The sequence below is a fragment of the Gossypium hirsutum genome, chromosome A10, assembly GCF_007990345.1.
Source record: "Gossypium hirsutum isolate 1008001.06 chromosome A10, Gossypium_hirsutum_v2.1, whole genome shotgun sequence".
NCBI classification, from domain to species: domain Eukaryota; kingdom Viridiplantae; phylum Streptophyta; class Magnoliopsida; order Malvales; family Malvaceae; genus Gossypium; species Gossypium hirsutum.
Window position 1 is genome coordinate 4,347,704 of NC_053433.1, and position 71,019 is coordinate 4,418,722.

The 71,019-nt window shown below is 35.2% G+C and overlaps 6 protein-coding genes across 22 annotated transcripts in view; 4 read left to right on the forward strand and 2 right to left on the reverse strand.

The window, feature by feature from the left end:
• LOC107937498 (H/ACA ribonucleoprotein complex subunit 3-like protein) overlaps positions 1–937 on the reverse strand; it is a 1,663-nt gene extending 726 nt beyond the window's left edge. Inside the window, exons 1-3 of the mRNA XM_016870387.2 lie at positions 694–937; positions 514–592; positions 1–35 (exon numbers count right to left, since the gene is read on the reverse strand). The exon at positions 1–35 is cut by the window's left edge and continues 8 nt beyond it. Of these exons, the coding sequence (XP_016725876.1) occupies positions 1–35; positions 514–567 (89 nt within the window). The 5' untranslated portion in view covers positions 568–592; positions 694–937. The remainder of the gene's footprint in view (positions 36–513; positions 593–693) is intronic.
• Positions 938–8,595: 7,658 nt separating this feature from the next.
• On the forward strand, positions 8,596–14,126 carry LOC107937499 (CBL-interacting serine/threonine-protein kinase 23). Of its 3 annotated transcripts, none has more exons than XM_016870388.2 (15): positions 8,596–9,166; positions 9,796–9,858; positions 9,946–10,017; positions 10,115–10,222; positions 10,696–10,776; positions 11,141–11,194; positions 11,285–11,410; positions 11,673–11,762; positions 11,859–11,978; positions 12,065–12,190; positions 12,283–12,399; positions 12,568–12,624; positions 12,707–12,781; positions 13,578–13,656; positions 13,935–14,126. In XM_016870388.2, the coding sequence occupies exons 1-15, from the start codon at positions 8,987–8,989 to the stop codon at positions 14,018–14,020; spliced, it is 1,434 nt and encodes a 477-aa protein (XP_016725877.1). In that variant the 5' UTR covers positions 8,596–8,986; the 3' UTR covers positions 14,021–14,126. The 3 variants fall into 3 exon arrangements, with proteins under 3 accessions (XP_016725877.1, XP_016725878.1, XP_016725879.1); XM_016870390.2 differs by having other exon boundaries at positions 8,597–9,166; positions 13,899–14,126; XM_016870389.2 differs by lacking the exon at positions 13,578–13,656 and having other exon boundaries at positions 13,899–14,126.
• Positions 14,127–17,957: 3,831 nt separating this feature from the next.
• Positions 17,958–25,274, forward strand: LOC107937510 (uncharacterized). Of its 3 annotated transcripts, none has more exons than XM_016870399.2 (8): positions 17,958–18,161; positions 19,174–19,423; positions 19,726–19,849; positions 20,474–20,817; positions 20,904–22,698; positions 23,315–23,556; positions 23,655–23,764; positions 24,904–25,274. In XM_016870399.2, the coding sequence occupies exons 1-7, from the start codon at positions 18,106–18,108 to the stop codon at positions 23,721–23,723; spliced, it is 2,880 nt and encodes a 959-aa protein (XP_016725888.1). In that variant the 5' UTR covers positions 17,958–18,105; the 3' UTR covers positions 23,724–23,764; positions 24,904–25,274. The 3 variants fall into 3 exon arrangements, with proteins under 3 accessions (XP_016725888.1, XP_016725889.1, XP_040935562.1); XM_016870400.2 differs by having other exon boundaries at positions 17,990–18,161; positions 23,655–23,768; XM_041079628.1 differs by lacking the exon at positions 24,904–25,274 and having other exon boundaries at positions 17,992–18,161; positions 23,655–24,143.
• A 650-nt stretch (positions 25,275–25,924) lies between these two features.
• LOC107937513 (transcription termination factor MTEF1, chloroplastic) lies at positions 25,925–28,989 on the forward strand. Of its 4 annotated transcripts, none has more exons than XM_016870411.2 (5): positions 25,925–26,856; positions 28,141–28,233; positions 28,543–28,623; positions 28,717–28,788; positions 28,884–28,989. In XM_016870411.2, exon 1 carries the CDS (start codon positions 25,925–25,927, stop codon positions 26,840–26,842), a length of 918 nt encoding a protein of 305 aa, XP_016725900.2. In that variant the 3' UTR covers positions 26,843–26,856; positions 28,141–28,233; positions 28,543–28,623; positions 28,717–28,788; positions 28,884–28,989. The 4 variants fall into 4 exon arrangements, with proteins under 4 accessions (XP_016725900.2, XP_040935565.1, XP_016725901.2 ...); XM_041079631.1 differs by having other exon boundaries at positions 28,599–28,623; XM_016870412.2 differs by having other exon boundaries at positions 28,144–28,233.
• On the forward strand, positions 26,720–32,102 carry LOC107937512 (solanesyl diphosphate synthase 3, chloroplastic/mitochondrial). Of its 3 annotated transcripts, none has more exons than XM_016870408.2 (12): positions 26,720–26,856; positions 28,144–28,233; positions 28,543–28,623; positions 28,717–28,788; positions 29,099–29,230; positions 29,330–29,416; positions 29,498–29,569; positions 29,655–29,740; positions 30,259–30,391; positions 31,094–31,183; positions 31,389–31,487; positions 31,706–32,102. In XM_016870408.2, the coding sequence occupies exons 1-12, from the start codon at positions 26,842–26,844 to the stop codon at positions 31,883–31,885; spliced, it is 1,137 nt and encodes a 378-aa protein (XP_016725897.1). In that variant the 5' UTR covers positions 26,720–26,841; the 3' UTR covers positions 31,886–32,102. The 3 variants fall into 3 exon arrangements, with proteins under 3 accessions (XP_016725897.1, XP_016725896.1, XP_016725898.1); XM_016870407.2 differs by lacking the exon at positions 26,720–26,856 and adding an exon at positions 27,211–27,500; XM_016870409.2 differs by lacking the exon at positions 26,720–26,856 and having other exon boundaries at positions 28,599–28,623.
• An 87-nt stretch (positions 32,103–32,189) lies between these two features.
• Positions 32,190–36,704, reverse strand: LOC107937511 (pentatricopeptide repeat-containing protein At1g09900). 8 transcript variants are annotated; one of them, XM_041079630.1, is made up of 4 exons: positions 36,260–36,503; positions 33,736–36,117; positions 32,804–33,036; positions 32,190–32,624 (listed from the first exon to the last, which is right to left on the reverse strand). In XM_041079630.1, exon 2 carries the CDS (start codon positions 36,008–36,010, stop codon positions 33,806–33,808), a length of 2,205 nt encoding a protein of 734 aa, XP_040935564.1. In that variant the 5' UTR covers positions 36,011–36,117; positions 36,260–36,503; the 3' UTR covers positions 32,190–32,624; positions 32,804–33,036; positions 33,736–33,805. The 8 variants fall into 8 exon arrangements, with proteins under 8 accessions (XP_040935564.1, XP_016725891.1, XP_040935563.1 ...); XM_016870402.2 differs by having other exon boundaries at positions 33,736–36,557; XM_041079629.1 differs by having other exon boundaries at positions 32,190–32,674; positions 33,736–36,557.
• Positions 36,705–71,019: the final 34,315 nt, after the last annotated feature.

The following is a 71,019-nucleotide window of genomic DNA, read 5'->3' on the forward strand; positions in this document are numbered from 1 at the left end:
GCAGACTGAGTAGGCAGCCCATGTGGTGATTCTTTCTGCACATAAAATCCATACAAATGTAAATATAAAGAATAATTTGCGAAATATTGATTATCCATACGTTAGAAACCTAAAATATTGCTACAACAAAGATAATATGATGAAAGACAGCCTATGCTAGACAGCAGGACAGAGATTAAAACTTAATCACAGTCCCAAATTTCACATTTAAATCATTCCAGGGTTACTCCCTCAATTATTAAGAAAACGAAATTCCACCAAAAATTTCGTGCTTCCGCAATAAAAAAGTCCTCAGCTATGTTACAGGTTTTAGAGAAAATTAAGCTAAAAACTCAGCTTTCAAAACTAAAAAGTTCAAACTTTGGAGCACATACTACATATAAGGTCGTCAATCTCACAGTCTCCATCACCATATGCAGAACTTATCAAATTGCGGAATTAATACAAACCTCAGAATATTTGTAGTTTTAACTAATTATCAATAAAAAAAGTGATGGGTATAATGGGATTTACCTTAGTGGTGTAAACTTTGTCACCATTCTCGTTTATGTAGAACTGGAGATACATCTTATCCGATCAAAATAAACACAAACTGTAAAAAGAGAGAGAGAAAGATTAGAACTTTCATGCAATTAAAAGAAAACCCAGATAGAAACACCAAGTATATAAAGGAAACAGTGGATTTTTTTGCACCTTCTCTGACGGGGGTTGAGGAAGCAACTAAGGAGAAAGGAAATTTAGGGGGTTTTCTAGGGTTTTAGGTGATTATCAGAATGAGTGATGATGGGCCATTACTATCCTTGAAATTGGGCTAAAAGTACAGAAATATAATTACTTATTTAAATTTAAGATGGCCCAATTTCTTCATTAGGATTTCGACATACAAGTTATACACATACCAAAGCCACAAGATGTCTTCATAAATTTACGTTTGGATATTTATGTTAAGTTATTTTTTCGTGTATTTATATATATTAATTTCGTGATTAATAATATTTATTTGTTCACTTTTAAAATTGAGATTGTATACTATTATTTGAAAAATTATGACCTATACCATGTCTGAATATGTTGGATGAGGAACCGGTCTTCATTGGAGTACTTTCTTATTTCCTTCACGATTTTCATCTTCATTTCTATCCATAAATGATTGAGAGAGATGTAATCTTCAAGTGATGGAAACCAATGAGTTCCAGTCGTGCAAGTTTTTTCAAGAAATTTATTGTCGATTTCAACCTTTCATGGCTCCGCAAGGCAAGGTAAGAGGACTGGGCAGATGGCACAAATTTAGAAGGTGCCGCTTCAGCTAAGAAAAGTGCAAATTTTCCAAGCCATTAATGCATATCTGCAAAGGTCCCTACTATGTACTTATCTCTTACGATCTTGTTTCTGAAACATCAAACATCAAATATAACTTTTGCTAATTAATATCAAAAAGTAAGTGTCGGCACTAAGAGTTAAAATTTTGATTAAGACCACCATTTCAATGCAAGCCAAACCATGTTCTTCCTTATATAAATCTTATCAAATACATAGCTTCAGCATTGTGCTTATCCAAAAACCAGGGTTCTTTCTTGGGATTTTCTCGTTTCAAAACATCTTCAAAGCTTTTACTTACTTACAGACATGGCGAGTTCACGTCTTCCGAGGTTTATCATGGAAGTTGCTCCACCACAGTTTGTTACTGTGATGAGACAAAGAACAAGGACGATGTTGGATACCATTAATGAAGAGGATAATCTTGATGGTTCAAAGAGTTTATCATCAACTACAATTCCAGCAGGTGCTACTATGGTGACTGCTGCTGCTGCTTCATCTTCTTCAGCTACTACTGTGACGGCTCACTCCAAGTATTTTTCTCAAAGGAGTGTCCAGTTTTTTAATTTTCAGTAACTAGAACGATCGTATATTTGAAGAATATGTATCTTCAATCCCTTGTTTTTTTGATAATTAATCCCTACTTTTTTCTTCAACAACTAGCTAATTAGGTAAGTCCCGGGGGATTGGCTTGATGATCACTGGCCAAAACTTTGCTGAGACTTATATATGTGCTGTAAATGTAAGCCAGAAATGTTCATATTTTCATCAATAAGAACATTACGAATTTAACACCAAATTGACCGATAGATTCAAGTCGCATTAATCACGTTATTGTTAGAGTTTTATCATTCTCTTACAATTCACTAAAAAAAACATTATTTGAACCATTCTCTTAATCATTAATCACTCTGTTGTTAAGGTGAGCTATTACGCACTCTTTCAAGGGTGGCTGCCACTCTTACCTCCTCTATTGTTAAGCGGTTATTTAGGAGCCTTAGCTGGTGGTCCGGGCTGTTTCCCTCTCAACGATGAAGCTTATCCCCCATCGTCTCACAAACCAACCTCGACCCTTGTTATTTTGCGTTCATATCTAGTATTCAGAGTTTGGTACCGCTCTCGCGGCCAGCACCAAAACAGTGCTTTACCCCTAGATGTACAATCAACTATTGCGCCTCAATGCATTTCGAGGGGAACCAACTAACTTTGTGTTTGTTGAAAAGTCAATTAAAGGGTGAGTTGAAAAGTCAAAAATTGGAGGTGCAAGTGGCACCGAAAGAAAAAGTGGTAGGCAAGTTGTTTAAAATTGAATGGGATAATTGCAATTTTGGTCCCTAATTTTTTAGGCCATTTGCAAGTTAGTCCCTGAACCTCAACTATAAATAGGCCTAACCATTTCTCATTTCAACCATCCCAACCAATCTTTCTCTCTTAGTTTTCTCTCTTCTCCCATTTGAGAATTCTTAAGGAATTCTATTTGTTTGTAATATTTTGGAGATAGTAAAGTTATCATCTGGTGTTAGTGCCCGAGGACGTGGGTATAATTTATCGAACCTCGTTAAACTCTTGTGTTCTTTCTTGTCCTATTTTTCTTTCAATATTTGAGGGTATAATAGTAGTATTTAATTGTGCTATTAAATTACTATAGAAGGGATATTCTAACTAAGGAAAGACTTGGTATTCAAGAGATCCTGTGATCCACCTCTCTTTCCTGGGAATTGAACTTTGTGTGATTTTTTAGTACAATAATTTACACGCTTCCGACCCTATTGGAACTACAAGTGGTATCAAGAGCCGAAGGTTAATCGTGGTATGCTCTATGGTTGCAGTTTAAACTGATCTTCCACATCAGAAAAGATTTCCTTAGGTATATTGAAAGATTATAGAGAAAACGGTCGGTGTAGGAGCTTTAACATCGTCCATGTGGACAAGACCGACAATTGCAAATGCAAGATTGGCCGTGGAGATCTTTGATGGCACAGGCCATTTTGGTATGTGGCAAAGTGAGGTTCTAGATGCCCTTTTTCAGCAGGGTCTAGACATTGCCATTAATGAAGAGAAACCAGATGATGTACAGGAGAAAGATTAGAAGGCGATCAATCGATTGGCATGTGGCACAATTTGATCATGCCTTTCTCGAGAGCAGAGGTATGCTTTTTCAAAGGAAACTTCTGCAAATAAGTTGTGGGTAGCACTTGAAGAAAAATTTTTGAAGAAAAACAGTCAAAATAAGTTCCACTTGAAGAAAAGACTGTTTCGCTTCACTTATGTCCCAGGTACCACAATGAATGATCACATCACCAAATTTAATCAGTTAGTCACTGATTTGCTAAATACGGATGAGACATTCAAAGATGAAGATTTGGCTTTGATGTTGTTGGGGTCACTTCCTGAGGAGTTTGAGTTCCTAGAAACTACTCTACTTTATGGCAGGAGTGATATATCTCTGAGCGAAGTCTGTGCGGCCTTATACAGTTATGAACAGAGAAAGAAGGACAAACAGAAAAACTTAATCAGAGATACAGAAGCTTTAGTAGTCCGAGGTCGTTCATACACTCGAAAGAAAACTCAAAAAGGGAGATCAAAGTCAAAGTCTAGACTCGAGAAAGATGAATGTGCCTTTTGTCATGAGAAAGGCCACTGGAAGAAAAATTGTCCAAAGCTGAAGAATAAGGGAAAAGCTGCTGTAGATGCTTGTGTTGCAAAGCATAATACCAGTGACTCTGAACTATCACTGGTTGCATCGTCATCGTCATTCCATTCAGATGAGTGGATATTGGATTCGGGTTGTACCTATCATATGTCCCCTAACCGAGAGTGGTTCTCTGATTTAGTATAACTAAATGGAGGAGTTGTTTATATGGGCAATGACAATGCTTGTAAAACTATTGGGATAGGTTCAATCCAATTAAAGAATAAGATGGATCAACCAGAGTTCTGACTGATGTTCGGTACGTGCCCAGTTTGAAGAAAAATCTCATCTCATTGGGAGCCTTGGAATCCAATGGTTCAGTTGTTACTATGAGAGATGGGATTTTGAAAGTGACATCTAGCGCACTTGTGATATTGAAGGGCATCAAGAAAAATAACTTGTATTACTACCAATGTAGTACAGTTATTGGAGCAGTCGCTGCAGCTTCCGGTAACAAAGAATTGGACTCAATGCAGTTATGGCATATGAAGTTGGGACATGCCAGCGAAAAATCCTTGCAAATTTTGGAAAAGTAAGGATTGTTGAAAGGTGCAAAGGCTTGCAAATTAAAATTTTGCAAGCATTGTGTTCTGGGAAAGTAAAAGAGAGTGAAATTCGGCACTGCTATCCATAATACAAAAGGTATTTTGGAATATGTTCACTCAGATGTGTGGGGGCCTTCCAAAACACCTTCGTTGGGAGGAAAACACTACTTTGTTACTTTTGTTAATGACTTTTCCAGAAGAGTTTGGGTGTATACCATGAAAACTAAGGATGAAGTGCTTAGAGTTTTTCTTAAATGGAAAACTATAATCGAAAACCAGACTGGCAAGAAAATCAAGCGGCTTAGGACGGACAATGGAGGGGAATATAAAAGTGATCCATTCTTCGATGTGTGCCAAGAGTATGGTATTGTTCGACACTTCACAGTTAGGGATACACCGTAGCAGAATGGAGTGGCAGAGCGTATGAATCGAACATTGCTGGAGAAAGTTCGATGTATGTTGTCTAATGCTGGGTTGGGCAAGCAATTTTGGGCTGAGGCTGTGACATACGCTGGCCATCTTGTTAATCGTTTGCCATCATCTGCATTAGAAAGAAAAACTCCTATGGAGGTATGGTCTGGAAAACCGGCTACAGATTATGATTCCTTACATGTGTTTGGATCCACTGCATATTACCATGTGAAGGAGTCAAAGTTAGATCCGAGGGCAAAGAAAGCTCTCTTTATGGGAATTATTTCTGGAGTGAAGGGATTTCGTCTTTGGTGCTTAAGCACAAAGAAAATGATCTGTAGCAGAGATGTTACTTTGATGAATCTGCCACATTGAAAAAGGTAGCAGATGAAGATATTCAGACAAGCGATACTCCACAGTAGGTGGAGTGTACTCCAAAACAGGTAGAGTTTGAGCAGATGGGGATTTGCCCAGTTAATAAGTCTAATTCTCCAGCCACAATGGAGGAATTAGAGGTTGAAGAGGTTCTGACCCAAGAACCATTAAGTACACCAGATCCAGTTGCAGTTGCAAGGCCACGGAGAGAAATTTGTAAACCTGCTCAATTTACTGATATGGTGGCCTACGCCCTTCCCGTTATTGATGATGATATTCCTGCCACTTATCAAGAAGCAATGCAAAGCTTAGAAAGTGACAAATAGAAATGCGCCATGGATGAAGAAATGCAGTCTCTCCGGAAGAACAATACTTGGGAGTTGGCGCAATTACCGAAAGGTAAAAGGACAATCGGATGCAAGTGGGTATTCGCAAAGAAAGATGGATCTCCTAGCAAGAAAGATGTTCGCTACAAGGCAAGATTGGTAGCTAAAGGCTACGCTCAGAATTAGGGAATTGACTACAATGATGTATTTTCCCCTGTTGTGAAGCATTCCTCCATTAGAATTTTGTTAGCCTTTGTAGCACAGTTGAATTTGGAGCTAGCTCAACTTGATCTTAAGACGCCTTTCTTGCATGGTGAGTTAGAAGAAGAGATCTATATGACTCAGCCCGAAGGATACACAGATGCTGGTGGTAGAAATTGGGTTTGTAAGCTGAACAAATCGCTATATGGATTGAAGCAATCCCCAAGGCAGTGGTACAAACGATTTGATAGCTTTATGAGAAGGCAGAAGTACACAAGAAGCAAATATGACAATTGTGTGTATTTGCAGAAGCTGCATGACGGACTTTCATTTATCTACTCTTGTATGTTGATGATGTGTTAATCGCTTCGAAGAGCCAAAAGGAGATAGATAAGCTGAAGGCTCAGTTGAATCAAGAGTTCGAGATGAAAGATCTAGGTGAGGCCAAGAAGATTCTCGACATGGAGATAAGTAAAGATAGATAGAGAGGCAAGCTTTGTTTGAATCAGAAGCAATATCTGAAAAAGGTATTACAATGTTTTGGTGTAAATGAAAACACAAAACATGTAAGTACCTCACTTGCTTCTCATTTGAAACTTAGTGCTCAATTATCTCCGAAAACTGAAGATGAAAGAGAATATATGGTGAAAGTCCCATATGCTAATGCAGTTGGGAGTTTGATGTATGCGATGGTGTGTACGAGGCCTGACATTTCACAAGCTGTTGGAGTTGTGAGCAGGTATATGCATAATCCTGGAAAAGGACATTGGTAAGCTGTGAAATGGATTCTACGGTATCTTCGAAAAACCGTAGACGTTGGTTTAATTTTTGAGCAGGATGAAACACTTGGTCAGTTTGTAGTTAGATATGTTGATTCCGACTTTGCTGGTGATTTAGATAAACGTCGTTCAACTACGGGGTATCTGTTTACTCTTGCGAAAGCCCCAGTGAGTTGGAAGTCTACCTTACAGTCTACAGTAGCTGTGTCTACTACAAAAGCGGAATATATGGCAGTTACAGAAGCTGTTAAGGAGGCTATTTGGCTTAATGGATTATTGAAAGACTTGGGAGTTGTTCAAAGTCACATTAGTCTACATTGTGATAGTCAGAACGCTATTCATTTAGCGAAAAATCAAGTTTATCATTCAAGAACCAAGCATATCGACGTAAGATATCACTTTGTGCGGGAAGTCTTTGAAAAAGGAAAAATTCTACTTCAGAAGATTCCGACCGCAGATAATCTCGCAGATATGATGACCAAGGTGGTAACAACAATCAAGTTTAATCATTGTTTGAACTTGATTAACATCTTGAAAATTTGAACACCTTCAGGTGTATGGCGCTCGAGAGCGCATTTGGAGGCACTACAAAATATAGCTTTATCAAATTTGGTGAGTTGAAGGAAGTATGTGAAGATGTGAGTATCCTAATCAAATCTTCAAGGTGGAGATTGTTGAAAAGTCAATTAAAGGGTGAGTTGAAAAGTCAAAAATTGGAGGTGCAAGTGGCACCGAAAGAAAAAGTGGTAGGCAAGTTGTTTAAAATTGAATGGGATAATTGTAATTTTGGTCCCTAATTTTTAGGCCATTTGCAAGTTAGTCCCTGAACCTCAACTATAAATAGGCCTAACCATTTCTCATTTCAACCATCCCAACCAATCTTTCTCTCTTAGTTTTCTCTCTTCTCCCATTTGAGAATTCTTAAGGAATTCTATTTGTTTGTAATATTTTGGAGATAGTAAAGTTATCATCTGGTGTTAGTGCCCGAGGACGTAGGTATAATTTACCGAACCTCGTTAAACTCTTGTGTTCTTTCTTGTCCTATTTTTCTTTCAATATTTGAGGGTATAATAGTAGTATTTAATTGTGCTATTAAATTACTATAGAAGGGATATTCTGACTAAGGAAAGACTTGGTATTCAAGAGATCCTTGGGATCCACCTCTCTTCCCTGGGAATTAAACTTTGTGTGATTTTTTAGTACAATAATTTACACGCTTCCGACCCTATTAGAACTATAGTGTTCAAGTGGCATTTCACCCCTAATCACAACTCATCCGCTGATTCTTCAACATCAGTCGGTTCGGACCTCCACTTAGTTTCACCCAAGTTTCATCCTAGTGATGGATAGATCACCCAAGTTCGAGTCCATAAGCAGTGACAACTGCCTTATGAAGACTCGCTTTCGCTACAGCTCCGGTGAGTTCCCTTAACCAAGCTACTGCTTATGAGTAGTCAGCTCATTTTTCAACAGGTACGTGGTCAAAGCCCTAGGCTCCTTCCAATATTTAGGAGCTTACAATTATGAACATATGTAAAATTTAAATTTATGAATAAAATGATCTAAAAATCAATAAATTTTATTGAGATTGAAATTTAATCTGTATACTTTAAAAGTTAACAATTCAATCTTCTTATTTTTTATTTAAAAATTTTAGTCTAATTATTATCTTTGTTTGTAATTTTTATTAAAATTTATCAATATATTTATTTTTGTCAATATAGGCAGCATCAATCTAACTAACATACCAAGATGACAAATATTGATAAAAAAAATATTAACAATGTTAACTATTGAATGAATATTTTTAAATTAGAAAAAATAATTTATCTATTTAAGTATAGGGATTAAATTTTTAATTTTATCAAAGTACAGGGACTAAAACCATATTTTAACCAAACTGTAGGCTTTAGGCTTTAATAGACTAACTGATTTGGGAAATTTTGCTAACGAATCCATGAAGGAAGCTGTTTTCATTGCTCATCTACATTCGTTCCCTTTCTTTAACCAATTTTCTTCACCGCTCATTTATCCGATTTCATGGGATACCTTCACCCACTCTTCTGCTTTCTCTCTTTCCAAAATTTTCCCCCATTAATCTATCCAACTACATTTTCTTTTCCCATTTTAATCTTCATAAATTGAGTTTTATTTTCTTATTTTTTGGTAACAAAATGAGGGTGGCCAAGTCTCAGCTATGGCAAGTGGCAACCATGGAAGAAAAAGAGGTCTTTGATTGACAGCAAGCTTTAATATAAACAAAGGGAAAATTGAAAAAGATGCCCATTTTTTGAAAAGAAAATTACGAGGAACTTAAAAAAAAAGGGGGGAGAGAAAGTGATGACGGCTCGCACGAGCTCGAATAGCAGGACACGTGTGGGGAAGTACGAGCTAGGGAGGACGTTGGGAGAAGGAACATTCGCAAAGGTGAAATTTGCGAGGAATGTAGAGACTCAAGAAAATGTAGCAATCAAGATTCTTGATAAAGAAAAAGTTTTGAAGCACAAGATGATTAGTCAGGTATTTATATTTATTTGAATGATTCTTTTCGTCTTTAGTTTTGGATTAATTAGGATGCTAATTATGAATTGACTTTGTAATCTTAATTTTTTATTGTTTCTCTTTCTTGCCTTTTCTTTGATTTTCTTCGGACTCAAACATTGATTGTGAGCATAAGTTGACTTGTTTGGAGGACAAACAGAGTATTAAAACAACTAGCAAGCATATGAGTTTTTAAGAACCAAACTTCAATAGTTTTAAAAGTTTTTATTTTTTTGTCAATTTAACATTTTTTTAATTAAATTTGAACCCATAATCTATTCAGAATGAGTTAAAATGTTATAAAATTGGTGTTATGACAATCTCACTTTCAAGTAGATTGAAATGCAAATTATCATATTTAAAATTATAATATTTTAGTCCCTATTTTTATTTTTATTTTTAAAAAGTAATTTAGTTCTTTTGGAAATATTGGTCAAATTCGATTTTTTTTAAATATTAAAATTAAATTTAGTTCAAATGAAAAATAAGAATTGAAATGACAAAAAATGTAATAAGAGTTAAATTTATCATTATGTCTTTTTAAATAAGAAAGATGCTATTATGTTCTTTGCACATGCTATCTTATTCTTTTTCTTTGTCCTTCGCAGATTAAACGCGAAATTTCAACCATGAAACTCATTAAACACCCAAATGTCATCCGTATGTTTGAGGTTTGGCACAATTTTTTTCTATTTTACTTTGTTTGCTTGTTTCTTGTCTATGCTTCTTGGTGACTTCCACTGGTATTGTTTGTGTAGGTGATGGCTAGCAAAACAAAAATTTATATTGTTCTAGAATTCGTGACTGGTGGGGAACTTTTTGACAATATTGTAAGACATTGATAGTTACAAATATGCGCCTTTGTTTTGGAAAAGTGCTATCAGGATTCATTTAATGGCATTCATCTTATTTATGGACCAATACCAGGCTCGCAGGGGGAGATTAAAGGAAGATGACGCTAGAACGTATTTTCATCAGCTTATTAATGCTGTAGATTATTGCCATAGCAGAGGTGTTTATCATAGAGACCTGAAGGTGTAGGATATAGTTTGTGTTCACTACCCCTTCGTGGTAAAAGTACCATGGAGGCCGCTGTATTAGCAATCAGATTGAGTTTTGCCTTATCTACTCAAAAAATGGGTAAATTAGTCCTTATACATTAGTTCGAAGAGCAAAATGGTCCTTTTTGTTAAAAATTTCATCTATTTGTATTGCTAAAAATTGATGTAGTTGATGGAATAACCGGACAAGGATACGCGATGTGCCACTTGTACTTCATGTTGACATACAAGGGCCATATTTTAATGATAGAAAAAGATGAAATTTTTAATAAAATGACCAATTCGGTCTCTGATCTAATATACAAAGACTAATCTGCCTATTCTTTTAGTAAATGGGACAAAATGCAATCCGACACTTAGTACAGGCGTCTCTAAGGTACTTTTACCCCTCCTTTCGCCTATAGCAGTTAAATATGTAAAATTATTTGATATAATATTTTGTAACAGCCTGAGAATTTGCTGCTAGATGCTAATGGAGTTCTTAAAGTTTCTGATTTTGGTTTGAGTGCTTTACCTCAACAAGTTCGAGTAAGTGTGTTGTCTTCTTGTCTTATGACCTCTCTCTGTAAGTGATAACATTTATACAATATCTTATATTCATTATGGATTTCTTCTATGTGTGCTGCTTTTTCGTAATTGTGCAGTCTTATACTACTCATTTGCTTTTCCACGAGTTAAAGATGACCATTTTTGTCCACCTTGCATGTATGTGGTTTGACCTTTGCTTAGGTGATTAAATTTTGTGGGTATCAAAGGAGGTGATTAACCGTAGAAGCATATGGCAATGGTGTTTCCATCACGTACCACATTGGTGGATGGGTGTTTATCGTTCATCTTTTCATAAGATACTGGTAGAATAACTAAAACTGATTATTTGATCCTTTTTGTATAGGCGGACGGTTTACTTTACACAGCATGTGGAACACCAAATTATGTTGCTCCAGAGGTAGATAAGCTTTTGTTGTAAGCAAGATTCCTTTTTCTTAATGATCTATTAACTTTACTTTTATTACTTCCTTTTTCTATCACTTTCTAGGTGATAAAAAGTAAAGGTTATGATGGAGCTAAAGCAGATGTGTGGTCATGTGGTGTTATACTCTTTGTCTTAATGGCTGGTTACTTGCCTTTTGATGACACCAATTTAGTGGCTTTATATAATCTGGTGCTTGTTCTCTATTTCTATCTCTCAAATTTCTTTTTTCCTTTTACTTCAAAGTAAACAATTTTGCTAGAGTGTCATGTGTTATTACGTGCCAAATCATTATCAAAGAGAACACATGTACACATATAAGCAAAGAAAAAAAGATACCTGCCATGTTTGTATCAGCCTAGTTGTCATGTTAGTGACCAACCAACTTGAAGTTTGATTTTTGTCTTCTGCATATAAAATGCTTTCTCTAAAAGAGTCCCCTGTCTGACTGCAGATATTTAAGGCGAATTTCAATTGTCCTCCATGGTTTTCATCAAGTGCGAAGAAATTAATCAAAAGAATTCTAGATCCTAATCCATTGACTGTACATACTTTTCTCCTTTTTTTCATGTTTTCCCCTTTTTTTCTTCAGTTGTATATGAATATAGTTTTCATTCTTTACTACTTGTGATTAAACTAGAGGATAACAATTGCTGAGATTCTTGAGAATGAGTGGTTTAAGAAAGGATATAAGCCACCTAAGTTTGAGGAAGCTGATGTTACTCTTGTTGATGTGGATTCCATTTTCAATGAATCAGGGGTAAGAGTTGTGTTTTTCACATATGGAACATGGTTTTGTGTTGTTGGTACAATGGGATGAGTCTGTGTACATGGTTTTGATAACAGGGATCTCCAAACCTTGTCGTTGAACGACGAGAAGAAAGGCCTGCAGCACCTGCTATGATGAACGCATTTCAACTTATCTCGACGTCTCAGGGTCTTGACCTCAGTTGTCTGTTTGAGAAGCAAATGGTATGTTAACCAAGTATCTTCAAATCATTATGTGATATACTAAACAGAAAATGGGAAAAATACCCATGGCACTCTTGACATTTTGATTACAGGGACTAGTTAAACGGGAAACAAGATTCACATCAAAAAGTCCTGCAAATGAGATAGTCTCTAAAATAGAGGAAGCTGCATTGCCCTTGGGTTTTGATGTGAAGAAAACTAACAATAAGGTTTACTCTAAATTTTAACTGCATTTAATCTTTGTGCGTCCTACATCTGATGGACAATTGGACACTGAATGAACTGTAAATCTCTTTAGATCTTTCACCAGATATTAGTTATAACATGCTTAATTATTTTCTGATTTTTGATGATTCACTTTCTTTTACATGTCACAGATTAAGCTGTTAGGAGAAAAACCCGGACGAAAGGGTCATTTGGCTGTTACAACAGAGGTACCTCTCGTTTAGTCATTATCTTTTTGCGCATAATTTCAGCTGTTTTCACCCCTTTAACCCTGCTTGTTTCCATCTTCAGATTCTTCAGGTGGCTCCTTCAGTCTGCATGGTTGAACTTCGAAAGTCTGGAGGAGATACCCTGGAATTTCACAAGGTATTAGAACTTATATAGTGCTGCTTATGAAAACACTTTCTTATTGAATATAAGTTCTAGGCCTGTCAGATACCAGTGGATAGTTTTATTTACTAGTGGGTAAACTACACTTGTAGCCACCCTGCTATTGATAAGTTTCTTTTTTGGTCACCTAACTATTCAATTTTTTCTTTTTTAATCAGCCAGCCAGCTTTTAAATTGGCATAATAGCAACTTTAACCTTAACATTTATACATTGTGCCAATTTAGTTTTGATTTTAAAAAATTTAACTCTCAACATTTACACATTATATAATTTGTTTTTTTTTCAATGTTTTTCACATTGTATCGAAAAAATTAATCCTAAATGTCACAAATAAAAGTAAAACTGAAAAAAAAAAACAAATCACACAATGCGTAAATGTTGAAGGTTAACTTTTTTGAAATCAAGACTAAATTAACACAATGTATAAATATTGTGAATTAAAGTTGCTATTATACCAAATTTAAAAAGTTGCCAAGTTATCTTCCCGTTAGTAATTTCTAATGGCTAGTGACCAAAAAAGAAAAAATCAAATAGTTGGATGATCATTTTGTAACTTTTCATTATTTGGTGACAAAAAAATTTTACTAATAGTTGAGTGACTACCAGTGCAATTTACCCTTTACAAATTTACCTATAACCATGGTCACTCATCATGTAAAAGCATGCGATGGATATCACTTTGGTGTTCCCTGTTTAGAAATAACGCCTTTGTTTTTCCCCTCCTAGCTTTATGTTTCCTTAATTTTACACACTGCTTTCTCAAATTTACAGTTCTATAATAATATATCTGCCGGGTTAAAAGATATTGTATGGAAAACAACAGAGGAAGGAAAACCGGAAGAAAAGAAGGGTTAGTATATATAATACCAGCTTGCAGAGCATACATATCATTGAAGTGTAAATTTATTATCATCCTATGATATTTTTTTGAAGAACCTAAATTCAAACACTATTTTAGTTTGTATATGCATGACTTTAATGTGGAAGGCTTGTAGTATGTCAACAATTAGCAGTTAGGAAGTGTTGTATCATATTATAAACTCCATATTAGGTGATCCTTTTCTTCCATGGTTTTCGTGCAATTGATTGCAGTGTCTCTTTCATCCCGATGACCGGGGTTTTCCACAGACGGTGCATCTGGTCAGTTCTCTAGGGCAAACTTTTGTTACCGGCTGCTCAAACGGAATATTTTTCTCATTTTCCGATGGTTGTAGACTTCATCGTGTGTAAAGCACCGTATGCATGTACCAATTATATATTAGCCTCTGTTGGAATTTGCGATTCTAAAATACAATTTAACTCTATTGTTTGGAGACTTAACAATGCCTATTAGTTCAATTAATGAATAAAAAATAGGAAAAAGAAAATTGGTGGCTGGCATTGAAATTTTTTGTTTCCCTTTCATATTTTTTTTCCAATATACCTCTAGTTTCAGCCACCTACTCTTCTGAACTGTTTTTCAGAAAAATCCTTAAAAACAACTCCTCAACTATGTGGGCCTTGCATAGGGACTGCTTCTTTTAATACTAACGGTCACATCTCATATGAAGTGATTGGCATTGTGCCTAATTACCATCTTACATAAGTCTATAGGGATAGAGTACTTGACCAACTTAATTTGAGACCACCAATAAAAGAATGACACTTGACACCTCAAAATCATGACTAAAGGTATATAAACCCTAAGCTTGTTTGTGAAAGGGGATCTCTCTCTCAATTCTGATTAACCTACAATCACATTGTTTAAACCACTGCCTACAGCGGCTCTTAGCCTTACCCTGAGAAGGTCAACCATCCTCCATCACCATTATCTCCGCCTCTTTCGATTATAGTGTCAACAATTGGTGTGTGAGTGTGAACCACTTCCATTTTCACATTTCTCATTATGGCAAACCAAAAAAGTCAATATCCTTAATGGACAAACTCAAGATCAAACCCAAATGAATCAAAACTTTAACAATTATTACACCTAGTCTTACCCATATCAACAATACTATGTATCTTACCTTAGTTATAAAAGCCAAGCTTACGCCACCCAAAACCCAGATATCAATCCCTAACAATAGTTAATGTTGCAAGAATAGTTCAAAGCTTTTTAAGAACAATTTCGACAATATTAAGAGTACTAACTACGCCAACAGGAAGCATAACAATAACAACAGGATTAATTCCAACATAATATGCAAGAATTATCGACTACTCAAAAATAAGATAGAAGAAAAACCCTAATGTGAATCGTGAGCGACCCAAGTAAAAAGGCGCCAACATTAAAACAAGAGTCAACAGAAGCACACCTCAATAGAGAGACCTAGAGTATGTTCCCAAGCACATTTCAGATTGTAACATCCTTTACTTAATTCAATAACAAGTCTAAATAAAGAATGTCACATTAAAAAATTTCAAATTTTTTTATAACATTCAGACACTTAATTTGCTATAATTAGACTTAATTTCAACATTTGAAATTCAATTTTGTGTTTAATATAAAAATTTATACATATATTGACCATCCGAGCTTATTTCATAATCTTAAGATTTAATTTTAATTATTCTCACTAATTCATCATAAATTCGTATAAATAAACTTAAAAAAATATTTCGGATCACATACAAATCATAACAAATCTAACTTATTAATTTCAAATATCTGTTACTTAATTTTATACACAATTATTGATCAAATATTTCATGAAATCAAGTTTATAATTATAATGCCCAAATTTATAACTAAATGTTTAGGAGTGAGAAAACAGGCTCTATTCCTCAAATTTTACAGTTTTGATAAAATAGTCCCTAAAATTTCAATTTTATAGTTTTTACGATTTAGTCATTAAAATTTAAATTTTTACTATTCTTCAATTTAATTCATTAAAAACAGATTTCTTATTCTACAGTTCAGTCTTAAACCCCATTTTGTACAGTTTTGCAAAACAGTCCCTTTTCTGAAATTTTCAGATTTTACAATTTAGTCCGTACAACTCAAATTGTCAAATTTTCTACAAATTAGTCCCTGATTTTCGAACCATTAAACTTTCGTATTCTGTTTTTCAGAATTGTAAATTCTCGAATATATAAATTAGTCCTAAAACTCATGTTTTGAAATATTTATAATTTATCCCCTATAGTTTCAAACTTTACTATTTTATGCTCATCTTTCCAAATTTTCATATTTCATAATCATATAATTTAGTTACTACATCAATGTTTCAGATTTCACTACCAAACCCTTAGAATTAAAAAATTTGCAACTTTTATCAAATTAATCACTTAACAAATCATTTTTCAACTTACTCATCCAAAAAATATTTAAAATAAATATTTACTACTTTCAACATAATAAATACACAATTCCATCATTTAAAATAATTAATTCCAAATTAAAATATTATTAGTAAAAACACTCACACTGTCTTACTTTCAATTATTCACTTAAAATCATTCACCAAATAATTCATAAAAATCATTCGCTATTCACTTCTTACATAAACACAATACTTCTATTCTTTTAAACATAGAAAATAATTATGTACGCTTAATTCTTGCAAATTCACAAAAAATTATACAATTAAATAAACATAGCATAATAATTTAAATAACTTACCCATGTTTTCTCTCACTTTCATTTTCACCTTCAAGTCTTCACGGTTGGTTTCATATGAAAGAGTACTCTTGAATTAGACTTTGGTGTGAAATTTAACTTTAATTTCATAAAAATTTCAAAGATTTTAGATTAAAATGAGAAGATAATCAAATTGAATAAAATGATTTTTTTTATTTTCTAGATATAATTTTGAAGAAAACCATGGCAAAACCTCCCAAATTCAGTCAAGGGACATATATATTATCAAGATAGTTGCCACATCAAGGTCTAGAAATTAACCCAATAAGAAGTTAAGAAAATGAATAAATAATTCACGAAGTTAAACAAAATAATTCTTAATTTTAAAAAAATAAATGTAATTATCTAAAAAAATTTTAAAATGAGTGCACACATTCTGTATTTTCTATTTAATTTATTAATTTTTTTTGAAACCTCTCAGTAAAAAATCGTATGCATTTTTTTCGAAACTTTTTTTTCAATAATTATGCTTATTTTCTTTAAATTAAGAGTTATTTTTTAAGTTCATGTATGATTTATTTTATTACTTTTCACATGTAATTATTTTATTGGGTTACTTATGTAATAAATTACATCTCATTAAAAATATTCCACATCATTATCCCCGTTAATTTTTTTAGCTGTACTTTTATCAAATCTATTAGAAAAAGTAGTTTGAAAAAAAAAGGTTGGTAGCTAAAAAGGACTCAAAAATATAATTAATGTCATTTTGACAAAACATGTAAACGTTAGGGACCAAATTTATCATTAAACCTTTTTTTTATATTTATACACTTTATCCTATACAAACAAATTGAATTTAAATTTATAACTTGACGGTAAATTTTTGTTTGTTTGAAATTTTAAAAATTTAAAAAAAAAGTACTTAAGATTTTAAAAAGAATAGTATATTTTAATGGATACTTTAATTAATCTTCTTTTTATCTTTCATTTAAAATATTGAATATACAGGTGTGTTTATCAGAAAAAACACTTTTCAATTCAAACTATAATTTTAAATCTAAAAATTTGATAAATAAATAACTTTTTAAACCAAATATTGATTTTAAATTTAAATTTTAAGCCAATTTTTTTAATTTTAGACTTTTGAAAAATGTATTTTTCAATAAAACTATCTTTATATTTCTCATTAAATCTTTTACTTTATAATATTATATTTAAAATAAATATTTTATCTTTTTCAAAGTCACTTATAAACGATGATTTCAATAATAAACTGACCCATAATATTGTTTAAATTTTACCGTTATTAACTGACCCTTTTTGGGTTTGCGCAAGAAATTTTCTGAACTGCCGGCGAAACTTAAATTAATTAAAATTCATAAAAATATAAATATGAAAAAATATTTATGATATTTTATTGTTTTTAAATAGTAAATGGCGGGGCTTAAAGTTTTTTAAAATGGGTTGTGCAACTTGATTGAAGGACATTTCGTATAAAAAGAAGCGAGGCTTGGTAGGCCCAAATACATCGAAAAACGTCCGACCCATCACTATTAAAAAAGAAAACTCGTGTTACGGCCTGGCAAGTATATATACTCGCGCTATAAATTGGAGCTAACAGTGTCAAGCGCTCGGGTTTCAAATTCGAACGAGTTTCGACTCGGTTGGTCTTGGTTTTAAAACTATTACTCTTAGGCCGAAAGAGGGAGGAAGGAAGGGAGCGAAGGCGCTGCAGCAATGAGAGAAGAGGTCATTAGCTCTGGTGGGACCATAGATCCCACTCCTGCTGCGAGGTACCAACTCTTGCTACTCTCCTTTTACTTGCTTTTCAATCTCAATTTTCTCAAGTTAGGGTTTCCTTTTGTTTTCCTCAGAATCCATTTTTTTAGGTGAATATTCGGATTTTGTTTCCTGTCTTCCCGTGTGATTTTTAGGGTTAGTGTTAGGTTTGTTCGATGTGTTTTGGTAAGGGAAAATGGTTGAGATTTTGTTAAATTGCTGGAAAGTGAATAACAAGCCATACGGGGTGGAATTCGGCTAGATATCCTAAATTTGATCTTTGGCGTACTTTTATTTGAATCCAAATTAGGAAAAGGGAAAATTGAAAACAATTAATTAAACTTAGTTTGCATTTATGTAGCCAAAAAAAAAAGGGAAAAAAAAGCTTTTGCATTTCGAAGTCTTAAGTAGGTCACTAGGTTTATGCTTTTATCTCTGTACACACTAATAATGGCTTTCCATAGAAGTGATGATAATCTAGAAAAGATATTGTTCGTCATTTGTATGGTTGGTTGTCAACCCGCTAAGTCACTGTTTATGCTATTTTTTGCTTAATTTAACTGTAGAGGTATAGAGGATGGAAACTGGATCTATTTCAGCTAGGAACATGTCATTTCATTAGCAGGACAGTTTTTGTTTCCTTTTAAAGAACTGACCAATAAGGGACAGGTTAACTTCCCTTAGCGCTAGACAACAAAAGTGCCTTAGACCATTTTGGGCATCGCACATTTGATCAAGCCCACACTTGGTTCCCATCCATGACATGCTTTTTTGCATGGCTATAGGTGCAAAAAAGCCTGCCTAATTGCAGTTTTCTTTAATTTCTTTATTTTTTTATTGTTTGTACCTTTATTAGTAAAAAAAGAAGAAAAAAGATAGTATCAACTCTCTACTTTCAATGATCAATTATCCAACAATTGATATGGGATAAGAAAATTGTGCTTATTGGCCAACTAGAGAAATAGTCCTATTATGGTTACTACGTTATGAACTCTGAAAAAAATGATGATTCTTGTTCTTTAACAGTTCTGCTGGGGCATCCTCACCTGCTGTTCCAACAAATGTTGGCAGTGTGGATTGGTCTGGTCATGGTCAAAATTCCAAAGCTGCTTCTCAATCTTGTGTTGGATCCCAAGCTCCACGGATTTCATTCAGTACTAGTGCTGGTGGATCTGCCCTTGGATCATCTAGAACTTCATGTCGACCATGGGAAAGAGGGGATCTTCTCAGGCGTTTGGCTACATTTAAGCCTATGAATTGGTTTGGGAAGCCTAAGGTACACACTTGATCTAGCTGCAGCATCTACTTAGTAGAAATGTAGTTCAGTGGAGTTTGCATTTTGTCTGACCTGGTTTTGTCTTATTTGTGTTGATCTTTAATATTCATCACAGTTGGGTAATTGCCTTATCACAAAGGACATCATGGACTCTTTTTCATGCAATCTTCTAAGTTTTTCCTGGGTTTTATAGTGATTGCATATGCATGGAGTCAAGCATGTAAAAGGTTTAGTTTCTTTTAGTTGTTGAATATGCTTAATCTGATCTTAAAGCAAACTGCTGCTTTTCAAATTAATTGTAGGTTGCAAGTTCATTGGCTTGTGCTCAAAGAGGTTGGGTAAATATAGATGTTGATAAAATTGTATGTGAAACATGTGGGGCATGCCTGCATTTCGCATCCTCCCCATCGTGGCCTACTTCTGAAGGTTAGATATTGTAATTCAACTATTTCCTTTTCTTTATTTTCTTCTTTCTGGGGATATATAATCATTGTAATAAGACCATCACATACTCTCCGACCTTTCTACTTAATGATGCTTTAAGATTTGCTCAATTATATATAAGAAAATAGATGAGCAATGATGTAATGGACAGATAAATGGAATAACTCACTTTGGTGACAATAATTTGACACGGTATTAGCTAAGAAAAATAAATTTTAGGAAACCTTCATGTTTTGTTTGCTTTGTGTGTTTCTAAAATGGTTAATTCTAAATACTTGCTTTTGCTTCCTTTCGTTTTTCTTTACATCAGCTAGGGAATTGATGAACTGAACCATTTGTATTTGTTTGACTTGTTGTTACATTAGCTTACTTATTCTGGTAGGTCAGTAGCTGTAACAGTTGTTCTTGTTTAGGTAAATGAACTGTTTTGGGTTGTTTGGCTATCTGAAGGTAATATCATCAATGATGTTTTTTCTGAGGGGTTTGCAGTTAACAAGATTTTGTTAGCAGTGCATTTCTAATGGTTCAATATGTTTTGGTCTCTCTTCTTTTCCTTTTTTTTTCCTAACACTTCATTTATTTCTTTTTGTTTTTCCGCCTTTGAAGTTGAGGATGCTGGTGAGGCCTTTTCCAAGCAGCTGGATATTGGGCACAAAGTTTCTTGTCCTTGGAGAGGAAACAGCTGTCCAGAAAGCTTGGTCCAATTCCCTCCAACGCCCCAGTCTGCCCTAATTGCAGGATACAAGGATAGATGTGATGGACTTGTGCAGTTTCAGTCTCTTCCTATAATTGCTACATCTGCAATGGATCATATGCGAGTTTCTCGGGGTCCACAGGTTGATCGCCTTCTCTCTCTGTTGCAGAATTATGTGTCAGAGTTTGAATCCAGATCAGAGAATGTACCAGAACTTGATGTTACTCGAGATGGTGCATTTTGTCTGTATTCTCGTGTAAGATATTTAAGATATTTTAATGTGTTTTATCTGTTGGTAATTGGCAATGTTTCTATGTTCTTATGTTCTTTACTCTTTTACAGTCACAAAAGCTCATAAGTTTGTGCGGATGGGAACCGAGATGGCTTCTAAATGTTCAAGACTGTGAAGAACATTCTGCTCAATCAGCTAGAAATGGATGTTCTTTTGGCCCTAACAGAGCACAGGTTCATCTTTCACAGGATCCTGGAACAAACAAAACTGCTCTTGCTCCTTCAGCCAAGGACACTGGAAAAAATAAAGTGTTAGTCATGGAGTCACGACCTTCATTCAGGGTGCCTTTGTTAGACTGTAGCTTATGTGGTGCTACTGTCAGGATATTGGATTTTTTAACTGTTCCTCGACCTGCTCGTGTTGCTCCCAACAACATTGATATCCCTGACACAAGCAAGAAAATGGGGTTGACACGTGGATTAAGTGCAGCCAGTGGAATTAGTGGTTGGGTTGCTGCTGATGATCCAGAGAAAGAACTGACTGAAGACCGTGATGAAGTAGGAACGACTGATGAGAGAAAATTGGTGCCAAAAACAGATGTTGATTTGAATCTTACAATGGCTGGGGGTCTGTCTTTCTATAAGTTGGGTAGAGCCACATCATCCAGAAATATGAATGATGCAGACATGGGTCGGGATCTAGTGATTGGGCAACCATCAGGTAGTGAGGTTGGTGATAGAGCTGCTTCTTATGAATCACGGGGCCCTAGTCCTCGCAAGCGAAGCTTGGAAATAGGTGCCAGTTCAGATGATAGGCCACAGTTATGCACACAACAGGCTGATAGTGTTGAAGAAACTGTGATTGATCGTGATGGTGACAAATTCAATGATTGCAGACAATATTCTGCTGGCCCTTCCAAACGTGCCCGTGATTCAGATTTTTTTGATACTTACTGCTCACCATATCCAAGAGATTCCTCTGAGGCAGGCCCAAGCCATTCGGTGGGTTTTGAAACTCATGGAGATGGTGGCAATAGAGTTGCTCTGTTTAGGCAAGGAAGTAACCAGGTTATTGAAATCCCGTCAGTGAGAGATTCAATGCGTGCGTCCTCTGTCATTGCTATGGATACTTTGTGTCACAGTGCAGGTGGTGACTCTATGGAAAGTGTTGAGAATTATCGCGGAGATGTTGACGATATTCATTTTCCCTCATCTAGTACATATGGCCACCTTGACATGAATGAAACATCAGAGTTGAATTATAGTAATCAAGCTCAGCAGAGTATTTGTTTCCAACCAGCTGCAGAGGAAGTTCCAGGTGAAATGGGCATCAGCAGTACAAATGACGGGGAGGAAATATTCAATGCTGAACCTGAAACTGTGACAGCTCAAGCTAGGGATGGGCTTAGTTTTGGAATTAGTGGGGGGAGTGTTGGTATGTGTGCCAGCCATGAAGCTGAAATTCATGGAGCAGATGTGTCTGTGCATAGAACAGATAGTGTAGTTGGTGATGTGGAACCCAGAATAGAAGATGTTGAAAATCAGGGTCAAACTGGTGAATCTGCTCCAGATCCTGGGTTGATGGATGAAGTTGTCCCTGGTGAAATAAATAGGGAGGATCCTCATGGTGACAGCCAGGAAATGTTGTCACGCTCCTTGGGGCGGGCTGACAGTGGCTCAAAAGTTGATGGTTCTGTCAAAGCAGAGTCTGTTGAAAGTGGTGAGAAGATAAGCCAAAGCTGCAAACTAGCCCCAGATAACAGTGCTCATCCTTCTCTGTCCTGCAATGCTAATATGTATTCTGGTAATGAAACACCCAAGAAAGAGAAAAAAGATGCTGGAAAATCATCTTCCATAAACAACTGTCCTGAGCCAGAGTCAGATTTTGCTGTTGCAAATGGAATAGGTAAACTCTATGTGCCTTACTTGGTAGATCCTAGCTACCAATTTGCATTGATTTACTTCTAAGGCTCATTGGGTAGTTTAACCCTCTTTTTATTTATTTATTTATTTATTTCACTTTAATAAAACATAAATAAGGCGACAAATCTAATTCATCTAAGAACTGGCTATTAAACAAAAGGAAGATTCCCCTCTTTGGTGCCCAGGTATGATGTAAGTTTTCCTTTAACTTGCATTAGGTTTCAATCATAATCCCTCTGGTTTGTTTTGAAATTTCTTTCACCCAGCCTACTGAAGCAGTAACAATGAGCTAGTCTCGGTACCATAAAAATTTGACTTCTAGGCTGGAATTAATCATACTTTTATCTGGATCATGTACTTATTTCTATTGGTTGCTAGATTTATTTGTAATTAGCATTTATCAGTGTACCATATGTGCAAGGAAAATTGTACCAGTTCAGTTCTGACTGAAGTTACCTTCTTCAGTTTAACCATTTCAGACTTTTGGTTTGTGTTGGAATACATATTTCATGGAACTGTATGAAAATTTGAAGGTGATCCATTTCCAGTTCCCTTCTTTTTCTCTTCGGGATGCCTTATCAAGACTACTTGTTTTTTAGGTCCCCCAAAAGGAGAAAGCAATTATGAAGAAGCTGTAGAATTTGATCCAATTATTCATCACAACCAATTCTGCCCCTGGGTGAATGGAACTGTTGCTGCTGCTGGCTGTAGTGGCTCCAGTGCTGATGTTGTTGCACTCTGTGGATGGCAGTTGACATTGGATGCCTTGGATGCCCTGCGGTCACAGGGGCATATGCCTGTACAGACAGTACAGTCTGAGTCAGCAGCATCGCTGTATAAGGTTTGTTTGTCTTAATACTGGAATATGGTGGTTCTTGGGACTACAGGCTACTACAGTTACCCTTCATTTCCTCAACCATTGCTAATTTTCTCTTGCAGGATGATCACCAAACTCCTGGTAAAAAGCTCCATCGACGGCGTCCTATGAGCAAAAATCACGGGCAATAATGATGGCCAGACACGACGTGTGAAGACATCTTCAATGGCTAGTAAGTATGTCACTTATGTAAAATGATTGGTTGTAGCTGCATCTAATCATGCATCTTTCTTCATGTAATCTTATTCTAAACGGATTTCGATCGTCTTCCTGGAAGTTTAGGTCTTATCCTTCTAGGTATGAAACAAATTTTAGTTAGGGAGTGTGGTGCGTCGCATGCAGTACATGCATATGTGTATATATATCTATATCCTTTGTTTTCTAGAAGTGAAAAAGTAGTTGAAATTATCCATGTTTTATTCTGGTCCAAATCTACAATGTATATGTTATGTATAAAAAGATCAGCATAATTGATCTTAGATTGACAAAACTATAATAAACTTTTATTTCAATGGGGAGTGATCATACGTGCTAGCTATTATTGTTGGTTACACGGCTGTCATAAGCATATCTTTTTGGTAGGAAATTAAAGTTATTTACATATATTTGACTGTTTTGATAAGGATCTTGTTGACACCAAAAAAGCAAGGAGGATCTTTACTATCAATCTGATTATACCTGCAATGCTCTTGTGAAAAGTCTGGTATAATTTGCAAGTCTAATGGCAGTGAAAAGCCCTTGATTTTCCTATATAACAACACTATGAAATAGGTGGTTTGGGGTTGAACTTTTGGAAGTCTAAATGCTGAAAATAGGTTATTGATGCCTATTATTAAAGAAAAAAAGCTTTTTCATTAATCATGGCCAATCTCAAAAGAGTTCAGGAAAATATAAGGAAGACACGCACGGACACACAAAATATAATATGGTAGCATTATTTTAGTGTCAGAGAGTTAAATCTAGTAAAAAATGCATCCTTCTTTGAGCTCAAAAAAAAAAAAGATGTTAACTGACATGCATACAAATTTAATTGGCATCTGTCAGCAATGCATGTAACCTTCTTCTAACTCCCCCCCCAAAAAAAAAAATTCTATTAAAAAAAATTCAATGATTTTATAACCTGAAGCGTGTTATTATGGCATCACTTGTGTGCTCAGTAAAACAAGAAATTTGGACAACACATGCAATCCTACTGCAAATGTGATTGTCATGTCTCCATGATAGAATCTGTTGTTAACAATGGCTTACTTTAACTGTAATTATGTCTATCCTCTGGCTTTCATCTTCGTGTTGTATGCCAATGTCATGTAGGATGGAATAAGCATTCTCAACGGTTGAAGCAAATTGGAAAAGCTTTTTCAGTCATTGCCACTGGAACTGCTGCCACTAGCCCTGGGGAAGTTCTGTCATTTCTTAATGTCCCTTCTTGTTAAACTCTTATTTCATGGTAAAGTACTTTGTGTCAATTCTTACTGCATAGAGGATCTATTTTGCTTTATTTAAGCAGGTTCTTCTCAGTATTATGAACGTTATTATTCTTGATCAGTGATGTGACAGTGAACATTGCTGTTAAGAACAAAGCTCTTGTTTTTCAATTCTTCTGGGTTTTGGTTTGTAATAGATAGTGAGAATATTGTAAACTTAGTTAGCTCAACCTTAATAAGATTTTGATCTTTACGTAATGCTGACATGGTTTTATCTCTCTGCTCAGAACCCAACTATTCTCTTTTTTCTCTCTCTTAATTTTGTCATTACAATTGACCATCCTGTTTATGGTCGACCATTTTCAACATGAATTTTGTTTACAGACATTTCTATGTGATAATGTCATATTTTGTTCATGAATTATAAATTATGCAATATTGTGCTTTAACTTTAAAATTCTACAATGTGGTACCTAAAGTTTGAGTTCATTTATCAATGTACGACAATTTGTTAACAATAATGGCATACATCAAATTGCTACATTATTTTCTAGATCGTAAGATTTACGTTTGCAGTATTGCAAATTTGGTCTAAGATAGTACAATTATTTTTTAACACATGATTTTAAATAATTGAATTTTTATTTTTTTATTATAAATTGTTGAATTGTTGTGATGATTAAATTTTCAATTTCGATACAATATGAGGATACATTAAAGAGTTTAACTGTAATAAGATAGGATGTTACATGGTCCACTTCGTATCCGCCTTAGTCATCTAAAAGAAATCTGGCTGCATCCAATCAATTTTCAACCCAATCGCCACGTGTCATTGCCACATAACATACAAATAAGACCAATAAGATTAGTTTTCAGACAGGAAAGCCTATCTCACTTTTTTCTCCACCATGTCTGCAGCAGCTGCAACTGCATTCCAGTCTTCCCTATGCATCTCTTCTCAGAAACCCTCATTTTCTCCCACAAATTCCCAAGAACCAAACACTCATTTACCATCCAAACCCAAAAGCCTCCTCCACAAACACCCACTCTACTCATCAGCTCACCATAATCTCTCCCTTCAAATCAAGGAGAAAATCTTATGCCTAGAAATCATGGGCATTGACTCAGGTAAAGCCCTCTCTCTCAATCCCTCCCTTCACACCACTTCCCTTGATTCCCTCAATTCCATCATCTCGTTCCTCCAATCTAAAGGCATTCACCAAAAGGACTTCCCTAGAATCTTTGGTATGTGCCCCCAAATCCTAACCTCTAACATCAAAGCTGAGCTTGGCCCAGTTTTCAGTTTCCTCTCCCAAGACCTTAATGTCCCTGAAAATAACTATAGGAAGGTCATTAACAAGTGTCCCAGGTTGCTCACTTCAAGTGTCAGAGACCAGTTGAAACCAGCTTTGTTCTATCTCCAAAGGCTTGGGTTTAGAGATTTAGAGGCTTTGGCTTATCAAGACCCTGTCTTGCTGGTTTCAAGTGTGGAACATACCTTAATACCCAAACTCAAGTTCTTGGAAAGCATAGGGTTTTCAACCAGTGGAGCTAAAAGTATGGTGTTGAGGTGCCCAGGGTTGTTCACTTTCAGCATAGAAAACAACTACAAGCCCAAATTCGAGTACTTTAAAGAGGAGATGAATGGGGATTTGGAGGAGTTGAAAGCATTCCCTCAGTTCTTTGCTTTTAGTTTGGAGAAGAGGATAAAACCAAGGCATATTGAAGCCATAAAAAGTGGGGTTAAGTTGCCTTTGGCTAACATGCTAAAAAGCACTGATGATGAGTTTAAAGAGTTGCTGAGAAACAATGGGGCAAATAGCTGATGATGATCATATATGTAATTCTCTTCTTTATGAACTTTGTTTCATATGTAAATTTGGCAGTGTCATACAATGCTTTTGTAAAGGAAAATGCAGTAAGATATTCCATTAACTATTGCTTTATTGTCAATAATATATATTTTATTAGTATATTTTATCATAAAATAAAATAAAATCAAAACCTTACTCAACATTGGAAATAAATCCCATAATGTAACATATTTAATGATATTCTCATTTGTGAAAAAATCACTATTTTGTCTAGATTAATTAGTTAAGCTAAAAGGTAGATTTTTCATTACGAGCAAAGGAAAGGCTTTCATTTTGGATACGTGGCTAAAGCGGTGCTTCATTTATTAATTAGGTGCTCGGGTCAGACTTTGTACTTTCAGCTACTGCTAGGTCTTGGCTGCTTCCTAACATAAACCCACAGATTTCCTAAACAAAGAAAAGGGTTTAATTTTCTGGGTTTTTCTTCTGTTTGGGTTCCTGGAAAAGTGTTAGTGAGAGATAGAGAGACAAGGTGAGGATGTTGTTTTGCCGGGGATTTTCTAGGATTCGTACAACTCCCGGAAAGAGCTTGTTTGGTTTCGTTCTCTCTCGTCGAACTGACCCTTCTCTATTCCTTCTCTCTAATCAATATGTTTACTCTACTATAAAGGTTAAACCTTGACTCTTACCTTTTTGCTTTTTCTTTATCTTTCTCTTCGAGTTTTGAAACACTGGAAATATGTAATTGACAGTTCTCAGTTGCTCCTTAATTTAAGTTGTTTCAGAGTTTTGTTTCCATTTTTTAAAAATTATTTTTTTGTTAATTAATAAGAATTAATCTGTTTCACCTCTGGTCATGCAAATTAACTAGGGAATGAATCAGATGTTCTGTTTGCTGAAAGGGCACTTTTTTTTCCCCTTTCTATTAGACTGTGTTTTATTTCTTGGGTTTTAATGATAATAGTCCTTAAAGCATGTATTCATTGCACATTTGAATTGCAATGGTGTTGTCACCACCCGGAATGATTGGAATCGGTGCTCAAAGCTACTTCTTTATAGTCAAAGTAAAGTTGATATAGTGAATCTATAGATTGGTAATGATCTCTATGCCTGATGGGTTTATATGATTACTGAATCAAATGAGCCACAAAGAAGATTCCTCTGAGAGGACTATAGCTATGTTCTACATTGATTTTTGTATTATAATAGATATTTTACATCTCTGGTTCTTTCTTTTGATCAATTTATTTTTAATGAAATAATTGTATTGATCATTAATGTTTTCTCTTGTTACTGTTTCTGGGGATTAGTAGGTTCGTAGTGGCAGAGAAACTCTTTCTTGGAGTTTTCCTTCATTGCTTGGTCTTGGACGGCAAATTCATCAGAGTAGCTCTCTAATAGAGGTTATCCTTTAAATTGCTCATCCTTCTACAATTTGCGAGTTTTTTTTTTTTTTTGTTCATTTACCGAATTTCTTTCTTATAGTTTTAGGACAGGAGACATGGTTATCCAGGGATAGGAAGTTTTCTAGTGTGTTAAATTTTCTAATGTTCAAATATGAAACAAATGCTACTATTTTGGCCTTAAGTTGATTACTTCCCTCTCTGTTGTGTTTGTTATTGTTAATTGTTGGCTACTAGTTTGTTTATCTCCTCTCCTTCTATCTCGCCTTTGTTTACTGCAATATTGAGATGGCAAGACATTTCCTCCAGGAACAACTTGATCCATTTTCACTTGTTTCTGATGAACTGTCACTTGTCGCTAACAGGTTGCGGGCTATGGTTATTGCTGAGGTATCACACTGTTCTTTTTCATGTCTATGGAATGAGTTTATTACATTCTTTATGTGGGAAAGCAAATGAAAATTGCATGTTTATGTCATCCAGGTTCCTAAGCTTGCTTCAGCTGCTGAGTACTTCTTCAAATTGGGGGTGGAAGGAAAGAGATTTCGTCCCACGGTAATGTATTTTTACGGATGTGGTAATCTTGAGGTTACTGGCAGATTGTCATAATTTTGATGGTAATTCTATTTTTGCTTTTACTGTGGGCTCAGTATTGCGTATAGGTTGCACTAGGGAAGGGAACAATACAAAAATTCATAGATGAACTACTCTTGTAGCATTCGTTAGCCCCAGTTCGTTCTTGGCTCATTCCAAATTAAAAACCCATTTGACGGAAGCTAAACTTGATCTCTGTTGCTTTTTATCAAAGAAGCTTGCTTTACGTACAAATGATTTTATGGAAATTTATTGTATATGTTCTATGCAGGTTTTGCTTTTGATGGCTACAGCTTTGAATGTTCATATACCTGAATCAGTTGGTGGTGGTGTAGGAGATATTGTGACAACTGAATTACGTACAAGACAGCAGTCTATAGCTGAGATAACAGAGATGATCCATGTCATTTCGTCATCATTTAATTTTGTTTATCTTGTGTTGCATGCACTGGAGCTTGTTGATAAATTCACTTTAGTCTAACATGGTCATTTCATCATCTAGGTTGCTAGCCTCCTCCATGATGATGTTTTGGATGATGCGGATAAAAGACGTGGTATTGGTTCATTGAATGCTGTAATGGGCAATAAGGTGTCTTTCTTTTTATTGCTCTTGCAACTGACAGAAAAGTTTTCTAGCCTAAAGCAATTGCTAAACTTTTCCTGTTTCCAGTTGGCTGTACTAGCGGGAGATTTTCTGCTTTCTCGAGCTTGTGTGGCCCTTGCTGCTTTAAAAAATACGGAGGTGCTTTTAATTTATTATTATTTGCATGATCTCTGTGAGGTATCTGCAAATGCTAGTTAAAAATCAGTACGCTCAATATCTGTAGGTTGTATCATTAGTAGCAACAGTTGTGGAGAATCTGGTTATGGGTGAAACCATGCAAATGACAACTTCATCTGAACAACGTTGTAGGTATGCTGGTCTACTATGCGTAATATTTCGTTATTTGGTCACCCCTGTTTTCTATTCAATTACTTGGATGTCCTGCTAGGTTTAGACCCCGTGATAGCCATCATTTAGTGGCTGGCTAGGTAACCTGGTTAGCATGATTTCATTTGTTTATGCTTGTGTTTTATTGATCTAATAAGTGAATAATAGTTAGAACTTACTGTAGTCTAATGTTACTGCAAAGCTTAAAAATTTAGGAAAACCTCTGTAGTAACTTATAAACAATACTAACTTTATTTGTTGACTTGGTGGCCATCTTTCGGTACAAACTTTTAATATTTGCGGATAACACTTACTGTTAGTCATAGACTGTTATGGAATGTGTAGTCTGTGCTATATGAGTGAGAAAAATTCCTTTTTTCTTTTATCATGCATTTCCATTCAAATAATTGCTGATTGGTAAATCTGTCTTGTCCTGCTTTGAGTTTAAGGATCTTTTGCTTGTATTTAACTGAAACTAGAACAATTTTTTCATGATGCAGCATGGACTATTACATGCAAAAGACATACTACAAGACTGCTTCCTTGATTTCAAACAGTTGCAAGGCAATTGCGCTTCTTGCTGGGCAAACAGCTGAAGTTGCAATGTTGGCTTTCGAGTATGGCAAAAATCTGGTTTGTACTTTCATTTAAGTTTTACTTTCTTCAACTCATCATAAATTGCTAGATCTTCTTGGGAGTTAGATTTCAATGATGCTTTGCACGAACAAAACCTCTTAAGCAACTAAACCCTGCTAGTTGATAGTGAATCGGTGTTAACTGTTAAGTAATGTAAAGCATAAACCCAAACTCCTTTTTCTTGATAAATATAAACTGATTAATTACATTTCTGTTCTCAATAAAAGCCTAACTCCTAAAATAATGAATGCACAAATCAGTTTAGAACTTCCCTTTTATATGGGGTGATGGTCTATTAAGAGGACAGGAAAATGAATATTCCCATTGTTTCTATTTTCCTCTCTGAAGGATAAAAGCCTCATATACTCGATGGACTTCCAAGTGATTTTCTAACCCATAAAGGATAGGTCTGGCTCAATGATGTTTGATGCAATTGCCAATTTCTTTTTGATTACAACATGGCCCACCAAATCTGAGGTTGTCCCTTTCTGCAAGTGTGTGACACTATAATTTTAAAGAGATATCATATCATGTATTGGTAAAACATGTGGTGATTATGGAGCAACTGAGATTATAAGTACTTTTAGCTATAAGCTGTAGAACAATCAACATATTATTGATGTCCTTTATCCATCTTCCATCATTTACAACTTTCCCTTTCCTCTTCTTGTATGGTCCAACTATCTCTTTATTTTTCAGGGATTGGCATTTCAATTGATAGACGATGTTCTTGATTTCACCGGCACATCAGCTTCCCTTGGAAAGGGTTCTCTATCTGACATCCAGCAGGTAATTCTCTATCCATGATGTCTTATGCAAATATTAAATGGCTTTAAGCTGGTAATAGTTTATAGAAACATGCAATTGTAAACTACATAGGCAGGCACATCATAATTCCTTCTATGTAAATGTCCATACTAGGTTCACAAAAATGCTTTTAAATGGTTTGCATGATGATGACTATATCATTTATCACAACCATCTGATGTTGCAGGGAATTGTAACAGCTCCAATCTTGTTTGCCATGGAAGAGTTTCCACAATTACATGCTATTGTTTATCAAGGTTTTGACAACCCCGAAAACATTGAGATTGTAAGTATATGTAATCAACCTATGCATAGAATTTGTGAATTTGCCAATTTCTCTTTCTGAAGGTATTCTTTTACACTTCATACGATCTATAATCAAACTTTTGGAGGTTTATTTTTGTGCTTTCTACATCTGATTTCTTGACTACCTATGGTTTTGCAATTATATGAGCCTTATTTTGTCAAAATTCACTTGAGCTGATAAATATATGAAAAATATAGGCCCTTGAATACCTTGGGAAGAGTCATGGTATGGAGAGGACAAAAGAGCTAGCCATGAAGCATGCTAATCTTGCTGCTGCAGCAATTGATTCTCTACCGGAGAGTAATGATGAGAACGTAATAAGGTCAAGGCGGGCACTAGTTGATCTCACTCAAAGAGTAATCACAAGAAACAAGTGACATAAGAGAGAGAAAAGGCTGTGGACTTGTACCAATCCATTATGCATTGTGCCAGAGGTTTTGCTTATTGTTGTAATCCTTGTTCCTTCAAGGTAAGGGGAAATCCCCTGCTTGGAGGAGTCTAAGGTTCAGTTGTTACAGAATTTTTCATAATAATAAATTTTGTTGTTGTAAATTGTAGTTTCTAGGCTAAGCCAGTGCAGAAGTGTTCATGGGTTATGTTGGATTGCTTTATCTAGTTCTACTCTTTACAAATGACATCCCACAAGTTGATTTTCACCCTGAGCCAACCTGTGTACGAGACTTTCAAAAGAACTAGCCTTCCAATTATTAACAAGATGTCTGGATTACTACATGCCTGAAGAGTAAATTTTACAAGGGAAACAAATTTTCATTAATACACCAAAAAATGAAATGACAGGTCTGCCATGGACGAAGCGGACGTGTAGAAGGGTCCATATGGTGCCTTTCTACATGAATATACCCCTTTTGATATAATCCAATAGCAGAAGCCAGCCAAAGCCTCACCATTTTCTTAAAACAGGGCTCCACCTTTTGCATTTCTCCTTTTTCACCTAGATTGTTAGGCTCATTTCACCCAAGAGATGATTTCAATGAGTAGTTGCAAACAACCAAGTCGTATATGTTAACATCTGAAGATCGGAACATTTCATTTGTTGCTCTGAACTCTGATTTCACAATTCGGTCGTCATTTCAGATGCATGACCAGTTAGCTCATCTGCATACAATCTGATGTCCATTAGCAGGCCTATTTCAATTCATAATATCCTAGCCAGATATGAAAGTATGGTGGTTAGCCATGTGAGAACAAACAGTTTTGTCCCCGTTTAAGTACCAACATCAGGGAAATGGACAATATTGTACTGTAATACCTTCAATTTGAAACATGATGCTTACACAAATGTAGGTGGGCAATCAAGGAAGGAATTTTGCTGTTACGTTGAAGATGTCATTTAAGTCCACAGCAGCAGCAGTGCAGAAAATTTGTAGTGTGAGATGGCACCTCAAGTAGCAGAGGTTATTGCAGTATCAGGAAATACGCTCCATATCCAACTATTGATTGCAGATCCATAGTATTGTTTCCAAGGATCTATCTCCAAATCTCTTAATCATGTTATGTCCAGAATCAACTGCAGCATACAACCAAATAAACAAATATAACTAAGCACCTAGATTATCTGCATTTACATCAGTTATTTTTATTACCATCCATCCAGACTAAGGTAGTTTATCATTACATTCACTCAAATATCAAATTTACCAGTATTACTTATCAATTCATTTGCCAATGTTGTTGGATAGAACTAAAAGAAGATGAAAACAATCCACATAGAAAAGAAGCAGAGTCAATCATAGTTCCCTAACAAACCTGCTGTAGGAATTTCGCATGTAAACAATCACCTTACTCTTCAAATTTGACATTATTATACAAATACAATAAATCCCTAACAAACCTGCTGTAAGAATTTCTCATGTAAACAATCACCTTACTCTTCAAATTTGACATTCTTATACAATTACAATAAATGTCTACTTTTAGGCATATGTTTTCAGTTCCTGCATATGCTTTAAAGCAACTTCGCTAGCAAAGACGTTTGACACTTTTCTTCATTTCTGTGAAATGACACCATATAGTTTATAACATTTAGCAGCTCTAGTTTAGACTTTAAACATTATAGGATGTACCAAACTTCATTAGAAGCTCTAAAACATACAATGAAGTATTGATCTTGGCCCACATAAATTTAAATGTAGGTATTACCATGCACTAGGACCCCACCCCAATACAGCTTCTGCCTAAAGAAGAAGCAAGAAGAGTTTAGGATTACCATTTTCAAGCCATTGAACTTCAAAGGGAAAGCTCCAGTGTCGTAAAATTTGGAATATGGCTTCAAAATGTCATTCACATTGAGGTGAAAGGTGTCCACGCTCAACAAATCGTAGCATGAGGTTATCTGCCTCCGCAGATTTTCCTTCTGACATGAGTCTCTTACTCAACTTGTCAGATAATTTAAGATTAGGAATCAGATTTCTGTTAAACATACGACAAGCAACTTTATACGCTGATAGAGGCATCCCTTTGCTCAAGTAACTTTCCAGAAGCATGTTACAGGTATTAGCATCGTTTCTGGATGCCGTTTTCAAAACCCTAGACAACAATTTATCAGCCTCCTGAAGGCTTCCAAAACTACAAAGCTTTTCAATAACTTGATTATACGCTGTTTTGCAGTTCTGCCTCGAAAGCATCTTTTCCAATAATTTCAACAGATCTTCCACCTTTCCCATCTGGCAATATCTGTGAATGACTGTTCTGTATGTAACAGGTGTTGGAAGCAACCCTTTTTTTAGCATCTTCATGGTAAGATCAGTTGCTTCTTCTATTCTACCGTTCTTTCCAAGTGCATCAATTATTGCTGTATAAGTGACTGCATCAGGATGCTTGTTACTTAGATACATATCATCAAGCAATGACAAAGCAGCCTCCAAGTTATCCTTTTGACAATATCCATGAATAAGAGTAGTAAAATTTACAACGTTAACGGCACACCCTTTATTCAAACATTCCTCCAAGAACCTTTTAGCGTCATTCATTTTCCCCTCTTGACATAGTGACTCAATTATCAAGTTAATTTCAACCGGGTTTGGGAAAAAGCCCTTGCTAATCATCTCCTTCACTACATCACACGCCTCAGATAATTTTCCTTCCTTACGCAGCCCATGCATTACAGCGCTATAAGTGATGGCATTCGGGGTCCAAAACTCTTCCTCGCTACTAGTCAGCATCTCTCTTGCCTGTAATGAACTCCCATTCCGACAAAGGCCGGTTAATAAAGCTGTGTATGATACAGTGTTTGGCTTGCAGCCATGCTTGTACATATGCTGAAGCATTTTTTTAGCTTGCTCCAGCTTCCCAACACGACAAAAACCATCGACAACAGCTGTATAAGTCACCACATCAGGATTGCAACCCTTTGACAACATTTCACTGACAATACCTTTTGCCTCGTCCATTTTTCCCTGTTTACAGTACGCATGAACTATTGCACTATGCCCAACCTTATCGATCTGAAATCCTCTGGCTTCAGCTTCCTGTAAAAATTCAAGTGCCTCATCTGCATGGCCATGCTTGGATAGTATATGGATAAGAGTGTCATACGTAACCATGTCTGGAAACAGATTACTTTCTTTTACCATCTTCTCCATTAAGTCCCTCACTTCTTTGACTTGTTTTTCTTTACAAAAGAAACTCATTATGGTGTAATAACTAACTTTATCCGGTGAACAGTTTTTTGATGACATATCAGAAATCAGCTGCAATGCATTTTCAACGTGATTTACGTTACAGTATCCCTTGATTAAACAGTTGTAAGTGACAACATTAGGGATAATTCCAACAATTTGCATTCTTTCGAAGAACCTCAGTGCCTTCTCCAACTTATTTGCCATCACCAAAACATGAATTGCAGTATTACATAATCCCAAATTCAGCTCAACTCCAGCCTTTTGCATTAAAGTCAAAACCTTCATGGCGTTCCTCAAGTTGCCAGCCCTACTATATGACACCATCAAATAACCAAATGCTTCAGGCCGACACTCAATCCCTCTACGTGCCATGAGCCGAAGAACCCGTTTAGCACCTTGACACAATTTAGTCTTACTAAGGATCTCAAGCATTGCATAATATACAATCGGGTTGTGACGGTACCGCCATTGCCGATCAGCCCAATAAAAGAACTGCAAAGCTACACGTTCATCATCCTGAGAGAGCAAAACAGCACAAACTTGACGAGGTTTGAGACTTCTTAGTAAGTGCCTCATATCACGTTCAAGCTTTGCATTCCAAGCCGACCTACATTGAATCAACCTACAAATCTCTCTCACCAAAGGATGCCTAAGTTCATCCTCCTCTAACTCAATTCTCCATACATCCTCTGTTTGCTCATTATATGAATTCAATACCACAAAATCATCATCAGTACGACAATTATCTCCTTCTTCCTCTTCAATTTCATCAAAGCCATCAAATTTCAGGCTTCGATTCCTTTGATACCCACCATTATTGTCAGCAAACAAACTCAACTCCCTAGAGTCTTCAACACCCATCTCTCTAAATTTACCAAAATCAACATTTCCCTCATTAAAATGATCTCTTTCCACAAAACTGACATTAGAATCACTCACAGGATGAGAACCAGGATTGAAATTACTTTCTGAAAACGAAGATAAATATGCATTAAATCTAATATAGACAAAAGGGCAACGACGAGCTAGGATTCTCTGAATTCTATGATAAGAGAAGTAACCAGAGTGCATATCTGCGAAGTTAATGAACAAAAAAGGAGCTTATATGACCTGGGAAACTTTGTATGAATGTGTAGAGTGACACAGTGGAGTTTATCAAGCTTCTGAAAATCTCCCAATCTGTGGGTTAGTCTTTCTCGTTTCGCCCTTTTTCTGTTCTTTCCACTTTGCGCCATCCCCTCCATTGGCCTTGCTTTGAAGTTTGATGACCCAGGCTGAGGGGCTGCCAGGCCTTGGACCCTCAAACTTTGGGTATGCTTTAACCCATTAAAGCTGTTTTCTGTGAAGTTTGTAACCCAAAAAAAAATGAAAAAATTCGTGGGTAGTAGTAACCCAAAAAATAAGTGTTCTGGTAAAGTTTGCAACCAATAATATGTAATAAAATACAAAAATTGTGATTTAGATGCAAGTCGATGCATGAAACTAGCTATCAAAACAATCGATTAATCTCTTTGCTTCTTCAAGTCCCGCAAGACAAGAAGAAAAGAACAACTTTAATGAATGCTCGAATCCTATTATTATGCATAAATTATGAATTTAGTCTCTTTTGTAATTTTTGAATCGATTAATTTTAAAATTCTAATTTTAATCAAAATAATATGGTTAAATCCATTTAATTCAATCCAGTTCATAATCTTGTACTATCTGTAAAATTGTAATTTTATTCTATGTTTTCTAATTTAATCATTTTTAATTCTTATATTTTTTGAATTTTAGAGTTTTAATTTTGACACAAAACAACAAGCATTAAATCTATTAATTAAATTTTTTGTAAATAATATATAAAAGTAGTAAGCTAACATGACATTCACGTCTGATAATATATTTATCATATAAAATTTTAAAAATAGTATAACTTAATAAATTTAATACTTATCATTTAATTTGGTGATAATTAAAATTTTAAAATTTAAAAACTATAAAGATTAAATCCATAACTTACGCATAACATATAGATTAATTGCAAAATTTAACATCAACCACTGTTATATTTTTTCTCTTTCGTACTTTTCCATCCCATTGTTGATCATATTGTGTTAAAACTTGGAAAGCAAAATTATTTATTTATAGCTTTAACAACTTTTCTTTTTTCTTACTCCTCCTGCTTTATAATAGATCTGTTAATGAGTCAGGCCACCAGCATGAAAATTCACTCGTAAAATGAGATGATTTGAATAAAAATATAGGCCCAAAAAATGAGTTTAGGTAAAAAAAATAAGGCCCGTTTAAAAAAACAGGCTGAGCTTTGGGTAAGGTATTTTTGGCCTGGGTCCGGGCCTAATTCACAAATGGACAAAAAAATTATTGTTTTAATGTTATTTTCTTGTTATTTTCTCCTATCTTGCCACTATTTCACTATTATGTTGCTACTATTTTGTTGTTGGTGTTGTTTGGATATTGTATAACACTTATTTTATTGTTAATTTTATTATTATTTTAGAGCCATTTGCTTGTTAAGTTGCATCTATCTTAGTATTATTTAATTATACATATTTTTAAAATTTTATTTTCAATTTGTTCCTAAATATTTATTTTAATTTTTTAGTATTTTTGATGTATTTTATATATTTAAAAATTATATAAAAAAATTAATATAGGCAGGTCGGGCTAGGCTCGGGTTTTAGCATTTTTATCCGGACCGGGTTTGGGTAAAATTTTAGACCTATTTTTTGAACCCGGACCTAGCAATAGGCCTAAAATTTTGGTTGGACTTGATCTGACCTATGAACACCTCTATTTTGTAACATTTTTTTTCAATCAAATCATTGAAATATATTTATATATAACTTTGAACAAGAATTAACAGTTATATTGTAGCAGTTGCAAGCAGTTTAGATAGTTACTAAGTTTGCTTAATAAGTAGTTAATAAGTAGTTAGTAGAATAGTGTATATAAATCAACAATTGTAAATTTATTTTAGTGAGCAATGAATAATTTTTTTACATTTCAGTTTGTTGATGTCACTAATTCTATCTTTTATTGTTCTCCGATATCATTACATTTTTCTCGTGACAACGTCAAGATATATATTCTTAATATTTTTTTAGATAAGACCAAGTTATCATACAGCTTAAGATTAAAATATGTTAATTTCATCAAATGAGATAATTAATAAAATTTATTAGAAACTAATGATGACTCAATCAATTAAACTAACTTATATTATGGCTTAACTTTTGTCTATTCTTAAGCTCTTTAGTTTTTGGGTGAATCCTCTCTTATAGCAATAATATTGTGCAAGTGTGCATGCATATATAAAAAGTTAGTCCCACTATTCAGCTTTCAGAGGAATCACTTGATCGAGCTTGTCACCTTTCTGCCAAAGCTGAACTATTTTAGGCTACGTACCAAAAAGCTTCTCTTTCTTTAGCCAGCAAATCCTTTTCATCTTATAGATAAATCAATCAAAATACTTGGTTTTTTTCTCGTACTAGGATATTGTAAACCATTATCAATTGGGTGAACTATTAAATTAGTAACTTCTCCTTGTTTTAAGTTATATTTTAATTATTTCTGTATAAAATGTTATATTTTAGTTATTTATGTTATTGTGTTGTCACTGAGTCGTTAATGTTGTAACGATAAGTTGGCATGGTACATTAAATCGTCATTTCAAACGAAAATTTTAGGTTAAATTATACAATTGGTCCTTATAATTTTCCATTTTGAGGAATTTAATTTTTTTTCTTTTATATTCTTTTAACTTTTTTTTCTTTTTTTTATTCTCTTCTGCTTCTCCCTCTGTTTTTCTCTCTTCTTCATTTTTTTAATGTAGCTTTTCTATGTTTTTCATTTGTTAAAACTAGTCCACAAGCTCGCCTCACTCGAAAAAATTAAATTGTTTGAAGAAATAAAAGTATAGAAACTAGTTTTAACAAATGAAAAACATAGAAAAACTATGTAAAAAAAATGGAGAAAACAGAGGGAGAAACAGAAGAGAATAAAAAATAAAGAAAAAATAAAGGAAAGTTAAAAGAACATAAAAAAAATTAAATTGCTCAAAACGAGAAAAATATGGAGACCGATTATATAAATTAACCTAAATTTTTTGTTTGAAATTATGATTTAACGTGACATGCCAACTTACTGTTACACTATTAACGACAATTAACGGCTCAGTGACTAAAATATTACAACGTAATAATATAAATGACTAAAATGAAACATGAAATAAACGAAAATGACTATTTTAATAGTTTATACTTATTGAGTCTCATTCAATATAAATGGACAAATTTTCCTTCATAATTATTCTAGTTATATAAGTTGTTAAGTTATTTAATTTAGTATTTAATTGATTTGATTGTAATTACAGGTATATTTTTAGCTTTAAAAATAAAATAAAATAATGCATTTTAGTTGATAAATAAAGGTATTGTTATCAAGAACAAAATTATTTATCCGAGTAAGCTTACGTAAACTTCTCCTTCATTCCTTTATCTTGTTTACGCTTTCTTTTATATTTTCTAGTTCAAACAATGTAAATCATTCAAAAATTGTGAAAACATGCGTAAAATATGATATGGTTCTTTTTGTGTACCTTTTAGCCGAGTTAAACTGTGTGTTTATATGATATAATTATTGTCTATGAATGTGATATTATAGAAAAGTTCTTAAGCATATCGACACATATCCTACTTTAGGATTAACATATGTTTATACGAGATGAGTTCACCTATACGATAGTGCGAACCCACATCATGCGGTCTCATAGAAAGGTGCAAGCACCTTACATACGAACTAAAAATGCGAACTGTGTAGAATATGAGTTAGAGTTCGAACCCAATCAGATACTGGGTCGATAATAGTGAGTATCATAATAGAACCCAAAATGAGGCATAAATTGCCTAAAATTATAAGATATAAATATGTATTATTATCTAAGAAAAAACCATGTTGCAGTAGTATATGAACCAAAACAAATTTGAGTTAATATCCATCCAAGTTGTAACTTTTGATTGTTTAATGTTTTGTTCGAATAAATTTTGTAACATTTTATTATCTCTAGTTATCTTATGAGTTGTTTGGACAAATTTTAAAACGGATATGATTCTCAATTAAAAAATTCATTATGGTTAGCATTATTGACTTTGATTATCTTTGGATAAACTAAGTATAGTTGTGAATATGGTTAAAGCTTTTCGTTGTTGCTGGCTGGTTACTCTTTGTCATAAAAAAATCTATAGCCTATCGACTTCATCCTTATCCTTTAGATAAGGATGATAAGTTTGGATGAATATTTATCATATTCTTTTGGATTTTCTTCAGAATTGGTGTGTTAGATAATTTTTGGTGATAAAACTCAAGATAAGGTATCATCTTGGTGTTGTAGATCGAGCTGACCAAGTCTATGTATTGGCAACTTAATGGTGATATTGGTGGACAATTTTTCAAGTGCCTTTTAACATTTGTATTTTACTATTTTATCGGGTAAATTAGTGACACTTTTTAGGTATTTTTTTCGGAGAATTTAACTGATTATTTTAAGAAGAGTGATTAATAATAATTTTAGTTCAATATTGAGATTGCAAATATTCGTTGGTATAAAGATAATTTATCTATTCCAACAATAATTCTGTTGAAACCATCCTTAAATATGAAAACAAAAATGGACGATCGACTTTGAAAACGAAATGTGGAGTTGCCACCAATCTTTTTGGTTTAGGTGTGATCGGATCACCTAAGAATTTGGTTATTTTAATAAAATATTTCTGTAACAGCCTAATTTTCAGTGGTATCGGGAATAGAGATTTGAGATCACTAAATCTGACGGGTGAGTTAAAAATTTAATAAATTAATATCTATGAGTCAAATGCGAATATAAAAGCATTTTTGAATTAATGAATTTGGTGATTTAAAAGAATTAATTAGGTAAATTGGGTCGAGAATGAGGTATCGAGACCTCAACTTCATAAATCGAGCCATAAATATTTTTAGAAATATTTATGGAGTGTTGGTGAGGTAGTATTAAAATTTAGTCAGAAAATTTTTACGTTAAGGTGGTTAATTAAATAAAAAGGACTAAATTGAAAAAGTGTAAAAGTTGCTATAAGGATTAAATAGCTCAATTGTCAAATGAGGAAGGACCTAAAGTGAAAATAGTCCTAAAGGAGATACTTTGGGCGGCAATAGCTGAGAAAAATCAGGAAATGGATGAAATAAGGGAAAAATTGGAAAATTGCCAAAATTGGCTAAATAAAAATGGGACTAAATTGGAATATCTAGAATTCTCTTCATTTCTCTTCATATTCATCAGCTGAAAAACAGCCATGGAGGAGGGTTCAAGCTGGTTTTCATACTCTAGCTTCATATAAGTTTAATTCTTGCTTTCTCCTTGAAATTTTTATGTTTTTGTGACTTTTACAACTAGGTCCACTTGTTGAATTCATTAGTTTTTGATTCTATGAAAGAAATTGAAAGTTGTTATGAATATGTGCTGGAAGTATATGATGATTTGGCATGGAATTAGAGCTTTAAATTATTTATATGCTGATTTTATTGAAAGAATTGAATAGAAAGTGAATGTTTGGGACCTAATTGTAAAAGAGTTTGAAGTTAAAGTTTCATATGGAAATTCTGAATTTAAAAAATTATGAAATAACTTATAATGTCTAGAAAAAGTGTTAATTGAGAAAATTATCTTAATTGAGGGGTTAATTGAGCAAGGACTGAATTGTATGAATTGTGAAATTTGGGGCAAAATGGAAATAAACATTTTGCACTAAAACTGTTTTAGACAGCAGCAGTAGCCTAACTTTGAAAAATCACTAAAAATTATATAAATAGAATCAGAGGATGAATAAAATATGAAATTAAATCTTATTTAGTCTAGTTTCTTATAAAAGAAATTATGTAAGCAATGGAATTGTAAATCATCAGATACAATAACTTTTGTGAGACAAGGTCAGAATGATTTCGAGTTCTCCTCTTCTGACTTTGGAAAATCATAAAAAATTGGATAAAAATAATTAGGGGCTTAAATTTATATTTTTAGAATCCTGAATGAGTCTATTTTTAATAGAAATAAATGAGGACATCATTCAAATCCTGTACAAGAAGATAATTAATTTTTAGTGAAGAAGGGTCGGAACTGTCAGACAGCAGAACAAGGGATACTTCAATGAATAAACTGTATTAATTGGCCCAACCAAAAATTATGAAATTTTTATGGTAATAAGGTATATGAGTCTAGCTTCAGAGAAAATTAGCGGATCTTAATTTGGAGTTCTATAGCTCAAGATAAAAATAATTTAATGACTATGACACAGATGGATAGCTTGAATATTCACATAAGTAGATAATGAAAATTATGGACAATGTTACTTACAAGTGTGTTGTTTATACTAAGGATGTGGATGGAGAGGAGGAGGAGGAAAAATATACATATATGTGAATGAATCGTGTATAAATTGATCACATGCCCGGTTATAATCGATGAGTGTTGGATTAGAAATGATATAATGTTTTATTTGGAATATTTATTATGAAATTATGATTATTGTTATAATACAAAAATTGAACTTGTGAGTTTATATGGCTAAATTTTAGTGATTATTTGTTAATTTTATGAATTTTATGATGAGTTATTTCATATGTATTGATGATAAAATCGTGAATAATGTAAAAGCATGAAAATTGAATAAATGATCAAATTGAGCATTTCAGTTCAGTGACAAGATGAATTTAAGGAAAAGACCATGGTTAGACCATGGAAACAAGTGATAAGTGATAGCTTCGGCTACACTTATCTGATCAAGGAAAAATGAAAGTGATAAGTGATAGCTTCGGCTACACTTATCTGATCAATGGCAAATGACAACTGAAAAGTGGTAGCTTCAGCTACCTGATCAGTGAAAAGTGGTAGTTTCAGCTACCTGATTAGTGAAAAGTGGTAGCTTCTGCTACCTAATCAGTGAAAAGTGGTAGCTTCGGCTACCTGATCAGTGAAAAGTGGTAGCTTCGGCTACCTGATCAGTGAAAAATGGTAGCACCAGCTACCTGATCAGTGAAAGTGACAAGTGACAAGTGATTTCTGTATAAGACCATATCTGGGATATGGCATCGGTGTGATATATGCTACTGTATAAGACCATATCTGGGATATGACATCAGTGAGATATGTAATTACGTGTAAGACCATAGCTGGGCTATAGCATCATTATGTAAAGATGTGTAAGACCATAGTTGAACTATAGCATCGAAAAAAACGAAGTACTCAATTCCGTAAGATGTTCACTAATTTGAAGAAGTTTGGTAAGTATTACATGGAATTATGTGACATAAGGAAATACGAGTTGATGAGACATGAGCATAAAACTTGGTTGATGGATGAATTCATTTGTGATTATATATTTCTATGCCTTGAGTGTATTATCCGTATGAATTGGTACTCCAAATGAGTTAATGAGAAAACTTCTAGTATGAAATAATCTGAGTTCAAAATGAAATATCATGAAAACGTACTTGAAATACATTGGTATGTATTGTATATGCTATTTGATTTCATAAATGTGGAAAGCAAATGTATGTGGAAATATAAGATGATGATATTTGTACATGGAATTTATTGATGAATACGTACATCAAAATTTATATGATAAATTTTAGTGAACATTGAAATTGGGCTCAATAAGTGATTTGGCAATTTAAATCGTAATTGGTAGGAAGAGTTAATGAATTGCATATTTATGAATTGTTACACGTATTTGTCTGAAATACGAGGAAGTGATGGTAATTGATACATGGAAATATGAAACTATGATATATATAAAAACATGAAATATGTTTGATAAATGTGTTCATTCATAATTATAGAATTATATACCTCATGTGTGCTATTTGCATAAAGATGATATTTCAAATACTTTAGTGAATAAAGCTTAAATATGAAATAGTATGAAATCGAAACAAATTGTTATGAAAATGTATTTAAATTATCTGTAAGTGTTTCGTGCTTCTCGGTAATGCCTCGTACTCTATTCCGGCGACAGATACGGGTAGGGGGTGTTACAATTTCTTTTTACTAAAACAACAATTTTGGTCTACGTAAATATGAGAAAACAAGTTCGGGAGTCGGTTACGTATGAGGAAGGATCATCACCCTCATTACGCTCAAAATTGGTACCAAATCGATTAGATATTGTCCTTATGTCTAAAATTTAAAAATGTTTTTGACATATGGTTCCTTTTAATAACATTTGAATAACCCGAGTTGGTCATCAAAATTCTCTTATTTTAGAGGAATATAGCATCACATCCAGCACGATAGGACACAGTCCTTTATGCTCTCAAAAACATGATAAATTTCGACTTCCAAAAGCTTATATGTTGTAAATTACAAAAGGATGCCCAATTATTTAGTCCAACGAAAAACCGAAACCCAGCACGGTAGGGTATGATTCCTCGAATTTCCAAACATTGAACATTGCCTTGATTTAGAAAACACGAGTGAAATTTCAAAGGAATATTTAATTATTTTTAACAAACGGGAAATCGAAACCCAGCACGATAGGGCACTATTCCTCGAATTGCCAAACATCAAACATTACCTTCGTTTTGAAAATTCTTTAAAGACATGAGTGAAATTTCCAAGGAATATTCGATTATTTTGAACAAACGTGAAATCGCAACCCAGCACGATAGGGCACGATTCCCGAATTGCCAAACACCGAGTATTGCCTTGTTTTGTAGAATTTTTTTTTAAAAGCATGAGTGAAATCCCAAAGGAATATTCGATTGTTTTGAACAAACGGGGAATTGCAACCCAGCACGATAAGGCACGATTTTCGAATTGCCAAACACAGATAATTGCCTCCGTTTTAAAGAATTTTTAGATGAATAATTATAAAACTAGCTTAAAAAGCGTTAATGCGACTTGAAATAAAACGAAATTAATCTTAAAGACTTGGATCTTATAAAACCAAATTTCGTAAACCGAGTAGGAAAACAATGATATGGGACAATATACACACATGAGATACAATCAATTAACAACTAATAATTAAGTATAACTAACCTAGGAAATATAATTAAACTCACAAAAAAACTAATAATAAAAAATAATTAAGTACAACTAATAATTAAGTATAACAATTAACAATGATCGGTTTAACGACATCAAAAAAAATGAACATGGTACGACCAATATACATAGTATACAAAACAATATGACCAAACTACAACCACAATAATTATTAAAGCAAAGATTATGAAGAAGGAACATTTGAACCAAATAATATATATATAAACATGTTAAAGATGATGTGTTCATTTAAAGTTGACAAACGTACATACATATAAAAATAATATTTAAATGTGAAATTTTAAATCAAAACAATGTGTAGTAAGATGTGTTCTTAAAAAAGTGACTTATGTACGTAAATATATATATATAGAAAATTTAAGAGAATTCATAAAATAATTTTAGGATGGGACTAAATATGTACATAGAACTAAATTATTAATTATTTATGGACGAATATACATGAAACATTTGAACAAGTGTTATATAAATATTTTAAATAATATAGTATAAAAAATAAACTACAAAATGGTGGTTAAAAATATATAAAAAGGTTATTGAAATAGCTCAACAAATATATAAAAATATTAAGCACTTTAAAGTAATAAATATTACAAATTACAAACTTTAATTAAAAATGTACATGTACAAACATATATAGAATATTTAAAGAAATATCATATAAATATCGAAATAACATGGTAAAAAGAACCTCAAACTCATTGTACAAAGAAGGCTATAGGTATAAAATCGTGAATCTAATAATGTGTATAGATTAAATATATGTGCCAATATATAAGTATAAAATAATTTAAACAATATGTAAAACATGTATACAAAACACATTAAAATAACCAATATATGTGAGTGTATGGATGAATTAATCAAAATAAAATTAAAACAAGAAAATGGCTGATTTACAAATAAAATAATCATAAGAGGACCAATGAACGATGCGCGCCAACGTATAGGGACTAGAACTGGGAATAACCCAAGCTCTAAAATGCAGCGCAGAGGCATGGACCAAAGCGAATTCATGCGCAAATTATGGGAAAAATTTTTTTAAAAAAAAGAAACACACATGCAAGCTGATTTGAAGACGGCGCGAAAGGAGAGGGACCGATGTCGCAAATAACCCTTCACTGCAAGAGACTCGCAGGTCCTGAGGGTTGAAGAACCGGATCGGGTCAGGCAGAGACGGGCTGGCCTAGACGGTGTCATTTGGGACCATTACAATTGGTCAAAACGGTGCTGTTTTTAGTCCCTTATAAGGCTAAGCATGGCCTTTCTTCAGCCGAACCCTAACAATACCCTAGCCTCCCCATTTTACTTCTCAACCGAATCTTAAGAGCCTCTCTAGGCGCCGATCTGCCACCATGAACGGTGACCAACCCATTCGAGCCTTGGAGTCGCCCTTTTTAGCCTTAAGACCCCTTTCTACACTTCGATTCTGACGAAGAGGAGGGGATCTCACGGCGTGCTTTTAAGGTAAGGCCTCATTTTTTTCTTTTTTTCGATTTTTTAAATACAAAACGAATGACCAAAAGAAATGATCGGCAGAAGAACTCAAAAAACTCGAAAAAAAATCACCTTTAAGGATTTTAATCGCTTTTCTTTTTGTATTCACTGCACGTATTGTGTGTCTATCTTGCCTGTTCGTAACCGATTACAAAGATTAAAATCTTGGCTTTATAGCCGAAAAGAAAGAAAGAAAATAAATGAAAAAATACACAATATTTGTTCTTTGTTTGTATTTGCTGCTGTGTTAGTCCTTTTTGCAGGTACGGGGTGTGCTGGAGCTCGGGTACGGGAGCTGTGCTGGCGTAAGGAGGCGTGGGCGTGGCGTGGCTGCTGAGGCGCTGGAGCGTACGGAGGCATGGAGGCCGGGGCTTGGCTACGATGCAAAGTAGACCTTAGGGTTTCTGGCTGTTTTAAATTTTGGGCCATTTGGGCCTTGAAATTTTAGACCTAGTTTTTAGGTTTTAGATTTGGGTTTTATTATTGGGCTTGATGTATTGAATCTGTAAACTAGACTTGGACATTTAATTTGGTTTATTTTTTTATGGATTTTATATCTTAGTGGACCCGGGCCAAAATTGGGCCTTACAACTGCCCCTCTTTGCTCATTGTCGTGTAACGAGAATAGAGCAAAGAATTCAAAGAGGGCCAATTTTGCCCAGTCTCGCCAAATCATGGCTTCTTTAAAACTCTTCTTCTTCGAGGTAGCTTCATTCCAATCCTCTACAACTCCAGGGGTGTAGGAATTGTCACTCCTATCTGCTCCGCTGTAACTCTAGGGAGACTAGCCTTGTAATTTTTATCCTGTTCTACGACAACTTCAGAAAGATAAGGATTGTGACTTCGATCTACTCCACTACATCTTCAGGGAGATAAGATCTACAATCTTCGGTCTGCTTCGTTGCAACTTCAGAGAGATAAGACTTGTAATTTTCAACCTATTGCCCTACTACTTAGGGGATTAAGGCTCATTGTCTTTCTATTTGCTCCACTGCAACTTCGATAAGACAAGATCTGCAATCTTCGGCCTACTCCACTACAACTTTAGGGAGATAGGATGGTGGCTTAAATCTACTTCACTGCAACTTCAGGAAGATAAGATTCATCGTCTTCGATCTGCTCCACTATAACTTCAGGGAGACAAGATCTACAATCTTCAGCCTACTCCACTACAACTTTAGGGAGATAGGATGGTGGCTTAAATCTGCTTCATTGTAACTTCAGAAAGATAAGATTCGCCGTCCTCGACCTGCTCCACTGTAACTTTAGGGAAACAAGATCTACAATCTTCAGCCTACTCCACTACAACTTTAGGGAGATATGATGGTGGCTTAAATCTGCTTCACTGCAACTTTAGAAAGACAAGATTCGCCGTCCTCGATCTGCTCCATCGTAACTTTAGGCAAACAAGATCTGTAGAATTGGTTTCATGTCTCTATGATTAGAATGCTATGACCAAAATGAATCAAATGCTCCTAACTAGATGATATATAAATGCAGAGTGATTCCTTTTTTAAGTGCTTAAGGCATCATTGCTTATAATTCATCAGGGTTCCATCATTGATGCACTATCGCATCTTCTTGCTTAGCCGTTATGTTTGACAGAAAATTTGAAGAAATAGTCACAATTTGGACTATTCTTTTTCCAATGTTTCCCACTTTTGAGTCTGGTTAGTTCTGACTAGTGGCACTGTTTCAGGTCCTTGTACTGTTTAGAGACCTTCTAGAGTAATATGCATAACTTCTTTTGTGTGAATATTATAAGTCCAAAAATCGTGATTTCAATAAAAATGCTCGACTGAGATTATCATAATAGCCAAGAATGAATTTTATTAAGCAAAACTCAAGGTGAATAAATTAAGCAGGATAGCAAATCTGCTAAGGTACAATATAACATGAGAAAAAGGTACCCCTGATATCGCAGCACGAGCTTCACTATTCTAATTTCTCAAAGGCTCTTTCGAACTAAATGTGTGTTCAGGAGATCCCGCGTATTTTGTTGATGCCCCAAGATGTACGATTCTTCCCTCTTGTTAATTTGGGAGGACAAGACTACCACATGCCTCATGTTCAAAGTTTGAGCCGCCCGTTTTTGGGTTTTCAACTCAAAAACACCTTTGGTCTCAAAGCGCCTTTTAAGGGTTTTCGCCTTGGCCTCTTTATTTTTTTGTGCCCTTTGCGGATTTTCACCTTGGCCTTTCCTTTTTAGGTAAAATACTTCTTGACAGAATCTGAATTTACAGGATTGGGCAAGTTTTTACCATCTATCTCGGTTAGAATCAATGCTCCTCCGGAGAAAGCTTTCTTCACCATGTAAGGCCCCTCCCAATTAGGCATCCATTTTCCTCTAAAATCCTTCTGTATGGGAAGGATCTTTTTCAAAACTAGGTCTCCCTCATGGAATTCCCTTGGGTAAACTTTTTTTGTCATAAGCCCGCATCATTCATTTTTGGTACATCTGACCATGACAGATAGCTCTTAGCCTCTTTTCCTCAATCAAGTTCAATTGATCATATTGAGACTGGATCCACTCTGCTTCATCTAACTTTAACTCCGACAACACTCGAAGGGATGGGATCTCAACTTCGATTGGCAAAATCGCTTCCATTCCATAGACCAAAGAGAAAGACGTTACCCTAGTTGAGGTTCTGACTGATGTTCGATAAGCAAAGAGGGCAAATAGTAACTTCTTATGCCAATCTCTGTAGGTCTCGGTCATATTCCCCATAATTTTCTTAATGTTTTTATTGGTCGCTTCCACTGCCCCATTCATTTTCGGGCGATATGGTGACGAATTGTGATGTCTGATCTTAAATTGACTGCAGACTTCCGCTATCGTACTATTGTTCAGGTTTAATGAATTGTCAGATATAATCATCTCTGGCATTCCATATCGACATATGATCTCCTTTTTCAGAAATTTGCTCACTGCTGACTTTGTAACATTGGCATATGAAGTGGCTTCTATCTATTTGGTGAAGTAGTCGATAACCACAAAGATGAACCGATGCCCATTGGAAGCCTTTGGCGATATTGGTCTAATTACATCCATACCCCACATAGAGAAAGGCTATGGGGAAGTTATGACATGCAGCGGCGATGGAGGCACATGAATTTTGTCTCCATAGATTTGGAATTTATGACATCTCTTGGCGTAATTGACACAACTCCTTCCATAGTGGACCAATAATACCCAAATCTCATAATTTGCCTGGCCATTGTAAAGCCATTAGCGTGTGTCCCACAGACACCTTCATGGACTTCTTCCAAGATTTTCTTAGCCTCTACAATGTCTACGCATCTTAATAGCACTTGATCCTTTCTTCTTTTGTATAGGATCCCCCCATTTAAGACATAGTCGATGGCCAATCTTCTCAGTGTCCTTTTGTCATTCTCACTTGCCTGGTTCGGGTACTCACGATTCTTCACGTATTGCAATATATCGTGATACCAAGAGTGATCATCTTTTTTTCGTCTTCTTCAATACTGTAACAGTGCGCCGGAGTTTCATAAATGCTCATCCGAATGGGTTTGACATCTTCTTGTTTGTTCACCTTGATCATGGAAACTAAGATGGCCAAAGCATCGACCATCTGATTTTCGTCCTGTGGAAAGTAGCGGAAGGTAATGTCACTGAACTCTTTCACCAACTCAAGGATCTGTTTTTGATAGTCGATCAACTTGGGATCTCTGGTCTCCCATTCTCCATTGAGTTGATAAATTACTAGCGCAGAATCTCCATACACCTCTAGCACTTTAATCTTACGTTCTATGGCTGCACGGATACCCATGATGCATGTTTCGTATTCTGCCATGTTATTCGTACAATCAAAATCCAATTTACTAGTAAATGGATAATGATCTCCGTTCGGGGATACCAAGACTGCCCCGATTCCATTACTCACAGCATTTGATGCCCCATCGAAGTTTAATTTCCAGGAAAGTTCTTCCGGAGCACCTTCTTCAGTGGTTGCAACACACATCAGGTCCTCATTTGGGAAATCGAAGTTCAAAGGCTCGTAGACTTCCGAAGCTCTACTGGCCAGAAAATCTACTATTGCACTCCCTTTTACTGCTTTCTGGTTCACATAGACTATGTCGAATTCAGAGAGCAGAATTTGCCATCGGACCATCCTTCCATTCAGAGCTGTTGACTCCATCATATACTTTACAGGGTCCAGCTTTGAGATGAGTCAAGTAGTGTGGTACAACATATACTGCCTCAACCTTCGGGTTATCCAAACTAGGGTGCAATAAAAATTTTCTATCGGCGGGTACCTTGTCTCACATTCAGTGAACTTTTTACTAATATAGTAAATAACTTTTTCTTTCCTTCCTGAATCCTCATGCTGACCCAGTACGCATCCCATGAAATTCTCAAATACTGCCCAATACAGTATCAATGGCTTATCGGGGTTAGGTGGCATCAACACCGAAGCGTTGGATAAATACTGTTTGACCCTGTCGAAAGCCTTTTGGTATTTTTCATCCCATTCACCTGGGTTGTGTTTCTTGAAAAGGTAGAAAACAGGGTCACGTTTCTCGGTTAGTTGTAAAATAAACCGAGCGATGTAATTTAATCTCCCTAGAAAGCCTCGAACCTCTTTCTGGGTACGTGGTGGAAATAGCTCTTGTATGACTTTGTCTTTGTCTGGATCGATCTTAATCCCTTTCTCACTAACCACGAATCCGAGCAACTTTTCAGACTTGGCTCCGAAGGTACATTTGGCTGGATTGAGTTTTAGCTCAAACTTCCTTAACCTTAAGAACAACTTCCTCAGAACTTGTATGTGCTCCTTCCCTGTTCGAGACTTTGCAATCATATCATCGACATAAACTTCGATTTCTTTGTGCATCATGTCATGAAACAGGGTTACCATGACCCTTTGATATATCGTCCCCGCATTTTTCAGTCCAAACGGCATCACCTTATAGCAGAACGTACCCCACATGGTTATAAATGTGGTCTTCTCCATGTCTTCAGGATGCATCTTGATTTGGTTATATCCGGAGAAACCGTTCATGAAAGAAAACAATGAGTGTCCTGCCGTGTTATCCACTAGGGTGTCAATATGAGGCAGTGAGAAATTGTCTTTCGGGCTGGCTTTGTTCAAATCTCTATAGTCTACACATATTCATACTTTTCCATCTTTCTTAGGGACGGGGACGATGTTGGCGACCCATTTTGAGTATTTTACCACTTTCAAGAATCCAGCTTCAAACTACTTTCTAGCCTCTTGTTTTATTTTTAGCAAGACGTCAGGCATCATTCTTCGAAGTTTTTGCTGAACTGGTTTACATTCTTCCCTTATGGGAAGTCGGTGCACCACGATACCAGTGTTCAAACCAGGCATATATTGGTACGACCATGCGAAGACATCTTTGAATTCTTGAAGTAATTCGATAAGGTCTCGCTTCATCTCCATGGTAATACAAGTTCCATTCTTCACGTCTTGTCCCTCTCCTAAGCTCACAACTTCTACTGATTCTTTGTGGGGTAGGATTTGTTTCTCGTCTTGTTCTACCATCATTAACAAATCAGGAGATAGGTTACAGCCTTGGTCATCTTCGAAATCCTGAGAATCCTCCATACACATATCTCGCTCAAAAGGAGACTTTGAGCCACTAATAGTGTCACTCATATCATTGATATCTGGGGACCTGTTATGAGGATGAAGGAAGGTACACAGAACCAAAAGAATTTAAGAATACTTATTTGTATGGTATGATTATGAATGAAAAATGAAAGAATATTTAGAAGGAATGTTCGCAGAACAAAAGAATCTGAAAGTAATCGTTTGTATAATATGATTATGAATGAAATTCAAAGAATGAAAGAACATCTGCTCAAAATGATAATAATTGTGCATTTCATTAAAATAATGTTTTTAAACATAAGCCTATTTCACAAAAGATTCTTATTACTCCTAAGCCTAGAGCAATAAATGTGTTTTAGACATTACTCTGAGTCAGTTCTAAAAACTACAGGAATATCTTCCGCAGTCCAGTTATCTAGAACACTTCTAGGTATGTAGGGGCAAATGCCTGACAAATTTCCTTCTCCAGTCTCTTCTTCGTATGTGGCGTTGATGTCTAAGCTTTCCAACCTTTCTTCTATGGCTTCTTTTCTTTCCGTGCCTCTCTCGGGATGAATGATTCCTCCGGACACAAAAGTTTTCGATATATGGGGGAATATCATTGGCTCACACTTGATTTCTTCCCCCATTAACCCTGCTCTCCTTCTTTCTTACTTTTTTTCCAGCTCTTTTTTCCTTTGTCTCGCATCTGGCTTAAATCCTAAGCCGAAGCGGTCTTTCCTGTCCTTTAATACCAGCATTTCAACCCTTCCTTGGAGATGTCTCTCAAGTCCTCTTCCAGGTAAGGCCCCTTTTCCAACCATCAACTGTAAACTCATCCTCGTAGTTTTGGATAATTTCAGCGTCAGAATCTTACTTCCCTCGGTAATGAACGTCGCATTAACAAATTCCAAAGACCGAAATGAGCATTCGATTGCTTTGTCATCTGTCTCCAAATATGGCGCATTACTGCTTACAGTTGCAAAGATACGAGCTGGTTGTTTATGTAGCTGTTCCACTACACTGTACTTGCTGATCTTTAGGAATTTTAAAAACTCCTTAGCCTTCTCCTCGTTAACTGGCTCATTAACAGGAAGTTCAAATTTGGTTACTTTTTCCTTCATCTCTTCGACCACTTGGGCTTTTCCTTTCACAGGTTGTGCCTTCTTGCTTGTTGTATCGTAACGTCTCCCTCTACGTGTATAGGAGCCCCTATCTTGATTATCTTTTAAAGCATCAACCAGGTTCTCTTTTCCTGGGATCGTTACGTTACAGTCATAATTTCATGGGACCCTTTTGCTGTTTTTATAGGGGAAGATTGTAGGTCTTTGGATTATGACTCTCGGTGGCATTTGCACTCCTACTTCATTATTTTTGGGTCGCGATATGATGACCACGGGGTAGTTAACTGTTTGATTCTGCGCCGTCGATTCTCCCTCCGATGTACATATATCTCCCTATCCGGAGTTTTTAGCTTATTCATAAAACTCCATTTCTTTATTGTTTATCATGTCCTGCACGAGGGCCCTGAACCCTGCATACTCTTGGATTCCATTGCCCACCTCATTGTGAAACTCACAGTAGTTTTTCTCTTCTTCAGATTATTTTCTCGAATCCAATGCGATCAATTCTCTCTTGACCATCTCCTTCCACACTCGTCTCAATGGGGTCCTGACTTCTGTGACCTTAGATTTGATCTTCTTGTTCTTGCCTTCGCTTATCCCGTTCACTCATTGGTCGATATGATTCGGGAGCAGGTTTCCTGCGACATTAGGTAGGGCTGGGTCATCAAACCTCACAAACCCCATTTTAATGAGTCTTTCAATTATTTTCTTGAACGCGGTGCAGTTTTCGATCGAATGCCCGGTGATTCCCGTGTGGTATTTGCATTGGGCGTTTGTGTCATACCATTTGGGATACGAGGGCTGCAGTGGCTTTAGGTAAAAAGGGGACACTACATGAGCGTTGAATTGGTTCTGGTACAGCTCCCTATACATCATGGGTATAGGGATGAACTGTGGCCTTTCCGTGTTCTCCCTCGCGTTAGATTCTTGTCTCACAGTGCTATGTTGATTGGTGGTCACCGTCTTTGGTTGATTTACGGTGAGTGCCTTGGACTGACCCTTACTGAATGTGCTCGTGTTGTTCACTTCATTATCTCTCTTCCTCAGGGCTGACTTTCTGGTGTCTTTATTAAACAGGTGTTGTCTTGATTTTCAAAAAATACAAATTCAATTTTGACATTTAATCGTGATCCGATTGAAAAATAAGAATTTTTAGTTTTTGATTTTTTTAGAAGGGTGTCCCATTTTTAACACGAGCCGGTGAATTTCACCCAACATAGCGATGAAATCGACGACTTAATGTTAAATCAGTTCATTGCCTTATTTTTTGAAATTAGTAAAAAAAATGAATAAAAATCTTTAAGGTAGTGAACAACAAAATGATATAAAATAGGCGGGAAACAAAAAAATAAAAGAGTCAGAAATACATCGAAGCAAATAATAAATATGACAATAATATTAAAAACAATGGCAATATATGCCATATTAAACATGATAATAAAGTACTAAACACGAAATAGAGACAAACATATATATAAACATATAATAATAAGTGAAGTGACGTAAACATAATATTAGAAATACTAATAGTGCTATATATATATATTAAAGTATATACGTAATAATAGGAATGAAAAGTGTATACATAATAATACTAAATATATATATACATAATATATATAAAATGAACATATACAATATATATTAGAAATACTAATAACAAAAAAATATATATTAATAATACTACATAAATATGTACATATATATTAAAATAAATACATAATAATATTAAAAGTATATACATAAAATGGTGTTAAAAATACATACATAATATAGTTATTAAAATATATATATACATATTAGAAATAATAATAATGTCACAAAACAATTATTAATAATACTGCATAAACATATACATATATATTAAAGATATATACATATATAATAAACATATACTAATAATAATAATAATAATAATTATAATAATAATAATAATAAGATGTATGTACACCAAATAACACATAATAATATTAAAATAAAATAATAAGCAACAATAGTGAAAATAATAAGTATAATAATAAATATAATGATATATAAAAATATCACTATATATAAAAATATATATATACGCGTATAATAAAATATATACTAATATTAATAATAAATATAATAGGGGTAAAAATAAATATAATAATAACATATACATAATACGGTATTAAAAATATATATAATATAGTATTTAAAAAATGTATACATAGTATATATACTAGGAATAATAATAATAGTATCAACAACCATTAATAAAGCTACATAAATAGATATATAGTAATAGTATATACATAATATAGTTATTAAAAAAATACGTAAGATAATATGAAAAATACAAATAATATAGTATTAAAGATATATACATAACATATATAAAAATACAATATTAAAAGATACATATATGTAATATATATAAAAAAAATGTATACATAATATAGTAAAAAATATTTACATAATATATACATATTAGAAATAATAATAACGTTAGAAACACTTATTAATAATACTACATAAATATATATATGTATATTAAAGATATATGCATATACAACGAAACATATACTACTATTAATAATAATAAGAATAATATAAATAGTAGTAAATATAATAATATTAAATAATATTAAAAGTAATTAATTTAATAATAAAGAAATGAAAATAAACCAAAAATGACTAAAATTGAATGGAGGACAGAATTTTGGGGCAAATTTAAAGGGGAAATAAAGGGAAAAGGGCTTATTTGAACACGCACAAAACTGCAAAGGACCAAAAGCGCAATATTCCCAAGCCCTTAAAACTACGTCGTATCAACGATGATTCATTTGAATTCCAAACAAAATTATGGGGCCGATTTTAAAAACTACAGAAACCTAATTGCAAAACATAGAAAAAGCGGAAGGATCCGCAGCGCAATTAACCCCAAAGATTAAAATACGCAGATCCTTCTAATGGGTTGAGTCGCTTGGGCGGGTAGAGGGCCAAACGACGCCGTTTTGCATCTGGGGCATGAAGCCCAAAACGGTACCGTTTTAGTACCAGTATTTAAGCCAAAATTTACCCCTTTTTTATTTTTTCAACACTTCTAAAAAAAACAAAAGGAAAACCTCTCAAATCCTCTTCCCCCCTTTCAGCATTCGGCTAAGGTCCGATCACCGGACTGACGTCGTCCGCCGCGCCGGCACTGTCTCTAGCCACCGTGCACTGTGGTCGAAAGTTCAAAAAGAAGGTATTTTTTTTTATTTTTTATTATTTTCTTTGCTTTTTTATTATATATTTTTTTAAAAATATGTGTGCTTTTATAAATAAGTGTATGTAGATTAGAAAATAGATTTTAAATAAACAAATGGAAAAACGATGGAATCACCTTTGATGTTCAGATCTGGCTACTAATGCTTTTACTCTCTGATTTGGGTTGGATTTCTTACTTTAGATCTATTGTTGGTATTTAGAATATTTTCTTGTATTGATAAAAAAAATCCTTTTTACAAATATTTAGATTTGGCTTTTATAGCCATACAACTTGATTTTCTATTATTTTCTGTCTTGTCTCTTTTAATGTGTACAGGTGCTGAGGATGGACGGTGGACGTGACCTCGAGCGGTGGCCGTAGCGGTGTCAGAGGCAAGTGGGAAGGCTAGGGTTAGGGCGGCTAGGGTTCTACAATTTTCTAATTTTTTGTGTTGGGCTAGGTTAATTTTAGGTTTTGGGCTTTAGGATAGTTGGGCTGATGTTGGGTTTAAAATGCTGTAAACGGGTTTGGGTTTTGTGGGTTTAATTATAACGGGTTGGTAATTTAGGGGTGTTAGCTAAGGTGAGTCAAAATTAGCCTGTAACAACTGCCCCTCTTTGCTCATTGTCATGTAACGAGAATAGAACAAAGACATAAAAAAAGGCCAATTTTGCACGGTTTTGGTGAGTCTTGACTTCTTTGGTACTCTTCTTGCTCAGGTAGTCTCTTTCTAGTCCACTGCATCTTGTAGTTTTGATTCAATCCACTGCAAATTCGGAGATATGCCCTGTAGCTTCAATTTACTCCAATGTAACTTCAAGGATATGAGATTTATGGCTTCAATCTTCTCTGCAACTTCAGGAAGATAAGATCTACAACTTTAACCCGCTCTTCTACCGCTTCAGTGAGATAAGGTTTGTGGTCCTTTCTTCTGCGTCTTCAGAAAGGTAAGATCTGATATCCTCGATTAGCTCCACTGCAACTTCAGGAGGATAAGACTTGCAACTTCAACCTGCTCCTCTGCAACTTCAAAGAGGCAAAATCTGTGTCTTCGATTAACTTCAATCTTTATCATCGGCCTGTGACCCGAGGCTCAACTCACCTCTCACAATATGAGCTGACTTTTAATAAAAACAGAATTTGAAAAACAAAAACTGAAAATACCTCAGCGTGTCCCGAGGCTCAACTCACCTCTCACAATATGAGTTGATTTTTAAAACATAAATTGAAAAACGGAAATTGAAAATACCTTAGCGTGTCCTGTGGCTCAACTCAACTCTCACAATATGAGTTGATTTTTGAAAAATAAATTGAAAAACGGAAATTAAAATTACCTCAGTATGTTCTAAGGCTCAACTCACCTCTCGCAATATGAGTTGATTTTTTTTTGAAAAATAAATTGAAAACCGGAAATTAAAATTATCTCAGCGTGTCCTGAGGCTCAACTCACCTCTCGCAATATGAGTTGATTTTTTTTTTAAAGTTAGAAATTGAAAATACCTCAACGTCTCTTGAGGCTCAACTCACCTCTCGCAATATGAGTCGATTTTTGAAACATAAATAAAACATCAGAATAGCAAAACATGTCATCTGGTGGAACTCAAGTGTCTTTTCCTTTGATTCAGTACAGTTATCATTACATCCTCTTGCTCTACTAGAGTACCTGTATATGTCATGCATGATGTTATCATGATATGCACATGTTTGTCTTAAATGCCTTTATGCCTACATGATTATGCTATGCGCCTTAGGCATGTTTGTCGTATGTCCTTTTTTTCATCACGATTTTTTTGTGATGATATGCATTCATTACTTCGGCTCTTGACTTTCTCTTTAGGCCCTGTACCCGTCCTCAAGCTTCACGAACAATCTGCGTTTATCAGATATCACTCTTTTACCCCCGGTTGAACTTTGTCCTTGCGTTGAGGCTCTTGTACTTTATCGAATTCTTATCTGAGTAATGCTTAACATTTCTTTTGTTTAGAGTATGTCATTTCACTATTTATCATGTAAATAAACCAAATAATAAGATACATGAAAATGGTCAGGTAGGGACAAAAAGTGTACCGCACATTTATTTATTTCAAATGTAGCAAACGAAGAAAGTTAACCAATAATAGTAAAAAAATGTCATAAAGAGAAAAGGGATCGCATTCAACGGATACAAATATTCTAGATATTCAACGCATGAACTCTTCCACGTTTTTCACTCAAGAATCTTTTTGAGCATGGCTTCTTGCGTAGAAGATTTCGAGCTGCTGAAAATGTTTCAAATACTGTAGTCTTGCTGTTTGACCCACCGTTCAACCGCCTTGCACTTTGAGCCCAGGTTTGCTTCATTAGAATGCCCTTTCGGGTTTTCATCCTAATCTTTTGTGTTGATCAAGATGCCCCTTCCGGGTTTTCATCTTGATCCCTTTTCTTTTCTTTTTAGGTATAATATATCTTCACAACATCTGAATTCATTGGATTAGGTAACTCCTTCCCATCCATCTCAGTGAGAATCAAAGCTCCACCCGAGAATGTCTTCTCTACGACGTATGGTCCTTCCCAATTTGGTACCCATTTTCTTCGCAAGTCTTTTTGTATTGGGAGAATCTTTCTCAGCACGAGTTCTCCTTCGTGGAATTCTCTTGGCCGTACTTTCTTGTCATGGGCTGGGATCATTCTCTTCTGGTACATCTGTCCGTGACAAATTGCTTTTAAACATTTTTCTTCGATTAGGTTTAACTGGTCATATAGAGCTCGAACCCACTCTGCTTCCTCTAGTTTTAACTCTATTAAGACTCATAGAAAAGGAATCTCAACTTCGATGGGTAACACAGCTTCCATTCCATAGACCAGAGAGAAAGGAGTTGCTCCCGTAGATGTCCGTACAGATGTGCGATATGCATACAAAGCAAAATGGTAGCTTCTCGTGCCAGTCTTTATATGCCTCGGTCATTTTCCCAATATTCTTATTTGTCGCTTCAACAGCTCCGTTCATTTTCGGGCGATAGGGTGATGAGTTATGATGCTTTATTTGAAATTGCTCACACACTTCCTTCATCATCTTGTTGTTCAGATTCAAGACGTTATCTGAAATGATTCTTTCAGGCAAACCATATCAATAAATGATTTCCTTTTTTAAAAACCTGCAAACTGCAGTCTTCGTCACATTAGCAAATGAAGCGGCTTCTATCCATTTTGTGAAGTAATCAATAACCACAAAAATGAACCGGTGTCCATTAGAAGCTTTTGGGGAAATTGGTCCTATAACATCCATGCCCCACATAGAAAAAGGCCACGGAGAAGTCATGACATGAAGGGGCAAAGGGGCTGCATGAATTTTATCGCCGTAAATTTGACATTTGTGGCACTTTCGTGCATAGCTAATACAGTCACTTTCCATTGTCAGCCAGTAGTAACCGAGTCTCATAATCTTCCTGGCCATAGTGAAACCATTGGCATGTGCTCCACAAATTCCCTCATGGACATCTTCAAGTATTTTTTTGGCTTCAACAGCGTCTACGCATCTCAAGAGCACTTGATCTTTTCCTTTTTTGTACCGAATGTCCCCAATAAGAACAAATCCTACTGCCATTCTTTTGATTGTTCTTTTATCGTTCTCATTTGCTTGTTCGGGATACTTTTGATTCTTGGCATATTCTAAGATATCATGGAACCATGGCCGTCCATCTGGCTCTTTTTCAATGCTAAAACAATGTGCAGGGACTTCATATATACTCATTTGAAGAGGCATTATTTCTGTTTCTTTGTTCGCTTTGAACATTGAAACCAAAGTGGCTAGGGTATCAGGCAATTGGTTTTCTTCTCGTGGGAAGTAATTAAAAGTTATTTCTTTGAATTCTTTAATCAGTCTTGTCACTAGATCGTTGTATTTGGCTAATTTTGAATCTCTCACTTCCCAATCTCCACGGATTTGGTATATCACCAACGCTGAGTCCCCGTACACCTCTAAAATTTCGACGTTTCGTTCAATAGCTACACGAAGTCCCATGATACAGGCCTCATATTCCGCTATGTTATTGGTATAGAAGAAACTCAGCCTGGCAGTGAACGGATAATGATTCCCTTCTGGTGATACTAAGACTGCTCTAATCCCATGCCCCAATGCATTCGATGCACCATCAAAGCTCATCTTCCATGACTTCTCTTTGGATGACTCACATTCTTTTTCCGTAATGCACATTAAGTCTTCATCTGGGAAATCAAATCTCAATGGCTCATATTCCTTCGTTGTTCAAGTTGCTAAAAAATCAGCTATTGCGCTTCCTTTTATCGACTTTTGGCTCACATAGACGATGTCGTACTCTGACAGTAGGATTTTCCATCGTGTCATTCTTCTTAAGAGTGCAGGTGATTCCATCATGTACTTTATTGGGTCCAACTTTGAAATTAACTATGTCGTATGATACAACATATATTGCCTGAGCCTCCGAACTACCCAAACCAAAGCGCAACAAAATTTTTCAATTGGCGAGTACTTTGTCTCATTGTAATACCCTGAAAATTTTTATAGTAAGATATTATCCTTGATATAGTAAAATAAGGAAATAAAGTGACAAAAAGGGAAATTTTGAGTTATGTCAATGTTGAGAAGTATATTATGATATATTAATTCAAGAAAGGACTAAATTGTAAAAGTGAGAAAAGTTTGGTTGCACAAGATAAATATTCATAATTTGAGGGGTTAAAGTGTAAAATGAAAAAGTTGAAGGACCAATAGTGTAAATAATTTAAGAGTGGAATGATCTAGAAACTAAGGAAAATAGATGAATTAGGACCAAACTGAATAGATCAAGAACTATGAGGGACTAAATTGTAATTTTACCAAATTAAATTATGACTCAAGGATGGAATTTTAAAAGATAATAAAGGGAAAAATGGTCAATTGGAAGAGAGAGAAATCTAGAAAGTAATAATGATGCTAGAGATATTTTGATATTTTATAATTATTTAATTAGATAAATATTATTTTATTAATACTTTAATAAGATATTTTATTATTATTTTATTAGTAAATAAAGAAATAATGATGAGAAATTCTCATCCATATTTTCCCATGCACTAACGTGAGAGAAAGAGAGGAAGAAAGAAAGTTTTGCTTTCTTTACAATTTGGTCCTTTTACCAAAAATTTATCATTTTCACCCAAAAATCAAATGAATTTCCATAGCTACCAAGAGACAAAAATGTTAAGGAGAGCATGGGGAGTTATAATATCAAGTTGGATTCAAGAAATAGAAGCTGGAGGAGAGAGAAAATCAAGTTAAAGATTAGTATCAATAGAACAAGGTAAGTATATCAAGATTTCAATATGTTTTTAAGTTTGTTATTATTGACAAAGCATGGAAATAATGTTATAGTAGAGTTTTCTTACATAAGGTCCTATGTTTTTGATATGTTAGTGAAGAGAAAATAAGAGAAAGTGATGAGAAATGGAGTAGAAAAAGAAAATAAGGGTGTTATAACATGGTAATTAATAGCTTGCACAAAAACAGTTTGGACAGCAGCAGTAGACTAACTTTGAAAAATCACCATAAATGGTATAAATCAAATTAGAAGATGAAAAGAATATGGAATTAAATCTTATTGAGTATAGTTTCTCATAGAAGAAATACTGTAAGCAATGGATTTGTAAATTTTGAGATATAATGAATTTTGTGAGACAAGGTCAGAATGAATTTGGGTTCCCCTGTTCTGACTTTGAAAAATCATAAAACATTGAATAAAAATAATTAGGGGCTTAAATTTATATTTATAAAATCTTGAATGAGTCTATTTTTAATAGAAACAAACAAGAACATCATTTGAATCCTGTATGAGGAGATAATTAATTTTTCGTGAAGAGGGGTCAGAACTGTCAGACAGCAGAACGGGGGTAACTTTAAAGAATAAACTGTACTTATTGGCTAAACCAAAATTTTGAAATTTTTATGGTAAAAATATATATGAGTCTAGATACAGGAAAAATTATCTGATATTAATTTGGAGTTCTATAGATCCAGATATAAATAATTTAGTGACTATGATGCAGATAGACAGCTTGAATATTCATAAAAGTAAATAATAAAAATTATGGATAATGTTACTTACAAGTGTGTTATCTACATTAAGGATGTGGAATGGAGAGGAGGAGGAGGAAAAATATGTATGAATATTCATCTAGCATGGCTAATTTGCATATTTTAGGCTCAGGGACTAAATTTAATAAAAGTAAAACTTTATGGGCAATTTTGTAAACATGTCAGAAATGACCAAATTAAATGAAATGGATTATTTTATTATTTAAATTACAAAATTGAATGAAATTATTAATTTAGTTCAAGATCGGGGGAATACATGTTTTAAGGATTAAATTGAAAAGTGTTGAAATTATGAAAAATTCTGATATTTTATAGAATTCATGGATTGTTATCAATATATATGAGAATAATAGCTGGAAATAAGGATTAAATTGCAAGAATTGTATTTTCCTGACCCTAAGGATGAAATCATCATTAATTAAAAGTTTAGGGGCAAAATGGTAATTTTGCCTAGAGCATTAATTAAATGCATTAGAATATGAAATGAATGAAAATGATGATCAAATTTATTTATAAAGATCTGGACGACTCAAATATGAGACTTGATCGTGGAAAAGAAAAGATATCAGATTAATAAAATTATAAACACAAACAAGCAATGAGGTAAGTTTGTGTAACTTGAATTATATTCTTAAATGCTTGAGATTGTATGTTATTTATGTGGATATGATTTGAATGTTCATTGTATGAAAATTTATGAAACATTGATAAATTTGATAAAAGGAGAAGAAATCTCAGTTGAATGAAAGGAAAATTCGATGGATCTCTGAAAAGGAATTGACGGTAAAAAGGATCTAGCCCGGACGGGTGATCCTATCCTGATATAGCCCTCCCGAAGAATATGTGTAAAACGGATTTAGCCCGGACGGGTAATCCGAATTAGGGTCTGAATTTAGCCCGGACTGGTAATTCAGATCCAAGCTCATTAGAGTAATTGTCTTTGCAGGGGATTTAGCCTGGACTGGTAATCCCGACAATACTCTATGAGTTTATATTACAGGGGATTTAGCCTGGACTGGTAATCCCACAGTAAGGATGAGGTTCGCGGGAGTGTGCTCTCTGATATGAAATGTGTAAGACCATAGTTGAAAGATACTATGGCAACCTGTGTGTAAGACCATGGTTGAAAGATACCATGGCAACCTGATATGAAATGTGTAAGACCATGGTTGAAAGATACCATGGCAACCTGTGTGTAAGACCATGGTTGAAAGATACCATGGCAACCTGATATGAAATGTGTAAGACCATGGTTGAAAGATACCATGGCAACCTGATATGAGATGTGTAAGACCATGGTTGAAAGATACCATGGCAACGTGACATGAAAAGAATAAGACCATGGTTGAAAGATACCATGGCAACATGACAGAAAATGAGTAAGACCATAGTTGAAAGACACTATGGCATCACGTCAAAGATAAATAAGATCGTGGATGGGAGACGCTATAACATCTGTTGAACAATTGATATTTAGGTAAAATGTATCAGATGACGAATGGTTATATGAAATGGTTGTGTGAAATGTTTACAAGAACTGGTCATATGGAAATATATGTACAAAAGCATTGTATGAAATAATTATGAAAATGGATAAACGAAATAAGTATAAGTACATGGAATATAATTTATGTTAAGTTTGATATAAGCTATTACCAGAATAAATATACATAAAATATATGGAAATGATGAAGCATAAAATATTGATATAATAAAATGAATGATATATGCTTGTGAAGAAATGGTAAGAGCATGATATGTTTCATGACATGTACATATATGATTATCTTTGATATGTTGATATAAGGAAATTATGTAATTGAGACTATTATTAAACTCAAGTGCGACATGTCAAGAAAATAGATATATCAATGTTGAATTTATATGAGATATGTGCAAGTATACTAACAATGTTGTTGTTTGATGCTTATACAAGTGCCAAACTGTTGATTGAATGGTAATATATTTATTTTATATGATGCATTGAATCGGTAAGTATTTTAATTTTTTTTAGTGATCTGCAAATGGTAGTAATGCTCCGAAACCCTGTTCTGGCAGCGGATACGGGTTAGGGGTGTTACACTTATACTCTGTGACCTTTTTGCTGAGATAGTAAATCGCCTTTTCTCTTTTCCCTGACTCATCATGTTGCCTTAGTACGCAACCCATTGAATTTTCGAATACGATCAGATAAAATATCAACGGTCTTCCTGGAGTTGGCAGTACTAACACCGGGGGACTAGACAAATACTATTTTATCTTGTCAAAAGCCACTTGGCAATCCTCGTTCCATTCTCCCGGATTATGTTTTCGAAAGAGTCGAAAAATTGGGTCACACTGGTTGGTAAGTTGAGCAATGAACCGAGCGATGTAGTTCAACCTCCCTAAAAATTCTTTGACTTCTTTTTGCATGCGCGGAGGTGGTAGTTCTTGTATGGCTTTTATCTTATCTGGATCAACTTCAATGCCTCTCTCGCTGACGATAAAGCCTAGCAATTTTCCTGAGGTTGCCCCAAACGTACACTTGGCTGGATTAAGCTTCAACTAGAATTTTCTCAGTCTTTCGAACAATTTCCTGAGGTTCCCAACATGTTCTCTTTCCCCATTAGATTTGGCGATCATATCAATGACGTAGACTTCTATTTCTTTGTGCATCATGTCATGAAACAACATCACCATGGCCCTCTGATATGTTACCCCAGTATTCTTTAATCCGAATGGCATCACCTTATAACAGAATGTTCCCCACATTGTTACGAAAGTAGTTTTCTCTATATTCTCAGGAGCCATCTTTATCTGATTATAACCCGAGAATCCATCCATTAACGAAAACAATGAATGTTTAGTTGTGTTATCCACCAATGTATCGATGTGTGGCAAGGGAAAATTATCTTTAGGACTTGCTCGATTCAAATTGCGGTAATCCACACACATTCGTACCTTGCCGTCTTTTTTCGGTACTGGGACTATGTTAGCTACCCATTGTGGGTACTTGGAGACTTGTAGGAAGCCAGCATCGAATTGTTTCTTGACTTCTTCTTTTATCTTTAATAGCATTTCAGGTCTCATTCGTCTTAGCTTCTGTCGAATGGGTTTGCATTCTGGTTTCCGTGGAAGTCTATGGACCACTATATCCTCATCCAATCCTGGCATGTCCTGTTACGACCATGCAAATACATCTTTGTACTCACGAAGCAAAGCGATCAAATCATGTTTGGTGTTGTCTAAAATGGAGGTCTCAATCTTCACTTCTTGCCTCTTTTCTTCATTCCCCAAGTTTACTATCTCAACAGATTCTTGATAAGGTAGAATCTGTTTATCTTCTTGTTCTACCATTCTTAGTAAGTCAGGAAACGAGACATAGTCTTCAACATTTTCCTCAGCTTCGAACTCTCCTAAACAAATAGCTTTCTCAAAATCGATTTCAAGATTTGTAACGGGTTTGTTCATATCGTTGATATCCGAGCACCTGAAAGTTAAATGGAAAAGAAAACTATAGAGGAGCATCAAAGTATTGGGACCAACAAGCATAATGGCATGATGTGAGATATATGAAATGACAGGCTGTGAGAAGAGGGAAAAAGTATGAAGTTAATGAGAATAAAAAGACTATGAAAAAATGTATCTCCATTAATGTTCATTTAAATGATAAAGAGCAAATCATAAGCTCTTAAAAAAGAATTCCTACCATTACTTAGGGACACACAAAAAGAAGAGTGTTAACATTGAGCATTACTCTAGAGAAGACTTAGAAACTACAAGGAGATCCATAACAGTCCAATTGTTCAAAACAAATCCAGGAGGACAAGGGCGTATCATTGAAACATCTTTAATTGCATCATTTCTTTTGTCAATGACATTTATACTGACATTCTGAAGACCCATTTCAATTAATAACAGCGTGCTTCATGGATTATCTTGCCCGGGGTATATCATTCCTGCAGATGTAAATGTTTTTGACAAATGAGGGTATATTATGGGCTCCCATTCTTATTCTAGGCCTAAAACTCTTGCAATTCACCTTTCTCGATCTTTCTGCAACTGTTTTCTTCTCTGTTGTATATCTAGCTGGAACCCTAAACCATATCGAGCTTTATGGAGCACTGGTTTTAGAGCTCTAACTATCCCTTGCTGATATCTTTCCAGACCTTTCCTCGCTCGGGCTCCCTTTCCCACAGTCAGCTTAATCCCCATCTTGGTATTCCTTGACAACTTAGGCTTGGGAATTTCATTTCCTTCAGCAACAAATGTAGCATTGATGAATTCGAAGGAACGAAAGAAACATTCTATTGCATCCTTGCTTACTTCGAGGTATGGTGTATCGACAGAGATAGATGCGACAATGTCTTCCTCACCCACGATAGAGACAAAAAAACCATCCATGATAAACTTCACTTTTTGATGGAGAGATGAAGGAACTGCCCCGGCAGAGTGGATCCAAGGCCTTCCTAAAAGGCAATTATATGAAGGCGTGATGTCAATGACCTGAAACTCGACGTCATATATATATGGGCCCACTTCTAGAGGAATTTTGATTTTTCCTATGACTTCTTGTCTTGTCCCATCGAATGCTCTTACTGTGGAGTGACAAGGTCTTAGATAAGACAGATCAATTGGAATTCTAGAAAGTGTGGTCAAAGGCATGACATTGAGTGCAGACCATTATCAATAAGTACATTCGGTATTATGTAACCCTTACAGCGGGTTATGATGTGCAATGCTTTTACGGAGCCCCTACCATTTGGCGATATTTCGTCATCACTGAAAGAAATAAAATTATCCGCGTTCAGGTTATTCACCCACCTATCAAGCTTTTCGACAGATAAATTGCTTGCCACGTAAGCTTGATTTAACACCTTCAGTAAAGCATTCCAATGTGGTTTTGAATTCAACAGTAGGGATAATACCGAGATTCATGCCAGGTGTTTGCTTAACTGTTCCACGACGTTATATTCGCTATGCTTGATGAACTTCAAGAATTCATGTGATTCCTCTTCATTCATAGGCCTTTTAACTTCTTATTCAGACGGAGTCTCAAGTTCGACCTCGGCCTCATGCATTGGTGCCTTTCCTTTCTGGTTTGAGTCACTCGTCTTTTTCGTTGGTTTAACCATTTTAGAATAGCATCTTCCGCTGCGAGTAAAATGTCCTACTTCACCAACACTTCCAGCCGTGGCTTTAGATTTTTCACCTACAGGTGTGATAATGTTGACATCGTATTTCCATAGTACTGCCTTGTTGCCTTTGTAAGGGGAAGAAGATGGTACTTCAATTATCATCTTCGGTTTCACTTGTTCATTTTTTTCATCGCTATAAGGGAAACCTGATTATTGATTATCAGAAGCGCATACTTCTCCCTCATCAGCCTCTTTGTTAAAGATCCCAATCTCCTTGTTGTCTATCATGTCTTGAAGTAACTTTCTAAATTCCTCATAATACTGAATGTCATGCCCTTTAATACCATGGAAGTCACAAAAACATTGACTTTTTATACTTCCTTCTTTAAAGATTCTGCAGGGGCGATAGAATAGTCCATTTTCAATCATCACCTTCCATATCTTCTGTAAAGGTGTCTTTATTTCAGAAGCGCAGCTTTTGGTTCGCCACTTGTCTTCCTCGGTCACCGCGCTCACATCCCTTTCAGTATGGTTAGGGAGCAGATTTCCAATTGTATTGCTAGTACCATCAAATCGTAAGATGCCTGCATCAATGAGACCTTGAACCCTCCTTTTAAAGGCCAGACAATTTTCTGTGGAATACCCCTGGTTTCCGGCGTGGTACATGCAACTGGCATTAGGATCGTATCATTTTGGGTATGGAGGCTTCAAGGGTGCCATATAATGTGGGGGTATTAATTGTTTTTCCAACAGTTTTGGGTACAGCTCTCCGTGTGAGACATGAATTGGGGTGAACTGGGATTTTTTAGGATTGGATCTTGTCAGTCTTTGTTCATCTTTAGGTTGACTTTGAGCTGGCATGGTATTCTGTGGGAACGTAGTGACTGGTCTTTGGTTATTTGTGGCGTAGACGGGATAAGAAGGGTAATGAGGTGGTGCTTGATAGTAAGGGCTTTGGGGAGGATAATAGAAGTTTGGAAGTGGGCGATATCGAGGTCCTGGCTGGGTTGGATACGGATTAGAAGTGTAGTAGTTCTCAATTCCCACCATATAGGCTTCTTCCTCTTTTTTCTTTATAGGTGTTGCCCTCTTCGAGCTCTCGGAACCTTCCATCCTTCCACTTTTGATAGCATTTTCTGTAAGTTCCCCGGATATTACAATATCTGCGAAGTCTTTCGTGCCACTTCCTACCAACTTATCATAAAACGGTGCTTTCAAAGTGTTGATGAAGAAGACCGTTATTTCAGTTTTGGTCAATGGGGGTTCTACTTGGGCCGAGATATCCCTCCATCTTTGCGTGTATTGCCTAAAAGTCTCCGTTGGTTTCTTTTCCATCATCTGCAGAGTTAGTCGATCAGGCACCATGTCAGATACATGCTTGTATTGTTCGTAAAATGCTGATGCCAAGTCTTTCCATGATCAGATCCTTTCTCTACTAAGTTGATTATACCATCGAAGGGCCAATCCGACCAAGCTGTCCTGGAAACAGTGTACAATTTATCTTCATTCACGTAACCAGCCATCTTTCGGCAAAACATGACAAAATGCGCTTTTAGACATCTCATGCCATCATATTTTTCAAAATCTGGTACTTTGAATTTCGGAGCCAGAACCAGATCGGGCACCAAACTGAGCTCTTTGGCACTCAATGCAGAGAAGGCTTCAGTACCTTCCATCGCTTTGAGTCTTTCTTCCAAACTTCTATACTTATACTGAACATCATGATCATCCATTTTTAACCTAGCTATTTCTAACGGATCATCCAAATCTGGAACATTGGGATTGGCAGGATTAGCTCTGGGGTTCGATACGAATATACCTTGCCCTAGATGAGTAGGGGGTACGGGTCGTTGCTCCATGCTTGCAGGTTCTCCTTGAGGACGTTCTCTTTGCATTATATGTGTGTGAGGTGGAGTGAATCCTAGGGGATAGAGCGGATCCTGATTATGATTAGTTCTTGGCTGAGGCTCCATAGTGTCAGGGCTCTGCATAGGACCCTTTCCTTTGACCAAAGCTGTCATCATCTCCATCATTTTGGCCATCTGATCTCTTTGCTCGAGCGATTTCTCTGGAGATCTTAACATTAGATCTCTTGCTTCCTGTTGTGACTTGGTTAACTGCTCTTGTAATTCTCTTTCGGCCATTTCCATCCTTTCAATCCTTTCATTGAACTCGGCTTCCATAATTCTAGCTTTTCGGCGCGTCCTATAAGAATGATGTGATTCCAGACTTGTAGTGTCGCAACTGCGGATTATACGGTTTTAGCCTCAGTGAATGATTATGGTGATATGTACATGCAATGAGTGAATGAATGAATGACAAATGAATGTTGAATAAATGACGAATGAATGTTAGTCATGAATAAATATGCAAGAATTTGGTGTTGATTTCAACATAGCCCCATATTTAGGCATTTCATTTATCAAAAGAGTCTATTACAAAATGTTTCGTCATTTTTTTGATTCAACAGTTACAAAAATTTTCTAGCCACATTGCCTTGTTTCTTCACTCGCTCTAAAAACTCTGACATGCTTGATCTTTGGCTCAGAGGGAATTGGCAACTGAGAGCTTCTACTTCATCTGATAGTTGCACAACTTGCATAGCTGCCTTGTGAATTTCATTGATCAAAAAGCCGAGTTGCATTTCTTTTTCTTGGAAAGTTCTTTCATAAGTGCGAGTGTCTCTGTTGTACTAATCGTTCTTTCTTCTAGAGCTTTTAGAAGAGTATCTAACTGTTGCTGACGAGATTGCAGCATATTTTCTAGATCTCGTATTTTCCTTCTTAGCTCTTGATGTTCGGACTGACTAGTCACAAATTCTGCAGTCACAGTTTCATACTCGGCATTCTTCTTTCTTAACTCTATCATAGCATGCGCAGCTTTTTTCTTTTCTTTCTTTGTTTTCCCTTTCCAAAATTCCATCCCACCTTTGATGTTGCTAATTTCTTCTTTCCATTCTGCCGACGATTTGCCCAACCCACTATTTTTTATAGTGCTTCTTAATTTCTTATTTTCCAAATGAAGGTCCTTTAAGTCATTTCTGACGATCTCAGCTTCTCTTTGGATTTTCACGGTTTGGGACTTTTCAATATGAGCATCGATCTTTAGCTAGTAGTTTTCCTCTTGAAAAGAGCTGATATCCCGTAACA

Bases quoted from the DNA above. Each gene is read 5' to 3' on its own strand.
- LOC107937499 (XM_016870388.2), top strand. From the start codon at position 8,987: ATGACGGCTCGCACGAGCTCGAATAGCAGGACACGTGTGGGGAAGTAC. The intron at 10,018-10,114 runs GTAAGACATTGA...GACCAATACCAG, and splicing joins GGGAACTTTTTGACAATATT to GCTCGCAGGGGGAGATTAAA. The intron at 12,782-13,577 runs GTATTAGAACTT...TCAAATTTACAG, and splicing joins ATACCCTGGAATTTCACAAG to TTCTATAATAATATATCTGC.
- LOC107937513 (XM_016870411.2), top strand. From the start codon at position 25,925: ATGTCTGCAGCAGCTGCAACTGCATTCCAGTCTTCCCTATGCATCTCT.
- LOC107937512 (XM_016870407.2), top strand. From the start codon at position 27,369: ATGTTGTTTTGCCGGGGATTTTCTAGGATTCGTACAACTCCCGGAAAG. The intron at 29,231-29,329 runs GTCATTTCGTCA...TTCATCATCTAG, and splicing joins AGATAACAGAGATGATCCAT to GTTGCTAGCCTCCTCCATGA. The intron at 29,741-30,258 runs GTATGCTGGTCT...TTCATGATGCAG, and splicing joins TCATCTGAACAACGTTGTAG to CATGGACTATTACATGCAAA.
- LOC107937511 (XM_016870401.2), bottom strand. From the start codon at position 36,220: ATGCACTCTGGTTACTTCTCTTATCATAGAATTCAGAGAATCCTAGCT.
- LOC107937510 (XM_016870399.2), top strand. From the start codon at position 18,106: ATGAGAGAAGAGGTCATTAGCTCTGGTGGGACCATAGATCCCACTCCT. The intron at 18,162-19,173 runs GTACCAACTCTT...GTTCTTTAACAG, and splicing joins GATCCCACTCCTGCTGCGAG to TTCTGCTGGGGCATCCTCAC. The intron at 23,557-23,654 runs GTTTGTTTGTCT...TTTCTCTTGCAG, and splicing joins CAGCAGCATCGCTGTATAAG to GATGATCACCAAACTCCTGG.